The 58,133-nt window shown below is 36.6% G+C and overlaps 2 protein-coding genes across 3 annotated transcripts; one reads left to right on the forward strand and one right to left on the reverse strand.

The window, feature by feature from the left end:
* Positions 1-25,034: 25,034 nt before the first annotated feature.
* On the reverse strand, positions 25,035-27,967 carry LOC108681117. Its single transcript, XM_018170109.2, has 4 exons — positions 27,904-27,967; positions 27,457-27,600; positions 25,618-26,987; positions 25,035-25,338 (listed from the first exon to the last, which is right to left on the reverse strand). Exons 2-4 carry the CDS (start codon positions 27,548-27,550, stop codon positions 25,225-25,227), a joined length of 1,578 nt encoding a protein of 525 aa, XP_018025598.1. The 5' UTR covers positions 27,551-27,600; positions 27,904-27,967; the 3' UTR covers positions 25,035-25,224.
* Positions 27,968-31,240: 3,273 nt separating this feature from the next.
* On the forward strand, positions 31,241-37,919 carry LOC108681122. Of its 2 annotated transcripts, XM_047883319.1 has the most exons (5): positions 31,241-31,262; positions 33,078-33,770; positions 34,066-35,181; positions 36,138-36,619; positions 37,548-37,919. In XM_047883319.1, the coding sequence occupies exons 2-5, from the start codon at positions 33,242-33,244 to the stop codon at positions 37,623-37,625; spliced, it is 2,205 nt and encodes a 734-aa protein (XP_047739275.1). In that variant the 5' UTR covers positions 31,241-31,262; positions 33,078-33,241; the 3' UTR covers positions 37,626-37,919. The 2 variants fall into 2 exon arrangements, with proteins under 2 accessions (XP_047739275.1, XP_018025603.1); XM_018170114.2 differs by lacking the exon at positions 31,241-31,262 and having other exon boundaries at positions 33,061-33,770.
* The last annotated feature ends 20,214 nt before the right edge of the window (positions 37,920-58,133 follow it).

Raw genomic sequence — 58,133 nt, forward strand, 5'->3', positions numbered from 1 at the left:
ATGATAGATCGCTATAATACAAAAATGCAAGCTCTAAAAATAATTTCTAATCCTAAAATAAATTCACTGTCATTGCCATTATTCCCGTAAAATACAATACAAGGAACAGTATTGTGCAGAGTCGCTCCAGCGAATTAAATTAAACAAACAGTCTACGGCGGAAATTCCTGCACGCATTCACATCTCCGTGAAGCATTTAGCGCTTCTGAAGCGAGCTCTGAAGACCGCTTCTGCTTCAGAAGCTTGGGTCTGAAGCAACACACTGAGCAATAAGTGAAATTTTGGCCCAATTGCGATATACTTTTTTGCCTTTACGTGGGGCATCATCACTAATTTTGGTCCGGTATTATAGGGCGTATCAGTGTCTGTTCGTGCTGTAGGTGAGAAAGTGTGTCACTATTTAGACACTTTGAGCCACTCATTTCTGTGTGTGTCAAGGCTTGAGATAAGGCGCGCGTGGTCTGCCTTTCATATCAGAGGCTTTGCCGGTCTTTGGTCTGAAGTTGGCGGCGGTCTATGGAAACTTTGAGGCAACATCCTCTTGGGAAACCCGCTAGATGTCTTTGACGGAGCACCGAGGCTTAAATAACTGAACTATACTTCACTCTGGATAGAAATTAACTTGTGGGTGAGCTTCAAAGCCTGGCCAGGCAGTGAAGGTGCAGGCTATTCTGTTGCAGTTTATTATTTATTCTAAGAATCTAGAATATTATCATGATTAATTGCGTCTGATAAATAATCTGATAATAATTAAGCTTTTGACAGTACATCCTTTTTTGGCATAAGTTTTATGAAAGTTCAGATAATTAGAGTTTGAAGAATTAGGCTTTAAACCAAAATAAAGTATTGAATTTATTTTTTCAAACGCTAAGCATTAACCGTCCATGCCAAGAGTAAAAGTAGCAACGCACACACGAACGCTTCATTGAAGTTTTAATTACGGGAAATGAAATAATAAATGCTGCATAGAAGGGAAATTGACGGTTAGGCTGAAAACTTGAAAGTGATAAGCAATAAACTTAATCAGTACAAAAAAATTTGATTATGTGCAGAGAATAATAGAAAATTTTTGCCCAAATTGACATACATTTATATACAATTTAAATATAATTATTGTATGCAATTTTTAGACATTCATAAAAATCGACGGGTTTCATTTCCTTTGCTCTGCCATTCATTGTTCTTCAATATATCCATTGAGCTATCAAGGGATTACCGGCGCTTCTATTTTCTTCTGTGTTGTATTAAAATAATTCAAATAGATTGAGATAAATACATAGTTTTCTCGCCTAAAATTAAATAATGAATGCTATTTCTAAAATTTTCCATATTAGTGCTTATTGTTGAGAGCGACTGTGGACAATAACATCGTCTTCCATTTTATAGCAGCAATCAATGGCTTCAAAAGGCAGTTCTTCCTGACTCCGATGGCAATTAATACCTAAAGTTTATAAAATTTAATTAATACAGCAGTGATTGTCAAAACAAGTCCTCGATATGGTGAAGATTGCGATCTTGACGGCGATGATGAAGATGATGGTGATGGTAAACATGGTTAATAAGAATGGGTTCCGATGCAGGTTTACTTTAAACGCTATTTTGGAAACGCTTTCGATGCAATCGGGAACAAAAGCTTTCTAATTTTTGTCCTTGGAAAAACGAATGATGGTTCGCTATACAGTAAATTTTCAGCTACTCGGAGTTTTTTTCGACTCCATTTTAATCGCGCATATACAAAACAAAAACGTTTTATAGAGTCTCCTATTGAAAAATTATACTGATGTAAATTAGAGAATGATACTCCAGTTATTGTGCGCCCATTCGAAAGTTAAAAGTAAATCTTGATTCAAGTGTCGATCGGTGGGTCGGATTTTGTATATAAATCTGTTGGATATTTTATTTTTCTTTAGCTTAGTACAATGTTTTTCTCCATAAGTGAGGTGAAATATTATTAGGGCTTGTGTCCCGTACATTACCACACATTTATGACTGTTATTTTCTGAGTATTAATAATTTTGCGACAATTATCTTGTGACTATTATATTCTAAAATTTCCGTACATTTGATCGCCCGTTTGGAAAAGTTAATTTTTCAATTTACAGCTACAATTCTTCTCCTTATGCTCGTATGTTTCCTCATTCCGCGCTCGAGCATTCCTTCATAAAAGAGTCTTTTCTCCATGTTTTTTAGAGCACGGAAGTTGCGAAATTCATGTAAGCTTTATAAAAGCCGCCCATGCGCGACGTAGTGACCGCGGAATGAAGAATTGAGACGCGTTAGAGAAGTTAAACTTTCATCTCGCCGGAAAAAAAGCCTCAAAATAGGCCCGAAAAAGTTGTTAACATCGCAGCAGGCGCGGGATTTGTCGTGTAGGCGAGGATATTTTGTGAGAGAACCTCGCAGAGTGCGACTGAGACACGAGGATTTATTCTGAAATTGTACGTCTTTTTGTAGGTAGGGAGATATATTTACATGCAGCAGTAACAATTCTTTTCAACATAATTTCAGTATGAAATAGTCACTTTTTTTCATTAGTGTCACTTTTTCTGTTCCTATAAACATTTATATTTTTAAAGTGTTTTTTCGGCTTCTACGTACTTTTACCTATCACATTAAAATTTACATTGAGCCATGACCTTGAGTCAAAGAAAAAGGGATTGCACTCTAACGACAAAAACTCAGTCTCATTTTGCTCGTAAAGCTAAATAATAGCTTATAATAATGTATATAAAGTATAGTATAGTATAGTATAGTATAGTATAGTATAGTATAGTATAGTATAGTATAGTATAGTATAGTATATTATAGGATAGTATAGTATAAAATAATAACATAATAATAATTATGATTATTATTATAATGATGGTAATAATTAAAAATACTCTCTAAACATACTCTCTTATTACACAATAAGTATAAATGGAGTCCAAATTAAATAAGCGGAGGAATAAAACAAGGTATCGTGATTTCGAATAAATAATAAATAAACAAATAAATAAATTTCGTGAATAAAATTCGTATCGTGATTTCGTTTCGTTTTGAGTTCGTCGGACTGACCTACGAACGAGTAAACCTTCACTGCGGTACATCCGTTGATAACTTCACCTGGATTCTCGTGTATTTAACAAAAATATTCAATAATAAATCTTAATCATATATTAAAATTAGTTAGAGATTTAAATTAATTTGCTTTATTTACGATTGATTGCCGTGGTTCTTTTCTTTATTTCATAACATTAGTTCATCTAAAATTATATAAAACTTAACCTACGAGTATAGCCGACAATTTCTGTATAATTTAAATTTTTTTTCGAATTTCATGGAAGGTTAAACTGTCTACAGTTGTATCTTGATAAAACGTCAAAATCTTTTTTGAACATTGTTTCTTTTCCACCATGTTACATGTTAAGGCATCAAAGAAATATTATAACATCACTCATTTCAATCACTTCATTCTGTGCAATCAGCATAAGTTCTCATTTTATTTTAAATGATATACATAATTTTTTCTGCATTTTTTCTTCCTTGAATCTTTCCGCATTTTAAATTAATAATTTTAACTTTTTTTTTTAATTTACGTTCGCTCGCAAAAAAAACACTTTGCTTTCATTTGCAACGAAGAACAATTAGGCCATCGGTCTAAAACCTCAAACGATTGTCTATAACAATCCCGTTTGAAACAGCAAAGGATATTTGCGTATCCTCAACCTTGTCGTCCTATAGCTCCTGTCCTCAGATATGCAAATCACTTGACGGCTCCCCATTAGTTACAGTAATTCGGCCTGAGTTGTTTCTTATGTTACTTATGCCGCTAAATTCCATCCACTTGAAAGCGACCTGCAAGAAAATTTTCTCAAAGCAAGTCTGCAGTAAATAAGTGAAAAAACTCCAAATTAAACGCAATAAACAGTAATAACTTTACCTAGATCATCATAAATTATACCAGTACTTTATTTAAAGGTTCCATTTGCTAAGTTTTATTAAAATTCACAGTTGGAGCGATTGTGAACGCAGTGAATGAGCGTCGTGTTTAGAGCTCCTTGGTCGTGCAGCGGCACCGCTGTTGACATAGCATCCTGCACCAGAGCTGTGACAGCCACGGGATGAGCTTTAATTGAAAAGCGTGAAATTGTGGCACTGAAACCCGTAGAGTGAATCCCTGCGCAGACTTCCATTAAAAGGGAGACTTCTTTATTCCAGATCTCTGTAGCACTGAACTCCCTGGGAGGGCCGCGTATCATTCTCCATACTATTCAAAATATTCATAAAATTTCTGAAAGAATTAATTAATCCTTTAGTCTTCATGCAGGAGAAGTAAGCGAATACCGCGCATGGGATGCATATTTACGACGGACATACAAAAGAGGAATGTGGAGAATCTTAGTATGATAACATTTTTCATTGAATAATGTAACACTAATTGATCGTTACTACAGCAACAAAATAATGACGATGAATACGAAAATAGAAAGTTATTATGGAAATTTGAATCTCTTGAACAATGAACCGATACGAAAAGAATTGACTGCATCATTGTATGAGCGATTTGCAATTCTGCTTCGTAAATTCGTATACTGCACTCGTATAGTGCACTCGTATACTGCACTCGTATACTGCACTCGTATACCGCAGCTGTATNCCCCGACTAGCATATTTACGCCGGTAACTACTGCCCCCGACTAGCATATTTACGCCGGTAACTACTGCCCCCGACTAGCATATTTACGCCGGTAACTACTGCCCCCGACTAGCATATTTACGCCGGTAACTACTGCCCCCGACTAGCATATTTACGCCGGTAACTACTGCCCCCGACTAGCATATTTACGCCGGTAACTACTGCCCCCGACTAGCATATTTACGCCGGTAACTACTGCCCCCGACTAGCATATTTACGCCGGTAACTACTGCCCCCGACTAGCATATTTACGCCGGTAACTACTGCCCCCGACTAGCATATTTACGCCGGTAACTACTGCCCCCGACTAGCATATTTACGCCGGTAACTACTGCCCCCGACTAGCATATTTACGCCGGTAACTACTGCCCCCGACTAGCATATTTACGCCGGTAACTACTGCCCCCGACTAGCATATTTACGCCGGTAACTACTGCCCCCGACTAGCATATTTACGCCGGTAACTACTGCCCCCGACTAGCATATTTACGCCGGTAACTACTGCCCCCGACTAGCATATTTACGCCGGTAACTACTGCCCCCGACTAGCATATTTACGCCGGTAACTACTGCCCCCGACTAGCATATTTACGCCGGTAGCGACTGCCTCTAACTTGCATATTCATGATGTTAATAAACACTAAATTCTAATTCTAAAATATCCTGAATATATCAGCACAGTTTGCAAGCATCAAAGTAAACTATGAAACAATCCCTAGCAAAATTTAGAGTCGCCCCAGCTTCTGGTAATCCAAAACAGAAGCTGCCGCGTCTGTAAATTTTGACTGGGATGCCATTTAATTTTCTTAGGCATAATTTCAGCGGAGATATTTGGCTGATAAGAGTTTTTCTGCTGGCATTGAATGCGCTATCAATGAAACAAATTACTGCAATAAATGAATCATTGCGTGGTAAATTACCACTTTTAAAATGCGAGTTAAATTTGCCACAAATTTAACTCGCGCGTGGAGTAATTCATCTATTACTACATGAAAAGTAGGCGATTCTAGAAAAAATTTATAGGTGAATTTTCTAGAAAAAATTAACAATTTACAATTCATAAAAATTCTTCAATTAAGTACAATTGAACAATTTCAATTCATAAAAAAAAATTTCTAAGGGAAAATTTTCTATGTTATGTATTGATTCTTTAAAGCAAAAAATAACCTATCACAAATAATGTTACCTACAACTAAAAAAGCCATGAATGATGCTTGAACGCCTTTTGAAACTGAACTTGTTTTTTTATTAAATAATTCACGAAACGAGCGTGACGACAGCTAAAAATATCTATGAATCTACTGCAGATCCGACTTTATTTTTCTCTCTGTCTCAGACTTCACTGCAATTATAATATTTTGTAGCCAATTTACGTAAGAATAAGAATAAATACATAAGAAATTTATTTCTTTCTTACGTAAGAAAAACATAACGAAAGCTCTTTGATCAGCATACTTATACGAATTATTTTTCGGGGGCAGCCTGCCTCCCGAATTATGCGGACAATAAAAAATAACTATGTCACAACCAGTCATTTTTTATTTGGAACATTTAAAATCATGTTAAATTAGTATATTTCAATGTGTACAAAAAAGTTTGCACGGCAAAAATTGTTCTCTTAAATAATTAAATTTTTTACAAATGGTTGGACTGAGCGGATAAAATTAACTGCTAAAAAATTAAACACATGTATGATGTTCGGATCAAATTATTTTCTCTAATACTAACATATTTAGTGATATTTTCTCTTTACTAATATTATTAGTAAATTTTCTCCTAATGAGAGTTCAAAGCTCATCCGTTGAAATCTACGTAACACAAATATTTTTAAAAAATATTCTATTGTACGTAATATGTTATATTTGCCGAACGCTTCCTGAAATATTCTCTTTAAAAAAATATATGCTGAATTCACCACTTTCTTCGTGCAATAATCTTTCCCAAATAATACGCTGAACTTACAAATCGCTTCGTGCAATATTCTCTCCCAAATAATACGCTGAACTTCCAACTCGCTTCGTGCAATATTCTCTCCCAAATAATACGCTGAATTTACAAACCGCTTCGTGCAATATTCTCTCCAAAATAATACGCTGAATTTATAATTCGCTACGTGTAATATTCTCTCCAAAATAATACGCTAAATTTGCCAAAATCTCCGTAAAACTTTCTCTTCCGAATAATACGCTAAATTCATCGTTTGCTCCTCAGGATATTTTCTTCAAAATATTGAATATTTTCGCTCCATGAAATTGAGAAGACTGGAATTTTTGGACGGAGAGCGAAGGGCGGATTGCGGACGGCACCTTCCGGTCTGGAAAATAAGATGGCTTTTAAAAGACCTCTTATTTCTGGGGTCATTTGGGAGTCGCCGTTTCCTTTAGTGCCATCCTGGCCTGGAGGAAAGAAAAACCCCGAATAGTCACAAGAGAAAATGAAGCTCAGATGCTGCATTAAACTTTCAGTTTGGTCAAATTAAATAAAAACTTTTTCGGGACATTTGTCGCTCTACTTAATTCAAGCTGAAAAAATTAGGCTAGTGTATGCTTCAGTAAATATTTTTAAATGAAGGAGAGATATTTTATTTAATGAAATAGCATTAATGCTTCAAGGTAAAAATGCAGAAATAATGCGAGCTAAAAACTCCTCTGATACTTTACGTTAAAACTCAAAAACATTTCATAGACCTCTCAATTAACAACAAAAAATTTTTATTTCCTTCAAAAATTTAGACCACAAAAAATATATTCGACAGTGTAGCATTCAAGAGTTTTTATGTCTTCTTGCTTACCTCAAATCGGTTCATTTGCCGACAAATTTATTTAATAAGATCATGGCTTGGTTGGCCTGAAAGACTGCAATGGTATTACATTTCTTGATTTTATGCGCATGAGTTTCCAACAGAAAACGAAGAGTATTATTTATTGCAAATTTTTATGGACGATGAATGAAAAATTTGTGGAAACTGCTCACACTTTTTTCATTTTTGAGGGTAGAAAGAAACGTAAGAGCCTCTAGAGCTAAAAAGCAAAAGTTTGATGAAAAACATATTTACATGCTGTTCGTAGATTATTGTGCCCAATTATTGATTGAATGGCCACATCAAAGTATTCCATATATTGTCTAAGCATGTCTTTATTTTCTAACCTGCATTTTAGTTTATTCCGCTCCTTAAGTTCTGTTGTTGAAAACGTCGCTTTCCATTTAAGAAGTATCGATAAAACCCTAGAAAATACGTAAACTAACATATCAAATGAGCAGTTCATCTAAGCGATTTTTTGGGCGATATTTCATTAATTAACCAGGATTTAATTTATTTTTAATCGTACTGTTCACGGATCTCATCCATCTTCGTTTCAAGGAAGCATATAATTTCCATTGAAAACTCCTAGCCATTTATCCAAGTTATCGCTTGCGGCCATGATTTCTAGCCGACAGTTTCCTTCATTCTCGTGGCAGTTTGACACGCAAATTACTGCTAATTTCCACGACAATCGAACTAACGATCGTCTTCGCCGCATCTGAGACCGGGAAATCCGCGCATAATTACAGGCTTTTTCCCCAATCCATTCCAATTATTAGATTTAATCCAGTCGGGATTTTTCTTTGGGGTGAAGTTCGAGTGTTAAGTTACTTTCCTGTTGCTATTTCAACACAAGGCTGTGGCAGATCTAAGACTGCATGTTGTTCTCAAACATCATTGTCGAATTGACATGATTTATAGACGGCAGTTTTGTTGCTCTTAAATTTTTTACTGTTAAGTGCAGCACGACCACCCGTGGGTCAGAGCACCGGTATGACATACGCCCTGGGAATATACTTTCAAAAAAAGTTTAAGAGATCGTAAGTTCATCAGCCAATCATTGACGGCCTTTCAAGCAAAATCCACCAATCATAGACAAGAAAATAGAGCGTAAGTACTTACGTTCACTTAGCGAGTTTTGAAAGTATGGCCCCTGAATACGACATATAGCCGCATCTGACGTGTTGATTGTCCATACAAGCATAATAATGATATAAAAACTGGCATGTAACTTTACAGATTACTGAATCCTGAATATTACAAATAGTTTGCCGATCTTTTTTTAATTTTTCTTACGAAGAAATAAACAAGTAAATACAGCACATGTCAGTACTGCGCTTCTTTTTCATATTCACTTTCAAAAATCTAATAGTTTTACGATAATTATTGTATATTTCATGAAAATAGTTAAAATATATAAGTTGGAAACGCTTCACAATAAAATTTAAGCTAAGATCATCAAAAGATCCACAAGATTGAGTTTTTAGAAGTAAGAATTTTTAATTAGAATTTGAGATTATATTAATACAATGCAATTTTTGCGTGAAAATATAATGCTGTTATAAAAACATAGATAAAGTTCCAAGAGTTCAGCAAATTAATCGTTTCGATATAACTAATGAAACAAACAGTTTTTTACGGATTGTAGAAAACACAGCCCGTGAGGCATCCTCCAGACTCTGAATTTTGTCATTCAAAAGCGATCACTTATCACTTCCATTAAAAAAACACCAAAATGAATAAAGCGATTCCTTTGATAGGTTCATCGTTCAGAACTATATATCTATATAAATAAGAGACAATATTTCATGTTCGTCTATGAGTCGGTATAATATTTTGAACTAAACTTGTTCAGCATTCAAGCGTTTACGTCTAATTTTACGTGTCGAACCAAACTTCCAGGAAGTAATAACTGTGCAATTACACCGACACTTTTGGCCCATGTCTGGGTCAGCCTGACCCACTTTAGTCCGGTCAAATAGTGTATCAGTGCTACGTCCCCAAGCTACAATGAAGCAACGAGGCTAAATACTAAATAATAAACATAATGAAATTTATTATTATGTTGTTATTATGTTATTCTTATATTATTATGTTGTTGTTATTATTATGTTAATAGTTATGTACATAATTATTATTTATATTGTAATGAAGAGCGATAAATTATGATGAGTAATAATATTGTTCACTTAGTAATCATACAATTTGCAAAATAATGAAATAAAAAAACTGTATCACGCTAGAAAATCAATGTTGATGTGAAATACAGTATAATTATTCAGTATACGGTAAAAATACGTGATTATTACGTTATTTATAATCAACATGTAAAAATTAGAATAAAATTACAGCTGCTTACATTGAATTGCAAGCCTTACAATGCCATAAGGTTGACCATAAACTTGAAACCAAAGCAACTAAAATACTTTCTTTGAAGTCAGCAGCTCTCACAATTAACTGCACTCATTGCTTTGAAGTGCAACTTGTACTTCAATCTGAAAACTTCACAACAAATTTATTCCTTGCGTTCCCTTTCATTGTCTGCACTAGTCTAATGAAAGGTTCATATTCATATTTCCTAGCTCTCGATCTCCCCAGAAATATATGTTTTAAATTGCAACAGCCAAATGTCCCCGGAGAACAAACACTAAAGACGCTAAGATCAGTCTTCAAATTCAATACAAAGACAACAATGGAAACTCAGCTACAAAGTCTACGGAAACAACTCCCCTCGTTGAACAAGCGCGATAAAACTTCCATTTAAAGGAGAAACAATTGGACGAGAACGGCTGCAAAATGGAGCTAATTTCTTAACAGATGCTCTCTGTGCCAGAGACTCTTGTCCAGAGACTGACAGGCGATTATCTGCCCTTCAGAGCACGCCAGTCCGAACCCTTGTTATCTCAGCGGATTTTCCGCGCTAGCAAAATGAACAGGAGAAGGGAACTGCGAGCGCTACTTAACTTTGAAATGAGGGAGGAAAAGCTTAATTTTTTTAATTCTTGTTAATGAGTTATTAATTCTCATCTAAGATGAGAGTCATGTTGTGAATGCCAATGTAGTACTTGAAGCATTGTCGTAAATAATTAAAGTAGTTCAGTTCATATTTTCCTCAATAAATGCTCGCTGAATCATTAAACTAGTAATTCTGGCAGTTTGAAAAATAATTCTATGCATTTATAAATTCAATGCTAAAGAATATTGAAGTTAAAAATGGTAGACTTATTGTGTATCGGCTTCTCGTGCTACAAGTGACTCCATCCCTTAATGCTGTAATAGGAGGTGTCGTCAGGAGTCAATGTCATTCAGTAGCCAGAACGTTTATAGACCCATGCACGACAATACGTACGCAACTTTTGAATTCGCTTTAGTTTCGTTATTACCTATATGAAATTTACTCCAGTTCTTCCGATGATTCGGTGAGCTAATTTATTCTGATGTTTTTCTTTCGTATGTAATATTCTTGAACCATATTGTTGAACACCACGTTAACCTGTTTATCTCGTATTACAGGAAAAAATCGGTAACATGTTTAACTGCGTTAACCTGTTTATCTCGTTTATCGAGACGAGTCTAGTCGAGTCGAGTCGAGTCGAGTCGAGTCGAATTATAGAGTGGGTGTGGAGTTATAGAGTGGGTGCTGGAGTTATAGAGTGGGTGCTGGAGTTATAGAGTGGGTGCTGGAGTAAAGCAGTTTGTCCAACAGGGCCCAAGTGACCACATGGAGTGCCGAATCTATCATTTGCTCGCCCAAGCTATCAACATTTTAAACTAGTTAAACCCTCCCCTCCCTGTAAGCTAGGTAGGCAACAAGTGTCTAATTAGTGACCACGTAAGCTTATAACAATAGAAGAAGTGCCTAAATAGAATTGTCAAACACTATAGCTACCGCTCCTCATATAGCTTATATTGTTATATATCATCAATTCGATCAATTAAATATGGTATATCTATATTTTTATGGCCGGAACACCTGATATTCCATTTCTGTTTGAAGTTAGAAGTCAAAAACGCTGCATGAAATTATCATTAAGAACATCATAAATGAATTGTACAGACAGCGAATGAAGCGCAGAGACAAGTAAATATGAGACTTTAGCGAGTTTCTTATTAAATATTTATTGCCCACTCAAAAAATCTGGAGTGAATAGCTCACCTTTGGATAATTTTTGTTATAGAAGCTTAAACAGCAACTGCTACGTCTTAATTATTATATAAAAAAACTTTCGTAACTTTTTACAAGCTTCCTCAAGCTTCCCGTACAATGGCGTCTCGATCAAATTTTTACCTCAGCCATTCAAACAATAAATAACATTAGTCCCCTGCACTCAATTAAATGTATTTTTACTTCCGTGTTGTCGTACACATATCAGGATTGTTAGTTAACATTAAATAAAAAGTGGTTATAATAGGACAAAAAATTCCGCTCGGGTGTTCACAAATTAATATCGCAATCCTTATGAAGGATCACAAAAGGTAAGATGTGATCCTTCGTAAGATCCTTCTTACGAAGGATCACAATCCAGTAAGTAATTGCCGAGGCCTTCTGGGAATCAGTCAGCCTCTGGACGGGCACCTGCGTTATATTAAACTTTTACAAAAAATACTAAAAACTAGGATACTAATTTGAAACATTTACTTGCCACAGCTTTGTTAAGGAATGAAAAACGTTGATACTTTGACGTAAAATTTGTAAACTATTCTCTGTTCAGGGAAAAAAAATATCAATAATGGTAAACAAGTTGGCGATGCAACTGAATATTCGTTAAAATTCCATAGATTTTTACTTCATAATCATTGATAACCAATAATTAAGCGAAATAATCATTTTTATGGATGTAAAAACATCATTTATCATAAAGTATTTTTTAGCAAAAAAGTATCAATTTATTATCCACAATTTTTTACTTTGGCCAAGGAGTGATTTCAAAATTTACATAAATTAAAATTTACATAATAAATTTAGTATATTAGCTGATACAAAAGTCCCGTTTGGCGACACAAAAGATTGAGAATTTCAAGAATATTGTCGTGCTGGGTAATAATAGGAATTTGTTTGGTGCTGCAGGTAATTATGTAAATTCAGTTAAACTGTAACGTTTGTTACATACTCCGCTTTCCATGCCAGACTTAATTAATACCAAGTTCCTGGGCCTATACATTCAAAAAAAGTTAAGAGATCGTAAGTTCATCAGCCAATCATTGACGGCATTTCAAGCAAAATCTACCAATCATAGACAAGAAAATAGAGCGTAAGTACTTACGTTCACTTAGCGAGTTTTGAAAGTATGGCCCCTGGTCAGGAGGTAAGCGTACGATCTGGCGTCAAAGCCACCATGTGATCCAATATGTTTTGTAACAAAATAAATGACTTTTTAAGGTTTACATAATTTTGATTAACTGATCAATTGCCTGTTGGTTTTTATTAAGTTTAAAACATCCGTAACAACATCCATACATTAGTTAGTGATAAGACAACATTGTCTCATGAATTCCATAGCTAAAGTACGTTCTTGATAAGAGACTAGTTACTTATGAATTCCATAGCTAAGCTCCTGATAATAAAATAGGTGTTTAAAACTGCTTATGAATTCGATTGCTTAGTTCCTGATAATAAAGTGCGCATTTATGAATTCCATAGTTTAGTACCTGATAATAAAGTACGTGCTTATGAATTCCATAGCTTAGTTCCTGATAATAAAGTGCGCGCTTATGAATTCCATAGCTTAGTTCCTGATAATAAAGTACGTACTTCTGAATTCCATAGCTTAGTTCCTGATAATAAAGTACGTACTTCTGAATTCCATAGCTTAGTTCCTGAAAATAAAGTGCGTGCTTATGAATTCCACAGCTTAGTTCCGGATAAAACCTGATGAGCAGAAGTCAGTATTTGAGGAGCGAAGGCGGCCGTAGAGCGCGTCTCGCACAGCGCTCTTCATCAACGCGGAATGGGAGCGCCACTCCCATTCCGATGATGAATGTGACAAATAAGTCTAGGAGCGATGATGGTGTTGGTTTTATTGATAGCAGCCAACGCAACGATCCCCTACCGGTTTTGTGGATAAATTCTTAATGGGTGCTATACGCGGTAATAAAATTCGTGATGAACTGCCACTTTGTGAGAAAAATTCTTGCGTGAATTTTTTCGTCGAAGCCCAGGCCATTTAAACCAATTAGTGGTAGCGTGAATCTAATGAATTATCTGATAAAATTATATTTCCTAAACCTTTAAATTGTATTACATGACCTTAGAGCGTAATTTTTTGCTATCAATTTAGTAAACGTGGGATAAGAGAATAACTTGCAACAAGAAGAATAACTTGCAATTCAAGCATATAGTGTGAAAAGCTTTCTATGGGAACACCTTTCACTTACGGGGCTGACGTCCCAAGCCATAGTCGAATTTGCGAAACTATTTCTCATAGATTGATATTTTGAATTAGATTTGTACTAAACTTGAGAGTAAAAGTAATGCTCTTTGAATAATACTTCACAGAAATGAGCTCGTGCAAACTTGATGGCCGGAACTTTTACCATAAAAATTTAATATTTTTTTTCTCAATTGAAAATCAAAGTTGGTTATCTCCGTGGTCTTGTATAGCTGGCTCGAAAATTGGCCTAAAATCGCAAAGAAGTAAGAAGTTGTAGATTTTTAAGGTAAGTTCTGAATAATTTATTCATTGCTCTGTTATGGAAGAGAAGTAATAAATTCTTGAATGAATTTCAAAGTTTCACTTGGGTTATCCGGCCTGCCTGATAAGATTTTGATATCTAATTTCCTTGACTGTGTGAAGAAGATACAAAGATATATACATCTTTTATCGTTTATTTAAGAATATAAACGATGGAAGTATTATTGATATTCATCAAATAAAAGTTTTTTGTTTTGCTTGTAATTTTAGAATAAGTTATCGATTTATTGCTATCTAATCTGATTTCATCTTTAAATGTAAGTTTCGTTTGACGCGGGCAATGAAATGGCGTGAAGAACTCAAGTGGGTTGGCAGGATATGTGTAGCTAAAAGCTACCAATAGCTCAATTAGATAGTAAGTTAACTCATATATTATATTATAAAAAAAGTAATTTATGAATAATAAAAAATAATATGAATCATAAGTAATAAAAAGATGGTCATGCTTCAACCTTCTTTATTGAAGGTCATAATTGAAATTCAACACTAAAATATTTGAACGCTTAAACTTTCCTTGAAATAAATTATACATTATTTCTGGAAGACTACTTAGAAGGAAGTCCAAATCCAATTACTGGCAATTTTATACAAAGGCAATACAGATACAAAAAATATTTACGATACTTCCTTTGACTATGGTTAAATTCCGAATATTTATTTGTATTCATTATACTCATTTACGTCAGTCCGTTGCAATTTGTATAACAATATCGTAAATTGGTATTTGTAAAATATAATTTATACACTTACGTTGATCGTGTCACTTGCCAGCTCATTTATTTATTAATAGCTTTATTGTTATATTGATTTTCCCCACTACGATTCACTGCAAAAAATTTGTGTACGCGCCCGTTTTAGTCTCCTATCTCAAATGCAATAAATATATCTTCTATGTTATTTTTTCCTAAATTTTGACCCACTTTTTAGCACTGCCGCGAGGCAGAAGACAGAAGCAAGAAGAATTTCTGCAATAAACAGCCTGCGGTCGTCTTATTACAACACTCGCTCAAAGAAGTTCAGGCTTTTGGCTTGACTTATTTTCTTGAGTTCAGCTACGCGCCCACGGAAATGTAGAACATCCATTGTAAACGGGAAATTTATTGCAAAAATGGGAAATGGGAAATTTATTGCTTTCAACGATATTTTTTAAAAGTTAACTCGGTTTTTACGATATCTTGAAAAATTTAACTCTGGCGCTACGCGCCAACGGAAATGTAGAGAAACCGTCGTAAATGGGAAATTTACTGTAAAACTAGATTACTTCAACGATATTTTAAAGAATTTAACTCGGTGAAATTGTTGAGGTTCTAACAGCACCGAACTCGATGCGAATATTAAGGGAAGGAGTGCGAAGAAAAACGGCCTGAAATTTAAAAGAGTTAGAAACTGAAGATTAGCGAAATTATTAATAGAAGATCATTTTTCTTAGATATGAATGACGGAAATTCATAAGAATCATATGTACCGGAAATGTTGGCAGTTTTGTTCGCAGCCTTTTGCCACTATTTGCCACAAAAACTGGCATACCAAATAACTGGCATACCAAATAACTGGCATACCAAATAACTGGCATACCAAAAAACTGGCATACCAAATAACTGGCATACCACATACCAAATAACCGGCATACCAAATACCTTGCATACCAAATACCTTGCATACCAAATACCTTGCATACCAAATACCTTGCATACCAAATAACTGACATAACAAATAACTGGCACGCCAATTACCTGGCATACCAAATACCTGGGTCATTCTGGAAGAAGATTCTTATAACAGTTAGCATCCTAAATATATTGAATATTAAATAAATGGTATGCAAGTTAAATGGTATGCAAGTGTAAATGGTTTGAGCTTATCCATGGCAAATTTTACAAGAAAATTTGAAGTGTATTTGAGAACTTATCCACTATAAGGAAACAATGAAATTTTTAACCAATAATTAAAAAATAAATTTTGAGAAGCGAAAATAACTTTCTATGATGTTCGTCGTTAAAAATTAGAAAATAAATACTAATAACTTCGGGCAAACTCTAAGAAATTTATTGCATAATAATTTCGAAGGAAAACTATTCAGTTCGATTCTATTATTCTCACCTAGGAAGGATATCGAAGTTAAATTTCTTATATGTATTTCATTCAAACTCCCAATCTATTTTTTATATGCTTTTATTTTGGTATCGTCAGTTCCTATCGTATTTATTTGTTAAAACTCTCGTATTTGTATTCCGATATTTACCGCTCGTCGCGTATTCATGCATAAACAAGTACTAGCATTTAAACCCTCGTAAATTTAGTTTAATTAGTCCATCTATTTCGGGTTAGCTTTAATTGATGTAATAAATTATATAAGAAATACTGTAATCTCATATATTTCTGTACTACGCAAAATAAATTAAGATTTCCGAAATGGCGCTTTTAAACTAATAAGTTTTTCTAACTTCACTTTACGAAGGTTTTATACCATTATTAGAATCGCAGATAGAAAGCCTCTCCGTATTGAAGAACATAAAAGTAATATTATTATGGCAAAATGACTGTTTTTCATACGCTTTCTGAAATATTTTGGTCTTCATGACATCGAGGAAAAACCTTATGCGAAAAACCTTATATATAAAAATAGATAATGAATTAAAATTTGCATCTAATTTCGCTTAGTTTGCATGTTATAAGAAATTCACCACGTAACAGTAGAATATATCATAATATTTCACGCCGTCAAGACTTACAAATCTCAGCACCGCAGATTTTTAATTTCTGCCAAAATTCTGCAGCAGAGAAGGTACAATACATTTATATTTCAAATTCAAATACATTTTCAAATGTATGGAAGATTTGAACATTTTGTAAATAGTTGGAGATTAGGGCAACTTGGTCCCGGTGAAAATGTCGCAGCCATGGCCGGATGAAGCGCATAACAATTAATCACAAAATGACATGCTAGCAACTGACAGCTTTAATCCTGTGCTGAATAATCAATGGCTTGAGCTGAGAGACGCAGTGTGTTCCAATAAGTGATTTTATTGGTAAGTGAACAATAGAGCAACAGTTGTAAGTGAACAATTAACAATAAGTGAACAAATTTACACTTTTTCTCCTTTATGGAATAAGTATGTTCCAATAAGTGTTCCATGCTTTTGTTTAGGAGAAAATTCAGTGTGCTGAATAATCAATGGCTTGAGCTGAGAGACGCAGTGTCAGCTTTGAAATATTCAAACCATTTGAGAGCAGTGCTGGTAAACGGTGGAGGTTAACAAATTCATGAATGTAGAATGTGACGCCACTTGCATTTTTATTTTAATTCTTGTAACAGCAAACTGGTGCCTGGCTGATAAAAGGAATTCAATATAAACAAAAAAGCCTCTAATTTTATTAAAATCTTGTGAAATTTTATTAAAAATTGAGGCTGGCACAATTATCAAAAGAAATTAACACTCAATTGATGCTAATTATGCAGGAAATATCTCAACACTTGTGAACTATTGTTAACATAAATAAACATATTCCCGTTATATGTAACATTTTGAATGTCTTTTTGAATTTTGCACGGGGCGTCCTTGACGTCTTTTTATTAAAATTCATCATTAATCTATTAATCATTAGTCTCGACTACCGTAATTCCACAAAGTTGCTAATGATGAAACTCGCAAGCTCGGGTCTTTCCCGCTAATCTTCGAACTCATCTTGAGATTCGGAAAAAAAACAGCGGCAAGCCAGATTTTACCACCATGAATAATACTAAGTAAAAGCTGTGTCCTAGACTGTAAATGCGATCATTGTTACAGAAATAAATAAATAAAACCTTTCCCGTGAAAAACTTTATTCCAACCAGGCGCACAATTATAATAAAATCTGTAGACACAGAGTAGCTTTTCATAACTCGAGGTCTGGAATTTTATGTCCGTGCCCGGTGTGGCGGCGAGCTAAATATTGGAGACTGCCGTGGTCCTCAAAAGAGCTTTAGTGGGAGAAACTCGCGCCTGGGGCTTTAATTAAGTTACCCTTGAATTCGGCGCCGTGAGGCAAGCAACCGCGGGCCTAGTTAATTTATGGATGATGTAACCATCATTTATGGATGATGTAACCATCATTTATGGAGGATGTAACCATCATTTATGGATGATGTAACCATCATTTATGGATGATGTAACCATCATTTATGGAGGATGTAGTCGCAGACAACAATCGCAGGTGCTCCATATTTACCATTAAGCGTTAATTCAGCCGATGAAATGATGGAAATGTAGCATGAATGTTTATCTTTATACTGTCAAGAACATTTATCCGGAGGCATTCATTTACATTATTCTTTTTATGAACATCCATTAATGTATTCATTTACACGAACTGCATGCAGCCTCTTATATAGACTGGGGCTCATCCAGCAGTTAAATTTTAAAAAGTTTGTCTACTAAATTCGAATAATCGTCTACAAAATAAAATATTGGTGTAGTTAGGCAGAAGCTTTTCTCTTATGCAAGTTTGATTGAAGACCATTGAGTGAGCGACATTGGAGGCCTGCACCAGCATAGTTATGAGGTGCCCCGACCCATCGAGATTGATGATAGCTGAGGCTCTCATTATCAAGAGCGAGTCTCCGGCTATCAACCTCCAAACTACGGGATTCGTCCGGACGCTGAAATTGTTTTCAGAGTAATTTTAAGTTTATATATTTTGTTGTATCCACATTATTTATTTTATAGTATCCACTATACCATTCATATGTACTTCAGTCATTTCAAATTCAATTTCAAATGTTGTAAAACCATCTCCAACTTGATAATGAAAATTGTATTTTTGAAACGTTGCAAACTATTAAAATGTCATTTGGAAACCTGCTTTTCGATCTCCCGACGCCAGCAAGAAATTTGGTTCGACTCATTGAAAAAACGAACAAGAAGATTGTTAATAAAAAGCATGCTCTGGTCTTCAATCAAACATTTATATATATATATATATATATTGGTGTAGTTCGGCAAAAGCTTCTCTTTTATGCAAGTTTGATTGAAGACCAGAGCATGCTTTATATCTATATATTTATATATATTTATCCAGAGCATGCTTTATATTTATATATATATATATATATCATGAAGATATATATATATATATTATAGTTATAGATTTTAGTATTTCTATGTTAAAATCATATATTCTATGACATTATATGTTTGTTCATTGAAGTTTCTTAATGCAAAACCCGCCCTTATTCAAATTCAGTCTCGGCAAAGATAACGAGAACGAAAAGTAAACACACTCTCATAGCTCGTAAATTTGCTTTTGAGAGAAAAAGCAAGTAACCAAATTTAATTATTTCGAATTTCTGGGATAAAATAATGACTGATCTCATATGAATTTCACTCAAATTTTACCTTTTACTCTACAATAAATGTCAATAAAAGAGGTAAATATTTGCTGTATGTAAGCAAGAAGAGGCAAATACATGTCATAGATATTTACCGTCTTCTTCATTACTTCGCTTGCTGTTTCTGAAAATTCTAATTTTTTCCTTGCATCTCGTAAGTAATTCTGGCTCCCAACTAGTTCGGTTCCAGAAATTTACGCAACAATTTCGTTGGGTTTCAAATGATCTTTCATGCATAATGAGTCCAGTTTTATTAAAAATTTTGCTATTAAATAGTTCGAAAGATACATTATAATTTAAGTTTAATTGTTCTGAAATATTTTAACTATAAGAAACATCGTGAACTCAACTACAAGAATTGCATAAAACAAATTTTTTTCCACTAGAAATAACTTTTCTTATTGTCTGTTAGAATATCGCATTAATTTTTACATGAAATGAACTTCGTACATATAGGAATACTCAGAAAAATATTCATACAAATTAAGAATGAAAAACATAAAATTGTAATAAATCTGGCCATAACCGTTCCGACACTTCTGGCTGAACTTGCGACTGCGAGAAAACTGCGTTTTCAACGTTCTCATTATTAAGCAGTTATTGGTTCAACTCACTAATTATGATAACGACTAAACCAATATTTCTTTTTTATTTTTATTATGACATGCGATTATCACTTTTCTCAAGTTTGTCAATGAGTTTTATTATTTTAGTAATTTATTCTTTATTTGTTCTCATCGTCATTTATTATAAATAGAATAGAGTTTTATGCCTATTATGTTGCCTGCGAAGCTTTTTAGCTTATATGGGCATTCACTTGGAAGCCTTGCAATTTAATTTCACGTTTCTTATATACTTCATTGTAATGTGCGCTCCTGAGTGAATAAATAAATCAGTCAATCAATCTCTATTTGTTACCGTTACTGGACAAGTTTTAAATTAGTATATTTTTGAACAAGTCTAGACTGGTGGTCCCGGCACCGGTTTGTAGTCCACTGAACTGTAAAATGTTCTTCTTAAGTCAGGTTGTTGCTATGAGCTAACCAACATATTACTTGAATTGTGTAATAGGGATTCTTTCTGAACATTGTTTTAGGGAATATAGAAATTAACGGCGCTAAATTTATGGGAAAAAAGAGAAATATATCGTGATGAGTTGGCCATAGATTTACTCAGGTAGCAACTGAAATAGATCAACGATACAGACAATAGGTTTAGGGTTTTTTTTTATTTTAAATTAGGCAATTAACCGGTAATTCCCTTAAATGAACTTTCACTCCATCAAAATTGACAAATTTTGATTCAACACATGCGCATTAGCTGTGCTATTTTGTTGTGCGTGTTTAATCATTTTCGTGTTAAGTAATTAACCGCTAGCCGCCTCAAATAAACTTGGATCTCAAACAAGCCCGAAATAAATGTTAATTTAAAACCTATATAGGCAGAGACTGATAACAATTTCATGCATTTTGGTTTAGTCGCTTCATAATTAGAAAATCGACAAATAACTGCCACAAATAAACTTGGATCTCAAACAATCGCAATAAATGCGTTAATTTTACACTTTTGCAGTGGCTGATATAATTCCAGGTATGTGATTTCTATTATTTCTGGAGTGAATCGCTAACAACAGCAAAACTTAGATCAGTATCCGAATCAACAAAAATTTCATTTCCACATTTTGCGTTTAGTTGCTTCTGAATTAGATAATGATTAGAACAACGAATCAAGGATGATGGATCTACAATTTGTTTGATGGATCTACAGTAAAGATGGAGCTACAATTTGTAAGAAATTTTGTAATTTTTTAACTGCAAAGTTGCAGTAATAATTAAAGGTTTGTTGGATTACACGTTTCTAAATTAAACCGGTGACTACAGCAAGTGAACTTTGATCTCCACCAAGCTCGACAAAAATGTTCACTTTAGACACTCACATGCGCTGTGTAAGTAATAATTTAAGCTAAGTTTGTTTATGCGGTAGTCATGCCGGCCGCTATGTTGGTAGCCTATGACTTCGCTGGAGGGCTTCAATGTAAAATTTTACATAATAACATATACCTATTTGCCTATTTTTACCTTATTATTAAAACAGTAGGCTTCTGACGCTGCCTAAATCAGATATTTCTTAACATACAATTAAAATGAGATAAAAGGCTTTAGTATTTGTCACGATCAAATTTATTGAAATATGTTTCGTTTTAAGTAAATATAAGAATTGCCTTAATTTATCTATATTTATATTTTCTCCGTAGAAATTATTTCTACGGTAAATCTATTGCTTATATTACAGATGTGCAAAGAACCCTAATTGTTGATCAATCTTAATTTCATTACATCTTGTATGTAATTTCTCGACTGATATTTCACGAGATTTATTAATTATATATGATACAATAATTTAGATGATTTGAAAAATCGTTCAATTTACCAGAAGTTACACTGCAGTGAAATATAACGTTTTTGTTTAGTCTCGCTGATGGCTTATTGAGGCACTTTGGCCCTCTCCTTTTGAGGGGAGCTTGTAGGGGTCCCCCATTAAGGGTCGCTTTGACCAATGCAGCCCCCAACTTTTTAGGGGTCATGGCCGGATGATGGATTCAATTTACACCGTTTTTCCATTAAGCTAACGAGCTGGCAATTGGAGGGCCCCGAGTATCTAAATTGGGGTACTGTCGTAAATATCGTTAGTGAAACTAATCAAACATGTTGACAATTCCTTCACCTCCTGCCCGAAACAAATGTTTACTTTTGGATCGAATCACACAAATGCCGATCAAGTTCAGGTTAATATAAATATTATAATACTAATAGATTAAACATTTATTTGTAATAATAATATTTAATTTTATTCGATTTAATATCATTGATATTGTAATAATTTTGTAGTTAATACAAATTAATATTGAAGCAACTGATGACTAAGCCTGGTAGTGTGAAGTACCTTTAAGGTACTCATTGAGTTTTTTCTTATTTGATTAATTCCCCATAAAAGTTATTATTGATTTAAGAAGCTGACTCGTTTGCAAAATTTCAAGCACTTGCGAGTATTGTACCTTGCTCCAGAAGCGTCATGTTAAACACAAAATTTTTATTAATTTTATAGTTGTGTTTATGTATTTTTCATTGAAATAATTGGGCTATGAATCACTGACCGCGACGCTATCTGAACAGCTGCCTGCCATATATGGCTTCTACTTCCTCGACTTACGGCAATTTCGGCTTTCTTGGCAATATTTCTTTATTTAAATACCTCATTATTAGATTTCAAAATTATTTAATACTTCATTTTAATTTTTTATTACATAATTTTGGATGCAGATTGTTTCGGCTATTGTATGAACCAAATTGCTATGCAAGTTTTACACTCGTATATAAATTTGATGTATATTTGATGTATCTACGGTCTAAGTATATTTGATGATCCTATCTACGGTAAACAGGTTTTAAAATTTAATGTGGTGCGAACGTATTATTCTATATCTGTTATGATATTATCATACTCCTATTATAATATTTTGGTACTTCCTTAACTGAACTTTAGTTGGGTTTGTAATGTAATGGGTTGTATCATGTATGTAATGTAATGGGTTGTATGAATTTCAAAAGACAATTTGTTACATTTTTCCCGTTATTAAATAATTTTATAGGCATTACTTGCTGATATAAAAAAAATATCATCATTTAACATGTGATGGGAGGTGTTCCTGTCAGGAAAATGTCCCTAGAATAAAGTTGGATGAGCATAAGCTGTAAATAAATCCGTTTAGACCATATAATTGACTCTACATTTCCGATTAAATGAGTTTTCACCGAACACGAATGTAACGTGCATTGTATAGGATTTCATCCATTTGAAAAATAATAATAACTCATAAGTATTCATATCATTAGTTTGCTCAAAGTTCAACTGAAGCATTAATTCGAACGCACGAAAATTGCAAGTAAATTCAAAACAATTTTGTTGGGAGACCAACAACAATTTTTGGAGACCAAACTAGCAACAATACTGAAAATTTGATTGGTGGAAATATTAATCTGTTAATCTTAATTTTAACCTTAAGATTGGTGGATATCTCAAGCTTGCTACAAATTTTAATATTATTTGTGTTTGCTGTAAAGACTTGGAAAGTTGGAGTTTTGTCCTAATATTTTGACAGCCACTATTACGGTTGATTATTTACTATCTAAGTTGAATCTAGAATATAAACATTATTTATTTCTCTTATCTGCAATGGATTAATTAAAAGAAAATTGTATTTTCATAATTTCACTAACATGTGCATGTCCCGTATAAACGGTGACGCATCTCAACCGATACAGGAAACTTCTGAAAGTTCTTTGGCCACATTCCACCCTCGGACCCTCACCGGCGTCCGGCGCACGCAAAATTATTAAGTTAGTCTATAAATACGTGTAAAGTGGAGATCAAACTTCTAAAAATCACAAGTGCCTTGCTGAAACTCATAACGAGATTTTTGTTCATGGTTGAACTAATATTTTTAGTTCAACCATGATTTTTGATAGAGACACAAAAAAGATCCAACTTTTAAATCAGTTTCTGCGAGAAAACTCGTTTTCTTTGAATAGAAACCAATTTTGAAGGGAAAATAAATCATTTTTTATGTCTCAACTGGCTCATGAAGACATGATTGACTGGCTCATGAACTGGCTCATATCTATATAAACAAACAATTACATCACCTATTATCTTTAATTTGTACATATAATGAGAGAAGTCTCTGGTAATCGTTATTCATAGCTCAATATCCTGCTCTGTCCGTAAAAATAATTATTCACGATAATCGGTGAATTACAAACCAGACGATTTTCTTCGAGCAACTTTTAAAAATTTCTCCATAATATCACACGAGTTTTGTACGTTAAATAGCAGAGAGAAATGTGGGTGAAGAAAAACATCGTGTCAGTTGATAAAGTCAAAATAAAATAGGACTAGGGTCATATATGAAATAATTCTAGTAACAAAGTTCATGTTAAACACTAGAATAACATCTATCTATAATCTATAGATTACTATTTTCACTTTAATGGCAATGGGTAAAGCCATTTGAACCGTAAACAATCATAAATAAATGAAAATATATATCCTTTAGAGATTCTTGTTCATCAATACGGTTTATGTCCAGTCGTCACATGACGTTTAAGAATTAAGTTAATGTGAAAGTGTTCGTAATCCCTTATCTGTACAATAAATATAACATTTTTTCCTCGAAACAGAAGCGTCTGCAATGACTAGTAAGTAGTAACTACTAGTAGTGTTAGTAGCACGTCTTCCATGAGCAGCCTTGCCTCTTCATCAAATTACTAGTGGTTGTAACACGCATTCCATAAGCCATCTCTCAACTTCATCAAATTAGTAGTGGTAGTAACACACTCTTCATGAGCCGTCTCTCATCTTCATCAAAGTAGTAGTGGTAGTAACACACTCTTCATGAGCCGTCTCTCGTCTTCATCAAAGTAGTAGTGGTAGTAACACGCCTTCCATGAGCCGTCTCTCATCTTCATCAAATTAGTAGTGGTAGTAACACGCCTTCCATGAGCCGTCTCTCATCTTCATCAAACTAGTAGTGGTAGTAACGTCTTCCATGAGCCGTCTCTCGTCTTCATCAAATTAGTAGTGGTAGTAACACACTTTCCATGAGCCGTCTCTCATCTTCATCAAATTAGTAGTGGTAGTAACACACTCTCCACGAGCAGCCTCGCTTCTTCATCAAGTCTCGGCAGAATTTCTTCCGAAGTCGACTGCCGAAGAAATCAATCTTGCGCGTGCTGAAATCCTGTGTGGGAAGAAAATTAAAACAAATTAAATAATTAAAACTTTTCATGGCGTTAGTAGCATATCTGAATGTGTATTTTTAAAAATGAATCTTTTCTGTTAATAACCGAGTTATTGGAAGATTCATTGAGCAAATAAAAACACGACAGATGCGAACTTCGATGCAGTTAATGAACAAATTTTCTAGTAACAAAATGTCAAAAAAGTGTAACAAAATGTCAAAAATTCGTTGAATTTTTTTTAATTGAAGAGTTGTAAAGTTGTACGCATTAGTACTCACATCAGGGGGATGGTCGTAAGGCAGATCATAGCCACATAATTCTGAAAAATATTCTTCCAAATTTTCCTCTTCTTCCTTCCTATCTTCTAACTCCTGCGCTCTGTCGCCATCCATGTCTGGTATGTCTTGGCTTTCCTGTCTGTCTTGTTCCTTGTTGAGGATCTCTTCGTGACCATTTTGTTCATGGCTGAAGTCGAGACAATAATTTTCATTTTCCAGGGTACAATTCTTGTGTTCCAGGGTACAATTTTTATGTTCCAGGGTACAATTCTTATGTTCCAGAGTGCACGACGTATGTGCCATTTCTTCTGATGAAACTACCGTCACACCTTCAGAAATATTATTGTTACAAGGTTCTGACACAAGGTTTCTTTCTTCGAAAATTGATGACAGCATGAGAGTGGTGCAGTCTGGAATACCCCGTACGTTTTCGAAGCTCGTGGTTTCGTTTGCACATACGTTATCGGTTATGGCGCTCCTCGGAAATTTAGTGAACGACTTCTTTTCAGCCCATCGACGTAGCCTCTTGCGTCTCCTCGTATGTTTTTTGCTGAGGAAAATATTCTCTCTAAGATCACATTCGATGTTCTGGACAAGATTATCCTTTCTTTCATCATTTCCAGTCTTTAGTTTCCAAGCATTTTTACATGCCATCTCGTCTTCTTTGGTTTTCCCTCCACATGAAACGGGGCGACTAACGAGGAAGAACTTATCATCTCCAAACGCGATGTCGGTCAGCGAGTCCCAGCATAGCTCATCTACTTCATCTACAGTATTTAAATCATCTCCCAAATCTTGCGATGTCGAATAAGATTTGTCGCTTCCACAGCTCAAGCCGTTCGCCAGAAGAACACCCTCCTGTTCTTGATCTGAGACACATTTTTCTGGGCCAGACATGCCCAAATCTTTGAACGAATGTCCGGTTTCAATTTCAAACGCCACATCTATGAGACTTTCCATGGTTATTTCACAATCTTCTGAGGCAAAGCTTTCGTCTGCACTAAAATTCAACAAAACTTCATCGAATTCACGTTGTTGGCGCAGCTCGGTGAAAGTTTCATCTTCCGTTTGCGTATCAAGGGTACCAGCGTCGAAATGCCCATCAACGAAGCTAATTATTTCTTCGTTTCCGAAAATCGAAACCTCACTGCATCCTGTATCATTTATTTCATTTTCTTCTACTATACCAGGATTAATTTGATCCTGATTGTTCTCGCGATCATTGCCACGATTGTCTTGGTTTGTTTTTATTAATTCTATATTTACAGCAAACGGTTTTAGTTCGACATCGAATTCCTCATCGGAAAAACGGTCGAAAATATCATCCTCTGTCGGCGGCGTCGATGACGAAACGATGAGCCAGCCGTCTTCTGCAAACATAAATTTCAATTTCAATAATTGAAACTTTCTATAATTTGTTTATAAGGTGAAGCATTTCTCGTCAATTTCTTTAATTCTTCGAAATTCTGCTAAGCCGGTTTTTTTATTCGTCAACAATAAAAGCTAGCAGATAACGTAAAAAATTCACCAAGATCTTTGTTAGCACACATGACGCCGGTAGCAGACGACTATGACAGATTGTAGGTATCTGATGCAATTATTAATTTACCTAAATAATAAATCAATTACACAGTCTGGTAATTGATTGATAGCGAAATCAATCACATCGGTTCAAGATTTGAACACAAAATAATTCTCTAAAGAAAATACTAACAATCACGAACATTCCAATGTACAATTAATTCCAATAATCACCCGTAAGCAATCCATAGTGAATGAGACATTAATTGGTTAGTTTAATAAGGAATTAATAAGTTAATTTTTCGCTGAGGAACTCACCGTCGTCGAGCTCAGGAGACTCGCCACCGAGCAGCTCGAACTCATCGAGGTCCACTTCGCTGAGAACCTCGAGCGATCCAAGCGGTGAAGACATCGCTCTTCTCTGACGGTCTTCTTATCAGAATTTTTCTGCCGATGTCGTTTCTGAAGAATATAATGGGAGCTAGATGTATGTTCAGAAAATAATATGTCATTGAAATTATTTTTTTTAATATTAGTATTATTGTTTTCAATGGGAGTGATCATTTAAATTATCAGAAAATTACTTTAATGAAAATTATAATACATTTTCGCTGAAAAGTAGTGGGATGCATTTCAAAAGAGTATTTTTCAGAAGAAACTAGATTAATTTGAAACATAAATGAAAATGAGCAGTGAGAAATAGAGTCTAAGGTTCTAACAGAAATCAGGACATTCCTCAAAAAAATACAGGATCATAACACTTACATTTACAAGTAATTGACGTCAGCAGCGCTACAGCCGTGCCCGTCTTACAGTGACTGCAGACGGGCGAGTGACCAGGAACGACCCGTGCACGGGCTTTTATAGGCCGAGCTTTGTGAAGGCATTTCACCACGTCTGACGTCTCAAAAATAATGGATATAGACATATAGTCGCACTTTAGGTTCTTTCAAACAATTAAAAATGGGAGCATAGGATGCTAAAATAATATTTCTCTTATTTTTTCAAGTATTAATCGTTGAAATAGTCATGGGAAAAGTTGAATTAGTGATACGTGTAGCTTTGTTGATGAAGTTGCATCATGTCTAGCAATGCTCCGCCCCTCCTCCCCAGCCCCTCCTACACCACCCTCCTCCTGCGGCCTAGCAACGCTGTTCATTTTGTACTAAAGTGTTCGCCTTTGTTTAAGGTTACAATTTTTAAATCGTGAGAACATTCATTGCAGATGTGACTAAATTGAAAGCTACTCAAGCGATTCTAAGTACTTATTTCAAATAATTATTACCAAGAAATTAATTAATCAGAAAAGGTCAACTATCAATTTATACTAAATTTGGAAAAACTAGCTTGCATGAAATCTTGATGATCTAGTTTAGCTCCGAAATATTCCATTTATTTATCCAATTTATCTCCATGTTACCCCTTCCCAAAAAAGTTGTCAAATTGAAGAATGTAGCTAAATAAATTCCATCCGCCCTTCACTCAAAGAAATAAATTATACATGTCCAAGCAGGGATGCATTTTTTGCCCTCGTATGGGTCGTCCTGGCCCAGTTTGGTTCAGCAAAAACACATACAATTGCTACGTGCAGGAAGTTTGTCACTATTTAGACAATATTACCCATTCATTCTTCTGAGCGTTTGACCTCGGAAGCATTATTACATAAATTCTCCTTATTGAATGAAGTCACTCAAATTTTGTAACGTATCTCCCCAAATCTTAATTCATCACATGAATTTGAAAAAAAAATATAAAAATATCATCACATGAATTTGAAAAGAACATAAAAAATACACAGCTGATATTTCAAGAGTATTTGAAATTTTGTAACGTACCTCCCCAAATTTTAATTCATCACATGAATTTGAACGAACCCAAAAAATACACAACTGATATTTCATAAATAAAAGACTTCAAGCGTTGAAATTTCAGGAGGTGGTGCAACTAAGCGACGGTCGCTGCACGGCTGACGCAAGGCACCTGAAGGCCTATAGGCCGTTTATTCGTGTTGCCGACTTAGCCCAAGATGTATTTTGCTATATAACAAATAAATAATAATCTTTTTCTTTCAATTAATAATTAGAGGTAATCTCCAAATTCATTCCTTATACCGACCCGAAATTCATTAACATTGATTATGCCTTAGTTATGCCGACTTAGTCCAAGATGTGTTTTGTATTATAATAAATAAATAATAATCTTTTTCTTTCAATTCAATCTCAAAATTCATTCCTTATGCCGACCCGAAATTCTTTCCCATTGCTTATGCCTTTGTTATGCCGACTTAGTCCAAGATGTGTTTTGTATTATAATAAATAAATAATAATCTTTTTCTTTCAATTCAATCTCAATTAGAGGTAATCTCCAAATTCATTCCTTATACCGACCCGAAATTCATTCCCATTGCTTATGCCTTTGTTATGCCGACTTAGTCCAAGATGTGTTTTGTATTATAATAAATAAATAATAATCTTTTTCTTTCAATTCAATCTCGAAATTTATTCCTTATGCCGACCCGAAATTCTTTCCCATTGCTCATGCCTTAGCTATGCCGACTTAGTCCAAGATGTGTTTTTCGAAATAATAAATAATAATAATAATCTATTTTTTCAATTAATAATTAGAGGTAATCTCCAAATTCATAACTTCAAGTTCAAGAACTGAAAAATTCTGTTTGAAATCAATTTAAATGATAGTATTTATTATATTAAAAAATATATCAGTGTTATATAGTGAAAATATTAGTGGAAGCAGAATCTTTATGATGGAAAACATTCACTTTTTAATGTGACGACATCGCAAGATACGAAGAAACCTTTAACGTAGATCATATTCTTTTATTAAGATATTATTATTTTGTTTTATTAAAATGCATAATATACTGTACGGAAGATCTACAGTTATAGTTAAAAGGGTTAATACGTGTAATAATATTTTATTAATCGATATCAAACATTCAGGGATGAAAAAATTAAAGGCTCAGTGGATTAATATCGTGTTTTTTTCAATTAATGGCAACTTATGTACGTCTCTTCGTACAAATTAAATCGATAAAACCTCCTAAGCCGTAGCAAGCAAAGAATAGATTGGGCAGATTAGAGTTAATTCTTGACTTACAATTTTGTTGATTCCTAAGAAAACTGAGAAATTGCTACGTGGAAAATTTATTCCAGGATAAGAAAAAAAGAATCTTCATTTCCGGAATTTGCGAAGAAAGATTATACAAATTTATTTGTATTTTGTGATACAAAGAAAGTGAATTTGCATTTCATTTGTTATTTTAAACTCTAAATCTATTAGTTTTCAAACAAAAAAGAATTTTTTTAAAAACTATTTAGAAACTGGATGCATCCATGTCCGTTTGCCCGTGATCGATGACTCATCGAACTGCAGTAATTCAGCTTCACGATATCGTCAGTAAGCGTTACAGTCACAAAAATTATCGGATCATATTGTCCAGTTCGTGACACCAGTCATGTGTGTAGTGCTAATACATCCTTTTCCCACGCCAAACTGGGTCAAAATGAGTCACACAAGGACAAGTGTATCACTATTTGAAAAATATCTTCTATTTATTTCCCTGCTGCCCCTAAGTAAAACTGGTGCTTCGATAGCACGACAATTTTTGCATATATCCAGCAATAACCGGACAGAATTGGTAACATTACCGGAAATGGGTTAGAAACCCGGACAAAATCGCGTCCGGTTGTGTAATCTAACAACGAGGACGATGTCATGGTTGAACTAGTCAACCATGGACGATGTAGTGCAAATAAATTACATCTTAGCGGCCAATATGTAGTATTATTGCTTCACGGTGATAGTTGTTGGTACGCAAACATTGTACCAAACACTCAAATTCTGGATTACAGAAAGTTTGGGAACTACATTACCAACTACCTTACCTGCGAAAAGGAAGAAATGAGTAACGAATGGTTCCACATTAGATACCTTTAATAAAATGGTTGGCGATTAGAGTCGAATTAACTATTGTTTGTATAAAACATGAATCCACGTTAACACGGGCACAATTTTGTCACCTCCATGTGCTAGTGTGATGCATGTGTGGAAGGTTAACTTTTATCCGTACTTCAGTGTCACGCCAACGCTAGATGAGGGAGTGTGTGAGTATAGTTTGCTCTCGTGACGCATCGATCAGCAACGAAAAGAACGAGCAGGAATTCTAGCTTTGTGGACGATTTAATAAGATAATTTCTTGTGAATATACGGTTTTCATTCTCATATTTACTTAATCAAAAATTTTTAGTGCATTTTATATTAATATAAATAAGATCAGGCCGAGTATAAGTTTGAGCGGGCCGAAAATTTTCCATAGTTATTCTTAAACGATTTTGTCCTTTTGTTCAATTTGCCTTCATATAGTTCAAAAATAGAACAACGAAGCATTGCAAATGAAAACATCTTGGGAATAAAATTTCCTACAAAATTAATTCAATACCTTGTGTTGATTTTCCAAACTTATTCCAAACAAACACGACGTGATGTCGTGATTGACCTGAAATCGCGCTGTAATTGACTGCTTTTAACTATAAGCGCCATTGATTGCGAGGCCATATTAAAATATGGCTAATACCATCTTTTTCGTGGATATCATTTAATGCGTAAGAAAAACTCAAATTACGAGATCAAAGTCCATCCAAAGTTCCATATCGGCATTATCATGAATAAATGCGGCCATGGTAAAGTGAATCGCTGCTGCAAGTGTTTTGTTGGCCGTGATCGCCTAGGCAACGGCCATTGCTGGCCACGCAATACTGTGCCGCTGGGTAAACCTAAGTAACCTGCCCCGACTATCGACTTCTCCAAATGGGTGGCTTAGGCTTCAATTAATCCGAGCAAATAGGTGCTTATGCTTCTAGTAATCTAAATAAATAAGTGGCTTAGGCTTCAACTAATCCGAACAAATAGGTGCTGATGCTTCAAGTATTCCAAACAAATTGGTGGCTTGGGCTTCAATTAATCCGAACAAAAATTTGTGATGTTTTTCTTCAATAGAGCACAAGTCGCTTGTATTTTTCTACAATACCTGATGTGACTTGTTACAATAAAAACGTTTGAACACTCGTCAGAAATAAACTAATTTCTGAAACTAATTTATGAGCTGAATCTAAGTGAATACGAAATATTTTTAAGCAGTCATAAGAATACATCGTTTTATCAGATGGCAAGTGGCATATTCTGAACCGTCATTGAGGGACCGAATCGCCACATTCGAACTCACGCGTGAACTCACCAGCAGACTCAAACATACAACAAAACTTTGCGCAACATCCCAGAACATTAATTCTTTAAATATAAACGGACCTGCATTATATTCACAATATAAAAATTATTTGCAAAGCCGCGATAGGGGAATTATTTCAGATTTTTACGTAATTTTCTTTAAACGAACTTAGCCTTGCCTATCTGAACCTAACCTAATTTTTCAAGTTTATTTGTAATTAAAAATGAAATGACATAAAAATATATAATAATTCCTCCTTCGACACATTGATAATAACTGGTTCTGTTCTGAATGCCAAGCACAACCGTTCCTAATTGAAGAACTTTTGATCTGGAAAGTTGCGTTCGGCGTTCGAGTTGGTGTAGTTAGTGCCGCGCGGATGAGTTCGGAGAATTTACGAGGATACAGAATATTTGTTGTCATATCTGCTCTTGTCTGAGATAAATGTAAATAAGTGAGGTACAATTAAAAGTCCTATTTTTTAGGCTGATAATTTATGTTTCTACCAATTATATACTTGGACTTATTCAAAAATTACATTTCTTTGATGTTCAAGAAGTGTGATGACTCGCTGATGGACAAAACTAATAAATGTGAATTTTCTATAATGTATGCTCCAAATATTTTTCTATTATATCTTTTCAAGTCACGCATAATTTTAAATTTTACTGGATTTTTTATAACAATTTTACAGGTGCGTAACTTACTTATACCCGGGAAACGATCGCGATCAATTAATCTGAGTCGTTATGACCTGATGGGAAGCCTGGGTGTAAAATATTACATCTTTTAATATATGCACCTGAGCACTTCATAAATGAAGCAAGGAGAGTACAAAGGATAAAAGTTTTGATCGAGATGGCAGTATTCCTTCTGGCTGCTATCGAGACTCTTTCGGCCAACGCAGACGCCGACCCATCGTCACCTGTTGCTCTATTGAATACATGCAACACCGGGAATGCTGCACATGCATCACTGGAAACCTCAGCGGTTTCATCCATTGATGAAAAAACCTCACCAAGAAACAATCGCGCTACTGGTGTAAAACTTTCAATAACTGGACAAGTTCTAACCGATGAAACTGGGCCACTTGTCAACGAATCGAATTTAATGGAAGAAATGCCCCATACCGGCGCTGTTGACAACTCCCCAGCGACGGATACCAACCAGTATCCCGACATCGATCCGCTCTCTACTGAATTGACATTGGACTTGAATAAGGAAATTCTGGGTGGGACTTATTTCTCGCTGCCCATTAATTTGACGGTATCGGCTCCCTGTTCTGTTGGTACAACCATGACATCTGCAGCAGAGGTGGGCGGTGGACTCGATGAATGCTCCCTTTCTGTGAGGTCCTCCAGCTCAACTGAAGAGGATTTCTCAATCAGTAAGTTGGGTTCTAACGTTTAGATCCACTTGGCACACGTAATTGTTTGTTCTATATTCAATTTCTCTACGTATTTTAAGCACAGAATCATAAAAAAATTAATTAATTATATAAAATTAACATTTGAAAAGTAATGAATGTGAATTTTATATAGGCTTCATATTACAATTTTCTCAGTCAAGTACGAGGTTACCTCAATATTGTCCTATTTTGGCTCATTCCACGACCGTATAACAGTCATGTCTCGGGGGAAATATCACCAGACAATTGGTACCATTTATCGTTTTTGTTACAGTTTCTTCTTTCGATGAAGAGGACCCGGATAGTTGGATGCTGGTGCCTCCCAAATCCGAAGATTCCTCCGTTGGCGAGTTCGTAGAAGAGGAAAATTTGTTCCAACAAGAAACCGAAAATGAACTTTCAATCACAAAGTATTACGAAGAAGAAGAATGCATGTCGCTTAATGAGCCTCTTTTTGTCACGCAGTACGATGAAGGACAAGAAAGTTCCGTGTTCCATGAGTCCGAGCATGAAACTTTTATGGTGAAGCACGCAAAAGAAGAAGATGGTCACATCGTAGATGAGCCAGAAGATCAATTTGACACAACATTTGAAGTTGCTGACGAGAGTATCGCATTAACAGAATTCGCCAAAGAAAATGAGCCATTGCTTTATGAGATTGAAGAAGAATCAAAGTCTGAGGAACATGATTGTTCTTATTATTATGACTCGCTGGATTTCCCTGAAGCTGACCACCAGTCTTCCTCATCCGAAAATGAAGATGATGAAAAATTAGAGGATGGAACTTCTGGAAATTCAGTTCTTTTTATTGCTTCTCAAACCTACGAAGCTCAGTCTTATGAAGCAGAGGATTTGGTAAAAGAGAGATCTTCACATCAATACCATAACAAGGTTGGCATAGGAGAATCGCTGAACGACTCCATGTCCGATTATATGGATTTGGAAGAAGAACATTTCCAAGACTGCACTGACGACTGCAGCATCGAATGGGATGGGTCAAGCACCTTGCAATGGAAGAACCGTCGTTTGTCTGAGTCCGAAGACAGCACCGGAGGTTACGAGAAATTTATTAACGACGACCAGAGCTCCGGCGACAACATAGACATGAACATCGTGGAAGAGCTTCGGCCCATGCATACCTCGAACGTCGAGTCAAATTACTCCGTGTCTGACCTTCCTATTTTGGAAGGAAACTTCTTCCAGCTGGCAGATACACCTCCGTTTGCAAAAAGGGATTCGGAGGGAAAGTGTGTTTGGCAAGGATTGATGACACCTTTTGAGATTCCTGGCGAGCGATGCGATGAACTATGCGGCATAGACGCAACAACTGATGTGCTTGCCAGTTATTTGAGTGACGTAGAGCACAGTAACTGTGACGTGGTCTTCGGAGGTGAGTCAAAGGAGGTGATATTTTACGCAATTTTGCACGAGTTATGAATATTATATAAATTTGTACACTAAATTTCATTCCTAATGTATGATGTTGAAATGGTTAAAGCCAAAATTTATTAATGTTACACATAAATACTGATGAATAAAACTATAAGGAGAACAGCAAACTTATATTTCAGTTAAACTCAAAGCACTTTTTTTGTAACAGAGCTGATGTTACAAAGTTCTACAGTGTTGTTTTGGTGCTGCCGATCGAATGTGATCTAACTGAATTTACTAGAAAATCAAAACTTATTGAAGGTCATGTTAGATAATGACATAATATTAGACTACGACTAGATGTCGGACTATGACTAAATGGCAGCCTATGACTAAATTCCAGATCATGAAAGAAAGCCAGGTTATGCCTAAATGGAATCCGGCAGCTGAATATCAGCATAAGATTGTCTATCAACTGTCGATTGATTTTTAAACAACTTAATATCAACCGATTTTGGAATCTCGGCAGCAGTTGGCTGAATTTCTCCACCTGAGTGATCATCAACCTCTGCCTATATGTCATCATTTGATTTATTGCCACCTTATGATTGAATTTTGATTAGGTTTACTCATTCAAAATTCTTCTGGAGATGTTTATGATGATATTCAAGGCAAATTAATTCTTAATAATTATATTCCTGATCTAACCAAGCGTGACATCGGCTATAAGACTTTGATATTTGGTGTGCAGCAGGAACAATTGTCTTACCAGTCTACAACAGTAGTAATTTGACTAGTATAACTAGTCAAATATGTTGAGATAATCTTGAGGAGCCAAACGACTTATGTGGGAATTTTGATCTCTGGCCACACCTGAATTATGATGTATACTTGTCTGGAAAAAATTCTGTGTTCATATGAAACATCGCTCATATCACTATTTTCATCGAGCATTTTATATTTTTTTATCAACAGACTTTGACTGTTCATTGCCGTTATCGCCTCCAATGACTCCGGATTCTTCTAACTCAAATTGCCACGCATTTCCGTACTCGACGACTATCACTCCCCCCATGTCGCCACTCAAGTGCAACTCGACGTCACCACTTCCTTCAGATGAAGATTCTTCTTCGTCACAAAATACTTCGCATTTGTTCGCTGTCCCAAACGAAGATATGTCACCGGGACTTCTGGCTGAAACTTTTTCCGAGTGTCGCCCCAAACCGAGTTCTGTTTTCGAGTGTAGCCTCAATCCGGGTTCTGGTTTCGAGTGTGGCCTCAAACCGGTAGCGGTTTCCAAATTTCGCCCCAAACCTGGACCGGTTGCCGAGTGTCGCCCCAAACCGGGACCTAGATTCGAGAGTCGTCCCCAGCAGAAGAGTGGGGACCTGCCTGACGATTGCGATCCCATGGACGACTTTCCGAACTTCGACTCGGCCTATGACTACTTCCCAGCTGTAAGTGGTTCAAGCGTAATGCAAGTGGGTCCAGCGTAATATAAGTGGGTCCAACGTAAAATAAGTGGGTCCAGCGTAATGTAAGTGGGTCCAGCGTAATGTAAGTGGGTCCAGCGTAATGTAAGTGGGTCCAGCGTAATGTAAGTGGGTCCAGCGTAATGTAAGTGGGCCTAGCGTAATATAAGTGGGTCTAGCGTATTGTAAGTGGGGCAGCGTAATGTAAGTGGGTCCAGCGTAATGTAAGTGGGTCCAGCGTAATGTAAGTGGGCCTAGAGTAATATAAGTGGGTCCAGCGTGATTTGCACATCAGAGGCTTCCCTAGGTTTTAAGGATAATGAGGGCTGAGCTTTCGAGAAAAGTACAGGATATGAGTGAACGTTAAGTTTCAGGAACAAATAACAAAATATCTAGTACAGTGTAACGACGGAACACAGGAAATACTGTACGTTTGTAGCATTTAAAAACATATTCTGTCCACATTATACTGAATTTATCAGCAATTTTCGTAAAAAAATAATCTTACTACTTTTAATAAATGCACCTAAAACTATTTAGGAGAGCTACATTCATACACGTAGAATATAGGTATTAAAAAATATAACTCAGTACTCACAGCAGTGAGTGACAGAGAGCGCATTTTCTCGTCGACGAAAACTTGTGGTCACGGATGGACGGAGAGACGGACGGACAGACAGACAGACGGACATGGCGAGCACAATACTGCATTTTTTTCCATAAATGTGAAAATGCGCTAAAAAGACATATAAATTATATGTTCAATTTTAACGAGATGTGTTAAACAAGGCTTTAAAATCTACATTCATTTATATGTCGAGGTATTAATTACAACCATATAATTTCAAATCCATTCAAATTTTCAGGTTTAATCTAAACGATATCAAATTATTGATGAATCCCTCTTGTACAGAGGATGCAGCGCGCCAGGAAGGTCGACTACCGCGGCTTTGGTACCAAGAAAACGAGACGCCAGCGCAGGATTTGGTGAAGAAAATCTGTCTACTAATCCGTTCAGTCCTACACATGATTTAGTTTTCTAGATGACACATCATTTAGGTATTGTTTGACACATTTACTGGTTATCTGGTCTAAATGACCCATGATTTGGATGATTTAGAACAGAAAATCTGTCTACTAATCCGTTCAGCTCTACACATGATTTTGTTATCGAGATGACACGTAATTTAATTGTTATTAGACACATTCATTGGTTATCTGGACCTAATGACCCATGATTTGGTTATCTGGTTTAAACGAATGCAAGCCCGTCTCCACTAAACGAGTTTAAAAAAAATATCGCCTATGAAAATCACAAGATGCTCATTAGATCTTCAACCTTTCATTTGCCGATGTACTTCACCATATAGACATCAACAAAAATAGAGATGAATATAAAATGTAGCTATCATTCCAACAGAGAGTGCACGTAACAGAGAGTGAACTCTGTTCATTTCACCAAATTGCAGCCTCTGAAATCTTGGATCTACAATCGCCTCGAATTATAAGGAAGCACTTCGTGTTTTTTCGGTACACTCTGTGCAATGAATGGCTCATTGTTTGAATTTTGATGCGCTTTTTGTTTTTATGTATCTCATCCTCACCTAGTTTGGCCCTGCAAAATGATGGATCAGTGCTACCTGCAGGAAGTGTCACTTATGTACAATTTGACCCAATAATGTTTCTGAGATAACCTTGAGTTTCTGGTTGTCGTAGAGTTACATCTGCCCTTCCTAGCATGGAAGGCGTGTAAGCAGAATGTAGCTAGAAGATACACCTTTAAAAAAGGCCAAAAAGACGTTGAATTGAATTAATCAAGTCTGGAATGTACCGCTTATGCATGTCTCCTTTAGTTAAGAGACTTGATATTTAGCTTGTGATATAGAAATTCCAAGATATTTTTTTGTATATGAAATAGAATGCGCTGAACATGTAGTAATTACACCTCTGCAGAGCAGGCCTATTATCGGATTTATTAAAAATATTTAAAATATTATCGGATACTCAGTTCTGCTAATTTTGCTTTTATGATACTGATTTATCTGCCAGGTATACTAGATTTTAAATCTTTTTCGTTTTGTGGAATCAAAGAAGGAAGCTAAAATTAAAACTGATTGAAGATTTCTAGATGGAGACCAAACTCCTACCCTGTAATATGTTCGGCGTAGGCAATTCAAACAAAAGTTTTCGTGAGATATAAAAATTCTCTCGATACTCACATTTAGACATAAGAAAAAAAACACAAATTATTTGTTGAAGAGTTATTGAACTATTTGCTCTAACTGTGATACTTACATTAAATCAAGCTGATACTATATTAACTTGGATAAATAATGTAAGAGACACGAAACGGACGGCATTGTTGCAGATTTTTTATAATAATTTAAAAAGACACCCGAAGTTATCGGATTTTATATTACATTATATGTCATAAAATTTATATACAATTTCGTCTCGTCTGCCAAAATTTCAGTAAAGCCTGATATAGGGGCTATAAATCCTGTTGGAATATTGCAGATTTCACATAATCCCCATAAAATTACCTGCTTCTGTGTAAAGATGGTTATTATTGAGTAATAATGATTGACGATATTGTGCTCCGTATATTAGTTCTATATAATTATTTATTTATTTTTTATTTATAAACAATTGGGACAAAGAACTCTAAGATTTCATTCACTGTTCATAATTAAGATGACATTGATTATTCATTTATTATTTAGTATTTATTTTTAAATAAACGAAAGTTTTATAGAATGTTATGCAGGTTATACACCAGTAGAGTGAAGTACACATAGCAAACACATGCACCATGACTCTGTGTCTGCCTACGAACTGCAGTTAATTTTTTTTAATATGAATTTCGATACACTTACAAGCTTTTTTTTAATGTGTTTAATGATTGATTTCATACATAACTTATTGTGACCGCATTTCGATAATTGTTAACATTAATTGGGAAATTTAATTGGTATTCGTAAATAATAATTCAGCTAACTGAAGGATTTACTTTTATAATCTCTGAGTAAAAAGTTCTGCATATCGTGATTATTTCGAAACTTTTGTTAACATCCCCTCGAGTGAGCATAAATTACTAAAAAAAACTTCGAGCGTTTTACTTCATCCACAAAAATATCAACTCACTTGCGCTACAGAGTTTTCAACATTTATTCATTTGTCGAGCAAGTTGAAACAATTTACTATTTATGGAATGTTTGAATATGAAGTCACATTAAATGATAATGAATTCAATAATACATGAAAAATTGGAGCAATGTTCAGTCAAAAAATCATCTATCTTCTCCCTCTTGAAGATTTTTAATCTACTGTTCATTTTCTTCCACAACTCCTGTTAGCAAGATGCATGCAGTCCAGATGGAGGAGTGAAACCATTCCAATTCTAAGTCTTTGGATGATTGAATGAAGTACCTGCTGGTGATTATGTTGATGAGAAAGAGGGGGGAGTTATGATTAACAATTCAAAACAAATTACATTTTAAAATGACCTTGAGGGCAACCAACAATGGCTTTTGTATCACCTAAACGAGTCTCTCACCAATGGCCAATCGCATTAAGAGAAAGGCACAAAATCTAAAAGAAAAATTTAAAATTCTGGTATTTTATTGAAATTTCCTAACTTAAAAAGGTATATTCCTACTCAATCAAATTTAGAACCGCCTCAGCTTCTGATTACCAAAATCAGAAGCAGCCACGCCCCTGAATTTTGTTGAGGATATACATACTTGGAGCGAATTTCGGACTAAATTCATGTGTATAGGAACAATGACTCACAACTGAATCTATTTAACTAAAAAACTATGCATTATCGCCTGCATGAATTGAGTCTGTTGTTTCGAAATTAAGGGATTTTATGTGTTCTACCACTTTGTTCGAGTGCCAACGGTCTAAATACGTTCCCAACTCTCTGGAAGGCTCGCGGAAGGGCACTATATACCTCCAACCAATCAATCAGGACCTCTATTTAGTTATTCAGTAAATCCCACCCTGCAGGCATGCTAGATTTCTCACTCCATCGTAAACATAAGGTTGCCATATTTTTAGTGTCGGTCGGATAGGTTAGGATAGTCGACAATAAATGCCGAGCCTGCCTGAGGGCTCGCGACTCTCAATCTGAGCCTTAAGGGGCGTATTGCGAGCCGCGAGACCTCGGACAGGCTTGGCTATCCTATGCGTGGGATTCATTCACTAAGTAGGTTCACCTTGACTCCACTCGAAAATGAGATAACAATTTGATTTTTCTTTGCTTATCCAACTATTCATTTTGCAATCTGAGGTCAGCAACATATAAAAGGTAAATTTTGTAATAAAACAGGTATGGCGAAGAACATTTTTGAAAAAAATTGCATATATATGTTATGAATTATGCGACTTTCGCCATTTTTTGAGATGTCACTTGCTATTAGTTTTTATTATGCGCTTATATATGTATACCGGCATATTTTTAACACCTCCTTCTTGTAGTTATATGTCACCAAAAACTAGTTTAAAACGAGTACGCTCACATGTGAAGTGAAAATACCGACTACTTCCAGTTCCGATGATGACGTTGTGGATGAAATATAATGTCACAAATGTCGTAAGTTGTTCAGCTATCACCACAAGAGGGTGTTCGAAAAGCAGACCAAGCACACCAGCAATTAAACCAAGAATAGCTACAGCCTCCAATAGTTGTACCAATGATGTTGCCACAAAGTGTTGAAATGTTTTATTGTAGGCGGAAAATTTCCTGATCAATAACGATCACAAGTATTCCCCTTCCGTGATTTGGATATAAAACATTAATACATTATCAAACTCAAAATGATCATTAATTCAAAAAGTCAATAAAATTAACCTCGACCTATATATCCTAGTAATCTAACCAAATTTAACCATAAGATTGAATTAGATTTTTCTCAATGAATTCTTATTTACGCATAATGTTCACGACTAGGAGTCTGCTTGAAATAATTAAAATAACGTTTTGAAATACCAAGCAAAAGAGTTGACCTTGTAAATAATGGTTCAACAAAATCGAGCCACGACAATTACCAGTCCTACACAAAGCCCTTGCTATCAAGAAGATAGATAAAACTACCGTGCTCTCTAAAATAGAATAGAATAGAAGTGTCGGCGCTGAAGAAATAGGCCCATGGCCTGTTGCCGATTCTTGAACTTTTCGTGACTTGATTCACAAGGGATCCGGCCTTTGGAACCCGATCTTTCCATAACTGACGATTGATTGAGATAGAAATTGCACCTCCACAGCTAAATCCCATGCACGCAATAATAAGCAATAAGTAAAGAACGCGAACTGTCGAGCTCACGTCAAAGAGTACTCAAAATTAATTGAAAAATAAAATTAAACATCATAATACTTATATGCTAAGTTACATGAAAACAATGAACTACTTGAAACTAGGAATATGAACTACTTGATACTGCAAATGGAAAATCAAATATCTAAAAATCTAACATATTAATTTAAAACGAGTAATAAATAAATGTATTATTTTATACTTGAATGTATCAGAAAAAGAAGATTCAAATATGAATAATATCTGAATTGAGTTGATAATTATATCTGAATTACATTCATTTCCGCCGCAATGTTGAAGGAATTTTTTATCAATGAAAAATATTTTTCTTCTGAACACTGAGATTAAAACTAGCTTGTTCGCCGAAATCATGATTGAGCATGAATTGTATTTCAACGTAGAGGTAAAACGATGCATATTATAGCATTACCAATGCAATTTAGCAAATCGATACTGGAATTAATACGAATGCACGGTTGCTGCGAGGTTTCGTCTGCTAATTCAAAATATTGTTTTTCTGAACACTGAGACTCAAACTCACGTGTTCGCCGAAGTCATCATTGGCATGAATCATATTTCAACGCAGAAGTGAAACGATGCAGATTATAGCATTACCAATGCAAATTAACAAGCGTGTCTGGAAGTAATGAGAGTGTACAGTTGCTACGAGGTCTAAGTATTAGTCTGAATACCAATGTCTGACGGCCTCATGTCATCATGCAAAGTCGATAATTTTGCCCTCCGTCCCTTGATTGGTTCCAGGAAGCATACATTGGATCTTTTGAATGCTATCGGGTGTGTTGAACTGATGAGGTATTGTCAGTTGCACGACGCAGCGCACCACCAAAGCAGGCAAAACTCTAAGAACTCGCAAATCAGTCTATAAAGCGTAAATCCTGCGTATGTCCACAACTCGCAACTGTAAACAACACTTTTAAACGCACAAGCCCACAACACGAAGATAGCTATACGCAAAAAACATGTATTTTTCCACTTATGTCCGAAACACTCTGTTATTCTGCTGGGTCTTGTGTAGCCGCCTGTCTCTGAGTGTTGGTCGCATATGGGTTATGGCTCAAGGCAATGTGAGCATCACTGTCCTCGCCAGTCCCAACGCGACGGATCGCGTGGCTGTTACAGCTCCGGTCTGCGTCCTGCAAGCGTCTCCTGACCACAACGTGGCTTGCTACGGTCCCTCGGGGCGCTGCCTCAGCGCCAGCGTTTACCTGCCACGCGCCCTCGCTGGGGACAGCGACTCCTACTTCAGCTGCTGGTACTCACAGCGTAAGTACCTGCTAAATCTTGCACTATTTCATGTAGCTCAGTGTTGACCAAAAATTTCCTCAACAGAGCAATCTTGTGTCTCTTGGGAGAAGACATCTTGTACCTTCGCGAAAGAAATATCTTGTGCCTCCTCCACAGAGATACCTCATCGTAACTCGTTCCAGGAGAGGTCTTGTACTTTCTCGAAGGAGATATATTGTGCCTTCTCGTACGAGATGTCTTGTGCCTCCTCGACTAAAATGTCTATTAAGTCATAGAAAATGTCTCGAACACACTCAAAAGAGATGAATTGTCCATCCTACAAAGAGATGTATTTTACATCCTCGAAAATGTCTTGAACTCGTTTGAAGGAGATATCTTGTGCCTCTACAGTAGAGGTATCTTGTACCTCTTTAGAGGAGATATCTTGTAGCTCCGCGAATGAGTTGTTGTGATCATTCTCGAAAGGGATATCAGAGAATAAAGGAACTCAAGTAAACTGATTTGAACGCCTGCATATTTGAAAGGAGCACGAGCCTTTCCTCATGACCTGTCCTTTTTATGGCTGAACACTCGATTTCACGGAGTGGCAGTCCTTGCTGCGTCTATATTATTTAAATTCCAATACAAGCTTGAGTTGGGAAACGGTCATATTTATTCCATGTTGTTTTTCTTTGAAAGCCCAACTTCCCATTAGGAGTGACACTTCATTTTTAGAATCATTTATTTTTAGAATCATTTACAGTGAACGGTCCCCACGGTTGAACTTTTCAAGGGAATGAGAGCTCAGCTTGCATAATGTAAAAATACATATGTACCGTAGGTTTGGGCAGAAAATTCGGCATCAGTGAATTTGGCCCTCTGTGGTGATTGTTACTCGGAGTATGAGTTGGTATGTAATTTTTTGCAAGTGTTGAGCACCAGAGCCTTAAGTTAAAATTTTAAAAAGCTATCTTGCTATTATTATATTATTAATTTCTTAGGAGCTTGAATGAGTATTAAGTAGTATCATTCCACTGATCACGTTCAAATCGGGATTTTGACCCTCTTTCAATTGTTCTATTGGTGAAATACGCCTAGCGGGCTAGCAAATTTATTTAGATACTTCGTTTAGAAAATATGCCGCAATAGCAGAAGTGCATTCAAAACTTCGTCCACTCCACAATGCTCATTTAAGCTTCCGAAATAAAGAAAAAGTTATTACATGATGAGCTTATGAATAACTTGAGCCCCGAACACGCGAATTTGCCTAATCCATCGTCCTGAGAGAAACAATCGCTTTATAGGAGCGCTAAATTTATACGGGCAAAATATTCTACTCCAAACTATACCTATTTTTACTATACTCGCGGACGCTTACGATACCTATATACTGACGCAAGCTGTGTTGATGGCGCAAAAAGAATCTTTTCAAATAATTTAATCACAAGCGGAAATTTTTGGTCTTCAAATAATTTAATCACAAGCGGAAATTTTTGGTCTTTTTTTGAATTTTTGGTCTTCACGTGTTCTGCACGCTCAAGACGATCCCCCGTTACTTCTCAGCGGAAAAATAGTAAAATGGATTACGAGATTAGATCCTGAAACTTAACGGCTTACTTCCAGAATTGATTTTTGCTCAAGAGATGTCCACATGACATTGAATATTATTGGTATAAATGGTTATTTCCATAACAATCTGAATTTAAAACGAAATTTATTTTCTGCTCTTTCTTAAATTCATTCAGTTCTTTCATAAATGTTTAACAATAGAAGGGTTGTTACAAGCTGAGTTACTCCGGCCAAATAACTTCCAATTTGAATACGTCAGTCACATAATTCATTTAATTTCATCATATTTGCTATCAGACGAGTACAAAATCACTATCATTCCAGAGTTTTCCTAGAGTAATTTTACAAATAACATTCTCTGGCATGGACACTCTGGCAGAGTATTGACAGGATTACATTTTTCTCCTCATTTAACATCAGATGACATATGTATAACATAATTAACCCTATTTCTGATCTATTATAATACGTGACAATGTCACACATATATACTTTGGCAATTTCAAAGATTGATATTTCACACGACTCATTATAAAGCTCAATTAATCTTAGTTTTAGTTCTTATTCCAGCTCCTGTGTTCTAAAAATTTTTCAAGGTAACCGACCGCAAGGAATAATAGGGCTATTCAAGATGCCTGTACACGTGATAGTTTTAACAGCCAATTTTATCAGCTTCTAGTACTACCGGAAAGTTGGCTTATACACCAGGCAAGTATTAGCTTAAAGGTATTTGCTAATCTGGGGCCGGATTATCAAAACTTCGTAACTTTTTGTACTTACGACAAAAAAGTTCTGTGGTACGTAAATACACCCTAATTTTGGCATTTTCAAAACTTTCGTACGCAAGTCTTAGCTAAAAGCCTAAAAATTTTTCCCGCGCAAATGTTTTTATAATACCACCGCTAGTATTACGTTATCATAGCAACGCTACTCGTAAGTCGATTTTGCGTACTTACGAAGTTTTGATAATACGGCCCCAGTAATCCCTTACCTTATGACCTTATGAAGAGTTCGGGACTTCCTAGTCCCCGGTCACGCTGATATGCGCCGCCTTCAAGCGGCCAGTGCGTCGTTGGGAGCCGTCGAGTTTAAGTCTTTTCGATAAAACAATATTAAACGTGACAATAATAGTGAATTTCAGGAGCCTTTTGATGAAACAGTTGGTGAAATTGTTGTTACACTAGCTGAAGAGTGTAAAATCTTTGTCAATCAACATAGAGTGAAGATGAAAGACTAGGTAGGACGAAGAGACAACTTGGGAACATCATCGACTTCGTTTCGTGAAGTTGCGGAATGGCACAGAAGCGCACACTTTATTAGAAAAGGGATTAGGAATTTTAATTTAAGGTTCAAAGTTTAGGGTAAATTCAATGGCTACGCTACGCTAGCGGGTTGCGTGTGTAAAAGCAGCTGGGCGGGCGCCGACACTGCACAGAGAAGCGGTGAGGCGCTAGACGCCCGTGTGTTGGCCCTAGTGTAAACGGGCCTATAGAGTTACATATCAGTTCTTATGGGTACAGGACTGTCGGCGAGCGCGAGCAGTTCATGACCAACTTTCCGACCTCGTTCAACGCTCCGACCCCGTTCCGACTTCAGCACAATTGCGTGCCCTCAAATCCCAACCCGAGCTTCACCGAAGGCTATACGGCTGGCTCACCACGGACATGTCTTTGAGGTCCACACGTCCGTTGGTATTCCAGGCAAGCACCGCGGTCGAATCTCTTCAAGAAAATCCACGATTTCGATGCTCTTCACCGGGGGACAGAACCTGGTACCACGAGCGGCTACAGGAACCCAAAAACCACACCGCTCTTCAACAGTCTCATACGAAGGTCACATGGTGGCGTTCCTGCGATTTCATATTTTAGTTCATCTGTATTCCCTACTTTCATACGTATTAGTTCGTAAAGCTTCAACTTGGTTTTCCATAACCCTTTACAGCGCAGACTAGAAAGCGAACCCCACTTACGTGTCCTTGAATCCCTCGTGCGTGACGTTAATGCAGGACTAAATAGGAGCGGAAAATTGTCGATCGATACTAACATCGAACGTTTTTTACTTCATGCGTGTGCCGCTCTTCGCGACTCGCCTCAGTGGCTGAAGCAGCTAGCACTCCTCTGCACGAGGAAAGTAGTCCGAAAATAACTTTCGGCAAGTATTGACAAGATCAGCTAGTTCTGCTACACGGGAATATTATCCCCGAGTACAGGCACCAAAAGGTTTAGCTGGGCGTGGAAGTGTTGCAGTTCGGAAACTCTAGATTATGATTTTAGTGAACGTTATTCGCATTTATGCTCCTAGGTATTCTTTTTCATTTTCAAAGTAGCCGCTATTTGTGCGTGTTATATATTTTTTTGCATCTAACCTGAATATATTCTAGTTTTCAATCAATGCCAAGTTAATTAGTACATTTAGAAATGTTCACTCCAACTCAACCGTGTCCCTCAGAGTGCAGCTACGGCGCCACGCTGCTGCAAGAAGGTGAGAGCCTCACCGTGGATGATACCTCCTGCAAGGGCAAAAGGAAAGTTACCTGCACCATCAGGGGAGTCGAATATCAAGGTGAGCGACTGCCTTCATAACAATGCAGTAGCTAGCACAGCACTTACCATCACAATGTTCTTTAATTCACCATTTGATTACAGTAAATTACGAGCTGAAAGACATCCATTTGTCAATTTCAGACGCCATTCTGCCGCGCGAGTCCTGCACTCCGCCCTTCACCCTACACTCGTTTGGGTGCATGTACGACAGCAACTTCACGGGCAACTACTGCCAGACGCGCGACTACTGCGAGAGCCTTGGCGCGGGCCTCGCGTCCCCGTTGACTTCACAAGATGTGCTCGATATGAGGGCTTACTTCACTACCAAATACCGTGAGCAAATTTCAAACTATTTCTGTAGGCAGAGAATCGCACACCATATAAAATTTCTAGTATCGTACATTGGGATTTCAAATTCCTTTCTTCGGCAAAACTTCACATATCTTTGTACGCGGTAGTCGCCAAGTCATTCTGCAAATGCTTGAGCAATATTTTTGGGATACCTACACTCTACGTGTAGTGTGCAACTGTATGTTGGAGATTCTGAACTTCTTGTAGGGTAGAATGGTCAGTTATAAAGCCAAGATGCCCCTATATTGCTGCAAGGGAAGTTTCGTCAATCAGAAAAATAAATCGAAAAATTATCTTACACTTTTTCTAGTACTCGGGTCATTTCCGAGACAATGGATTCAATACGAGTTTTGTATTCCAGCTTCTCATCCATATTTCTGGCTGGGACTTCACAAGGTGGACGGTGTGTGGCGGTGGCCCGCCAACCAGCGCTCCATCCCCCCGACCCCGAGTACCGGCGACTGGACGGGTCCCGAGCCCAACAACTACCCCGTGCAGGGGGCCGTCATGTTCAACCAGTTTGGAAACAATGGCATTGGCGACTGGACTACTAATGGCATTGCTAGAGCGCTGTGTCATGTCTGGTTTCCACATTAGTTTCGTGAGAAAAACTGAAGCTTGATTTTCAGAACTGATTGCAGTGCCCACAGACTTTTGGTTGCCCGCTTAACTTACACAAGAGACAAATCCACGATGAAAATGTCTAATGATTTGTAGCGGAATGGAGGTTTTTGGATTTTCTGTGGCGGATGCAATCTAAGAAAAACACGTCGACAGTAATAACATCTCGACTAAAAATTACTAAGAATATACTGATGACATTATATGCAAATAACGATTATGATGGAATGCGAAGTTATGCTATTATTTGGTCACGTTGGAATTGTCCAGTTACTTTTCATTTCGATTTTTTATTTTTTTTATGCGAAATCTTTCAAGTTATACATTGTTTAGAATTCACGAGTTCAAGAATTATTACCTCATCTCATTATATTACAATTTTCACAACAATTTGGTTACTACGTTCAAATAACGAAATTATTAATGTCGGCTCTCTTTGCGTTCTTTATTTTATGGCTACTGGTCCACCTCTCACTGGTTACGAAATAAATAATTGTGGTTAATATTTCAAATTTACAGCATGATATGCGTGCAACAGCGACTGTTGTTAGTATTTAGACATTGATTTAATATAGTATTTGCACGAGCTACAACGAGCTTTCATATACGAGCTACAACGATAGTGAAAGGAAAATCTCGTTTTCTCATCACTGGCAGCATTATATGTTGAGAATATACATAGACAAGTTCTGGATGTTTTAGGCGGCAAGTTGCCTAAAAATTCACCTTTTTCAGATTATTTCAGCACTTTTTCCGATTTTTACGCAATACGTTTTAATCGCGTCTAAAAATCATATTATGCCGTGTCTTATTAAATGGAATGAAAATGAAATCAGTTCATCGTTAATTGTAGAAGAGACATGTTTCTGCGAGCGGCGCACGAATTAGTGCCATTCACTAAATTCGTCGCTATTCCTTGCTACGGGTAAATATTTCCAGAACAATGAATCGGATACCAAGAAAGATTTTGAGTGATGTAAATGCTACTAACATGACCAGTGATGGTATAAGTACCGTTTTGTTTGATCATTTGTGTGACAGAATTAAAAATTATAAGGGAGGTTGTTAGAGAACCTGATAATGCTAATTTGTTGAAGTGAGTCAGGCAAACTGGCTTTCGACTAATGTACGCAGCATAACTTTGAAGTAAGGAAGAACGATTGGGATTTTAATTTTAGTATTAGAGATTGACGCATTTTATTGTACCTTCTATGGCGCGATTACTCATCAAGTTGAACCATATCTAAATTTGAGTTCCGTTTTGAGGCGGATGAGACTCCCCACCGTGGGCTGCACGATGTTAAGTAATGTGTGGATTTTACTATTCTATTAATAACCAATTCAATAATGATACTATTTGGAATGCAAATGTTATTTTTTCTTTCATGCCTTTAAACCATTCACTATTCAATAAAACAATGTGCATTGCGTCACCTGCGTCTTATTCCATTGTGCAGTCTGGGGCAAGCAGCTTTTCACATGTAAGGACAGAGTTTCCCAAATTTGCTGTGATTGCGTACCAACTGGAGGCTCGGTACAATCACCGCGTTCCACAGATTATACATATACACCATTATAATATGACATCAGAAGCATTACATATTACCAAATGCACTAATGTCAGATGCATTGTGTAAAGAATATATAAACTAATCGTTTGAATCATCTGGTCTGCCGCTGGGGCCACTGTAGCATTAACATCTTGATTGCACACAATTTGTCGTTCGCGATGACTGCATAGAGAGAAGGTTTCTAGCTTTATTAATACGCTCTTAAAAACAAATACTTCCAATGTATTTGTCTCCCTTAGATGACACTTGAAATCTCTGTCTCACAAGTGTTGTGTGTAAGGTGATGGAATCGCTTATGAGGGATAGGATTATAGATCGCTTGACTGTTAACCATCTTTTATCAGACTGTCAGCATGGCTTTATTGCTGGCAGATCATGCATGCACCACTAATCTCCTGTCTACCTTGAATAATTGGACTCGCCTGCTGCACGAAAGGGTGCCAGTGGATGCACTGTACCTCGATTTCGCCAAGGCATTTGATAGTGTTCCGCATGAGCGACTGATACGTAAAGTGAATTCTTTGGGAATAGAGGGAAATGTACTCCAATGGATCAGGAATTTCCTAGTAGGCAGAAGACAACGTGTCAGCATTAACGGAACCGAATCAGACTGGGTAACTGTGCGCAGTGGCGTACCGCAAGGAAGCGTTCTTGGACCTGTTTTGTTCGTCGCTTTTATAAACGATTTACCAGAAGTAGTGTCAAGCGTGTGCTCCATGTATGCCGATGACACAAAAGTTTATAATACAGTTAAGGATGCGTCAAATAAAATGCAACTGCAAAGTGATCTTGATAGTTTAGTTGACTGGGCTGATGCGTGGCAGCTGCGTTTCAATTCTGACAAGTGTAAAGTACTTCACCTCGGCAAGAACAATGAACAGCAAGCTAACAGCATGAGAAGACACGGTTGCAACGAGAGGGTTATGATTGAGAAGTCTTGCGTGGAAAAAGATCTTGGAGTTTGTGTTGACAAGGAGCTAAATTTTAAAGGCATATTGAAATGCAAGTTAATACATCCAATAATCTGCTTGAGCTGATCAGACGCTCCTACGAGTACCTAGATATAGAAATGATGAAGCTGTTGTTCACCTCTGTCATGCGCCTGAACCTAGAGTTTGGAAACGTCGTGTGGTCACCGAGACTTGAAAAGGACAAAAATTTAGTTGAGAGTGTTCAAAGACGTGCAACAAGGATAATCCCAGGATTAAAGGGCAAGTGGCAAGTCTTATGAAGAAAGATTGAAGATTATGAAGCTTCCCTGTCTCCGTTATCGTCGCCTGCGCGGTGACCTCATTGAAGTATACAAGTATACTCATGGTTTGTACAAGGTCCCAGAAGGATTACTAGAATTTGAAACAAGAACCAACACCAGGGGCCGCAGCTATAAGCTAAATAACTGCGGTTCAACTTATCCACGCGACAACATTTCTTCTCGCTTCGAGTCACTGACATATGGAACAGCCTTCCTGAAGATATTGATGACGCTCCGAGTTTGAACGCGTTCAAGAACCGACTAGACAAGGCCATGCATGAGCATATGTTTAGTCTTAAAATGCCTCGTACCCTACGGAACAACTGATATCTAGAAGCGACTTTTAATCTACCGTCCGTTGAAAAGATCAGATCAAAAGGCCAGTCTAGCCAAGAAAAGTACAAGAATCGGTGACAGGCCTATCCAGGCCTATTCTTTAATGCCGAAGATACTATACTATACTATATGATGCGGCCTATAATTATCTAAAAATTTCAGTTAGAGCGGATCGACTGCTCGATGGAAGTGTTCCTATGAGGGTGTTCACGTCTTCACGACAGTTTCAATCGGAGCGGCCCGGAGGACTTCGTCGAAGACGGACGTACGTGAGTAGCTCTCTTTAAACTAATCAATCTTGTATCTGATACGATAGTTTGTAGGTTACTTTCACTTAACTTAGGAATAGGAAGATGGGGAAGGGGAAACGTAGAAAAAAAAGTAATAGCCATTCATCTGGATCGACTGATGACGATGCAGACTCAGACATGTCTCAGAGTCAGTCAATACTCATGTCCGGCCCGTCAGGCTTAGCGATAAAACATGCAGCAAACCAGAGCAAAGTAGAATACGGTGCTGATGGGAAGTAGAATACGGTGCTGATGGGAAGTAGAATACGGTGCAATGGGAAGTAAAATACGGCGCTGATGAGAAAAAGAATACGGAGCTAATGGGAAGTAGAATACGGTGTTAATGGAAATAGAATACGGTGCTAATGGGAAGTAGAATACAGCGATAACGGGAAGTAGAATACGGCGCTAATGGGAAGTAGAATATGGTGTTAATGGGAAATAGAATACAGCGATAATGGGAAGTAGATTACGGGGCTTATGGTAAATAGATTTTGAAGATAATGAGAGGTGAATTCATGTGCTTATTGGCCGGAGGTTGATTACGTTCCTAATGGGTGGTGGATTAAGGTTGTAATAGTAGGCGGATTACGGTGGAAATGAGTTGGATTATGGTCAAGATATATTCAGATGATAACAGATAATAAGACTTCGGAAAGTGTATAAAAAGTTTCGTTGATAGACTAATTGATTCGAACTTCTGAAATGTCATCGATTAATAATATGTGGAAAGAAAAAAACAATAGCGTTAAAATCATCGCCTTAATCTTCAAAAAAAAAAGAAATTTGCCACCCGTGTAACAGACAGCCTAAATGTACTCAAATATCTCTCGAGATTATGGAAGTGCAGAGGGTCGAAAATGATGCAAACATTATCAAAAGTCAATCAATTGGATTTAATTTGGAGAAAGCGTTCCCCTGAAATTCTATTTGAGAGTCTCTATCAGACACAAAAATCGAGAAATATCAAGTGTTCCTTGATGAGACATATCCATTTGATTGTTTTTGTGAGATAAACACTGCGAGACGCGCTTCAGCTTCACCAGCCTCAAGAAGACGAGAGTTATACTCGTCCGAGTTACCTCTTTGGTATGAGTTATCCGAATGTTGAATCTTCAAAGCTTTGGTGGTCCTTTCAAGTTTGATCTCTCTAATTGGTCACCATTCAACGGAAAGCTTTTCAGTAACAGATCGGGAACGCGCGTCTAAAAGACTGGAGGCCCACAGCTCGTTGATCTGAGGCTATGTGTAGATATTGAATGCTGATGTTTGGCGTTGGGCCCAGGGACTGTTTACGAGTCAATTTTGTTACCCACGGCTGCGCTCCCGCTACCGTGACGTCCGCGCTATTAACGTACGAATAAAAATTGCGTCATGCGCGTACTGGACGTGACAAATACCGACTACTTCCAGTACCGATGAAGACGTTGTGGAAGAAATATAATGTCACAAATGTCGTAAATTGCTCAGCAGGCAAACTTCGCGCACTCTGGGTACTGGCCTCAAGTGGAAAAGTTGAACGGTAATCTAATTACCTAAGGGTAAAATATAAGCAACTGTACATGAAATTGTATCAGGAATCCTAAATACAAAAGTAAATTATTTAGAAACATCTCAAATTGGAAAGTATAACACGGTTGAGTAAAACCGTTCTGCCTAAAGCTGACAAAGCACACCAGCAATTAAACTAAGAGTAGCTACGACCTCAAATAGTTGTACCAACGATGTTGTAATGTAATGTATGTGTACAATGTAAGCGCGACGGTGACGTCCGAACGCTCTTACTTCAGCGCCAGCCAGACAACCGAACTTAACCGTGCAGGGAAGTGAACTTGAGATTTTTGGCACTTTATTGATACGAAGGCACTGATGAAAACACAAAATAAACACCAGATAAACCTAAAGTGAACTAGAATGAACTCGGAATAAACCCAAAATAAACCCAGCGGATGGCTCGTACTGAACCTATTGTTCGTAGTTAACCAATAAGATTCTGCAAACAAAAACAATAAATAAACTTAAGATATGGCTATAATACTTAACTTGAAATATTCCAAACAAAATAATTACAATTCACAAATATTACAGCACAAATTTAGATCTCACAATATAACTATTCACAAATATTGCGCATAAATTTACATGTCACAATCTAACCACTTTTCACAAATGCTAGTAAAGATCTAAATGCAAAAACATTAATGGAAAAAATGGATACAAATTTAGCACCAAAAATATAATAAATAACTGTTTGAATGATCGCAAAAAAAATATAAGGAAAATCGCGGTACAAAAATTAGAGACGCATGAGGCGCGGCTACAACAAAGTGTTGAAATGTTTTATTGTAGGCTGAAAATGTCCTGATCAATAACGATCACAAGTATTCTCCTTAAGGGATTTGGATATAAAACATTAATACATTATCAAATTCAAAATGTTCATTAATTCAAAAAGTCAAGAAAATTAACCTTGACCTATATATCATAGTAATCTAACCTAATTTAACCATAAGTTTGAATTAGATTTTTCTCGACGAATTCTTATTTACGCATAATGTTCGCGACTTGGGGTCTGCTTGAAAAAATTAAAATAACGTTTTGTAATACCAAGCAAAAGAGTTGACCTTGCAAATAAAGTTTCAACAAAATCGAGCCACGACAATTACCAGTTCTGCAGAAAGCCCTTGCTATCACGAACATATATGATAAAACCACCGTGCTCTCTAAATTGCACCTCCACGGCTAAATCACTGGCACGCAATAATAAGCAATAAGTAAAGAACGCGAACTGTCGACCTCACGTCAAAGAGTACTCAAAATTAACTGAAAAATAAAATTAAATATCATAATACTAATATGCTAAGTTATATGAAAACATATACGAAACTGTTTAGGAATATGAACTACTTGAAACTGAAAATGGAAAATCAAATATCCTAAAATCTAACATATTAATTTAAAACGAATGAAAAGTAAATGCATTGTTTTCTACTTGAATCTATCAGAAAAGTAAGATTCAAATATGAATAACATCTGAATTGAGTTGAATATGTATGAATTATATCTGAATTACATTCATTTCCGCTGCAATGTTGAAGGAATTTTTTACCAATAAAAAAATATTGTTCTTTTGAACACTTAGACTCTAACTAGCATGTTCGCAGAAATCATGATTGGGCATGAATTATATTTCAACGCAGAGGTGAAACGATGCAGATTATAGCATTACCAATGCAAATTAGCAAACCGATACTGGAATTAATACGAATGCACGGTTGCTGCGAGGTTTCTTCTGCTAATTCAAAATGTTGTTCTTCTGAACACTGAGACTCAAACTCACGTGTTCGCCGAAATCATCATTGGCATGAATCATACTTCAATGCAGAAGTGAAACGATGCAGATTATAGCATTACCAATGCAAATTAACTAGCGTGTCTGGAAGTAATGAGAGTGCATGCACGGTTGCTACGAGGTCTAAGTATAAGTCTGAATACCAATGTCTGACGGCCTCGTGTCATCAAAGTCGATAATTCTGCCAATAATTGGTTCGAGTGATGAAGTACGAGATTGATTCGAGTGATAAGATTGGTTCGAGTGATGTTTTGAACTGATGAAGTATTGTCAGTTGCACGACGCATCGCACCACAAAAGCAGGCAAAACTCTAAGAACTTGCAAGTCAGTCTATAAATCGTAAATCCCACGTATCTCCACAACTCGAAACTGTAAACTTCACATTTGGACGCAGAAGCCCACAGCACGAAGATAGCTATACCCAAAAACATGTATTTTTCCACTTATATTCAAAACATTCTGTTTTTATGCGGGGTATTGTGTAGCCGCCTGTCTCTGACCGTTGGTCGCAAATGGGTTATGGCTGAAGGCAATGTGAGCGCTTCTGTCCTCGCCAGTCCCAACGCGACGGATCGCGTGGCTGTTACAGCTCCAGTCTGTGTCTTGCAAGCGTCTCCTGACCACAACGTGGCTTGCTACGGCCCCTCGGGGCGCTGTCTCAGCGCCAGCGTTTACCTGCCACGCGCCCTCGCTGGGGACAGCGACCCCTCCTTCAGCTGCTGGTACTCGCAACGTGAGTGGCCTTTCTTCAAGACCTGTTCTTTTGATGACTGAATACTTGATTTCACAGAGTGGCGGTTGCTACTGCAATTATATTATTTAAGTTCCAATACAAGCTTGAGTGGGGAAACGGTCATATTTTTTCCATGTTGTTTTTCTCCGAAAGCTCAACTTCCCATTAGGAGTGACACTTTATTTTTTAGAATCATTTACAGTGAACGGTTCCCATGGTGGAGAGCTCAGCTGGCAGGATGTAAAATGAGAGCTCAGCTTGCAGGATGTAAAAATACACTTAAGGGTTGGCAGAATATTCTGCATGAGTGAATTTGGCGCTCTGTGGTGATTGTTACTCGAAGTATGAGTTGGTATGTAATTTTTTGCAAGTGTAGAGCACTAGAGCCTTAATGTTCAATTTTTAAAACGCTATCTTGCTCCTGTTAATTTTTTATGAGCTTCAATGAGTATTAAGTAGTATTATTCCACTGATGTCGTTCGGATCGGGATTTTGGCCATCTTTAAATTGTTCCATTTGTGAAATACGCCTAGCCAATTTATTGATATACCTCGTTTAGAAAATATGCCACTACAGCAGAAGTGCATTCAAAACTACGTCCACTCCACAATGCTCATTTTAACTCCCGAAAGAAAGTTAATGTTATTACCTGACGAGCATAAGAATAACTTTGAGCGTCGAACTCGCGAATATGCCCAATCCACAATCCTCGGAGAAATAATAGGGGCGCTAAATTCATACGGGCAAAATATTATACTCCAAACTATACCTATTTTTTCGATACTCTCAGACGCTCACGATACCTAAATACTGACACAAGCTGTGTTGATGGCGCAGAGAGAATCTTGTCAACGAATTTAATCATAAGGGCTCGTGAATTTTTGGTCTTCACCTGTTCTGCACGCACAAGACGATCCCCGTTACTTCTCAGTGGGAAAATTGAAAAATGGATCACGAGATTAGATCCTGAAACTTTACGGCTTGCTTTTGGAATTGATTTTTGCTCAAGAGATGTCCACATGACATGGAATATTATTGGTATAAATGGTTCTTTCTAGAAAGTTCTGAATTTAAAACGAAATTTATTTTCTGCTCTCTCTTAAATTCATTCAGTGCTTTCATAAATGTTTAACAATAGAAGGGTTGTTACAAGCTGAGTTACTCCGGCCAAATAACTTCCAATTTGAATACATCAGTCACATAATTAATTTAATTTCGTCATATTTCTTATCACACGAGTACAAAATCACTATCATTCCAGAGTTTCACTAGAGTAATTTTACAATTAACATTCCCTGGCATGAACACTCTGGTAGAGTATTGACAGGATTACATTTTCTCCTCATTTAACATCAGAGGACATTTAAAATAATTTACCCTGTTTCTGATCTATTGGAAAACATAACGATGTCACGCATAAGTACCAAAAGCAATTTCAAAGACTGATATCGCACAAGACTGATTATAAAGCACAATTAATCTAAGTTCTAGTTCTTATCCGGGCTTCTGTGCTCTAAAATTTTTAAAGTGAAGCGACCGTGAGGAATAATCGGGTCATTCAAGATGCCTGTACACGTGATATATTTTTTTATAATTGGTTTTTAAGACTTGGGGTGTACGAAGCACCTCCCAGCCTGTTCCCTGTCAAAGGTACACGTGATAGTTCAGCGGCCAATATTATCCGCTTTTAGTAGTACCGGAAAGTAGGCTTAAACAGAAGGAAAGTATTAGCTGCAGGTATTGGTTTGTCTGTACCAGCCAGACGCCAGTGCGTCATTGGAAGCCGTCGAGTTAAGTCTGCGTTCGATAAAACAATATTGAACGTGACAATAATTGTGAATTTCATGAGCCCTTTGATGAAAAAGTTCGTGAAATTGTTGTTGCTCATGCTGAAGAGGATAAAAACTGTGTCAATCAATACAGAGTGAGGGTGAAAGACGAGGGGTGAAAGACTAACTTAGAAACATCATCGACTTCGTTTGGTGAAGTTATGGAGTGGAACAGATGCGCACACTTGATTAGAAAAGGGATTACAAATTCTAATTAAAGGCTCAAAGTTTACGGTAAATTCAATGGCTACGCTACGCTTGCGGGTTGCGTGTATAAAAGCAGCTGGGCGGGCGCCGAAGCTGCGCAGAGAGGCGGTGAGGCGCTTGACGCCCGTGTGTTGCTCCTAGTGTAAACGGGCTTTTAGCGTTACATATCAGGTCTTATGGGTAGAGCTCTGTCGGCGAGCAGTTCAAGGCCAACTTTCCGACCTCGTTCAACGCTCCGACCCCGTTCCGACTTCAGCACAATTGCGTGCCCTCAAATCCCA

This window comes from Hyalella azteca, unplaced genomic scaffold, assembly GCF_000764305.2.
Source record: "Hyalella azteca isolate HAZT.00-mixed unplaced genomic scaffold, Hazt_2.0.2 contig12589, whole genome shotgun sequence".
Lineage (NCBI taxonomy): Eukaryota > Metazoa > Arthropoda > Malacostraca > Amphipoda > Hyalellidae > Hyalella > Hyalella azteca.

Excerpts from the sequence above, each read along its gene's own strand:
- LOC108681122 (XM_047883319.1), top strand. The coding sequence starts at position 33,242 with ATGGCAGTATTCCTTCTGGCTGCTATCGAGACTCTTTCGGCCAACGCA. Across the intron at positions 35,182-36,137 it reads CTGTGACGTGGTCTTCGGAG|ACTTTGACTGTTCATTGCCG; the intron begins GTGAGTCAAAGG and ends TTTTATCAACAG. Across the intron at positions 36,620-37,547 it reads CCTATGACTACTTCCCAGCT|AGGATGCAGCGCGCCAGGAA; the intron begins GTAAGTGGTTCA and ends CCTCTTGTACAG.
- LOC108681117 (XM_018170109.2), bottom strand. The coding sequence starts at position 27,550 with ATGTCTTCACCGCTTGGATCGCTCGAGGTTCTCAGCGAAGTGGACCTC. Across the intron at positions 26,988-27,456 it reads GTCTCCTGAGCTCGACGACG|AAGACGGCTGGCTCATCGTT; the intron begins GTGAGTTCCTCA and ends TTATGTTTGCAG. Across the intron at positions 25,339-25,617 it reads CTTACGACCATCCCCCTGAT|GATTTCAGCACGCGCAAGAT; the intron begins GTGAGTACTAAT and ends CTTCCCACACAG.